Source organism: Lepidochelys olivacea (assembly GCF_965140295.1).
Source record: "Lepidochelys olivacea isolate rLepOli2 genome assembly, chromosome: 9".
NCBI lineage: Eukaryota > Metazoa > Chordata > Testudines > Cheloniidae > Lepidochelys > Lepidochelys olivacea.
The window spans coordinates 58,197,023-58,257,970 of record NC_140419.1 but is presented as its reverse complement, the minus strand read 5'-3'; the positions used below and the strand labels follow the sequence as shown (position 1 = coordinate 58,257,970).

The following is a 60,948-nucleotide window of genomic DNA, read 5'->3' as shown; positions in this document are numbered from 1 at the left end:
CACCCTATTTCAACCAGGTGCCATGAATGATATCACTCTCCTGAGGATAACACAGAGAGATAAAGAACAGATGTTGTTTGAATGTCAGCAAACATACACTGCAATCCTTTGTTCTACAATGATTCCCGAGTACGTGCTACTGGCCTGAAGTGGTAAAGTGTCCTGGCCAGTGCATCTGAATTGAGAGTCCTGTCCAGAGCGGTCACAATGGAGCACTGTGGGATAGCTCCCGGAGGCCAGTAACATCTAATTGCATCCACAGTACCCCAAATTCGACCCAACAAGGCTGATTTCAGTGCTAATCCCCTTGTTGGGGGTGGAGTAAGGAAATCGATTTTAAGAGCCCTTTAAGTCGAAAAAAGGGCTTCGTCGTGTGGACGGGTGCAGGGTTAAATTGATTTAACGCTGCTAAATTCGACCTCATCTCCTAGTGTAGACCAGAGTTGTGTCAGCAGCTGGTGAGCCAGCATGCCCTAGGATTCATCACTCTGTCCAGCAGCCACAGATAAGCACATTCCAGGAAAGTTTCTGCTAAAACACTCAGCAGTGAAATAGCAAACACTGGCAAGGCTGTTGTCGTCCAGATTCTGTGTCAACACCCCACTGGGATGAATGCGGCACTCCGTACACTGCAGAGCTAGTGGGGCAGCTGTCTGGCTGCAGGCTCAGGGAGATGTCACACACTGGTTCACAGCTAGCTCCTGTTTTGAAGATTTTCCTCATAACCCTAAGGGTCAGAAATTTACTTTTAAATTAAAGCTCAGACTCCACTGAGTACAATTCATGGGCAGTGGAATTTCACAGCCATGGAATCTCAGAATATATAGACCCTCCCCATACACATGCATACAGGCAGGCTCACAGGTTTATAAGCATGTTTACATCTGCAATGCATGTACATTTACACACATCTGAACTGAAATGCATGAACATTTACACACCAACTCTATCAGAGCATGTGCAGATACACACCAACCTGTACACTCTCCTGTATGCATTCCTTTGCACATGCTCCCTTTCAGAGGATGGGTGATCCTCTGTGCATTGCATCCCTTAGCAAGTGAGCTCAGTTTTATTTTCCCACCCCAGGGTTCGCATGTCCAGGTCTGAACAGTATCTGAGAGCAGAGACCCTCTGAAAAATTCTCTGGTGTACTGCAGCTGTCAGCCCTGAGGACCCGTCACACAGCATGAGCCCAACCAGCACTGCCAACCTTGGTGATCTGAGAAAGAGAGACAGACAGATTGATGCATGAAGAGCAAACAGTAAACTCAGTGCTATACATTGTCCTTTCGTGTAGGTTCCTTTGTGCTGTTCATTCCCTCTGGGGCACCTGGCATTGGCCATTGTCAGAGAGTTTTATAATGAAAAGGTTTGATGTTCAGGGTGCTGCACAAAGGTGCTGCTGGGTGCTGATGTTTAGGGTGCTGCTGGGCTTTAGATTCCCCCTTGATAAAACAGGAATAACAACCCTTCCATTCTCTCACCCTTTGTCTGTCTGATCTAGGTAGACTGCAGACGCTCTGGGGCAGAGATTCTCTCACCATGTGTTTGCACAGTGCTTAGTGCAGTGAGTCCCATGGTAGCTGGGACTTCTAGCCATTACTAGCATGCAAATTATAAATGCTGTCTTGCACTCAGAATCACCAGCTGAGTAATGCAAGTTGAGCGGTGGGAGGGATAACAATGCTCACAGCTAACCAATCTGTGCAATCTGAATGCAAACACTGTGATACCTGCATGATCTGCTGCTCTCCTTGCAAGTGCCTCTTAGTCCCAGTGATGTGCTCCTTTATCTTCATCCTCACCAGGAGCATCACTGGGCATTCGGAGAGGAGTGGGCCTACAGAAATTAAATGAGAGATGCTGCAGAGAGGAGAATAGAGAATAACGATACGGAGTTGTGGTTTCCAAGGTGAGGGGAGGAGAATGGTACTGGAGTTTAGCAGCTCTGTGATTGTGGCCCTGTTAAACTCTAGAGGTCTTGACCCAGCCTCCCGCAGCAAGGCGGTCTCACATCTATTAATAAGGTCTTAGTCTGCATCATGAATTCATAGGCACTGAACTGATGGGGCTCTATGTAGGACCATCATGTAAGCTGTCCCCAATTTATGAGCCTCAAAAAGATGCTGCTCTCTCACTGGTTGCTTCTGCCTGAGATCCATGGGATACGCATCGTCTCTGCTGAGTAAATCTCACCTCCAAAATAAGAACAAAGGACTTGCTAGAGTGGATTGGACCTCGAGCCCAGCATCCCATCTGGGACAGGAGCCTGCACTACAGAGCAAGAGCAAAAGGGGTCAAAAGGCCCCCTTTGTCGCCCAGAGGCAGGACTCAGAATACCCAGAAGGGGCCACTCTGCTGAGGAGGACAGGGCCTTCCCCACAGGCACTTCATTGTAACCATAATCCAATGAGCAGTGCGGTGTGTGGCTTGCTCTGGGAGAGACGGTGTGGATGTGTCACAGAAGCTGCATGCAGGGGCTGGCTCTTTAGCTCAAGCTGTATGGACTTGTGCTTCTGGCCCTACAGGTCCTTGGCCCAGTGCCTAGTGTGCTGGCTTTGCCAATGACGTTCGGTTTTTAACGCCACAGTGCATCCAGATGCCACAGTGCACCCAGACACCACAGTGATGGACACTTAAATATGAGGAATGAATAACTATACACCCCTCACCCGGTAAGTGAATGAACGAATAAGTATGTGGATTCAAACAACCAAACTTTCCCTTGTCTTTCCAGACACCTGGAGTGCAGATGATGGGCTCCTGGAGCACTCCTTTTCCTGCCACTGAGTTCACACAGCCTCAGACAAATAGCTTCATTTGTGAGATCCAAGATGGCTTCCTTGCAGTGACACTCCCTGTGATGTACTCCCTCATCTTCATCATCAGCCTGCTCAGCAACATGCTGGCCCTCTGGGTGTTCTGGCGCCACATGCAGAGGAAGACCTCCATCACAGTGTACATGAGGAACCTAGCTTTGTCAGACCTCCTGCTCTCCCTCTGCCTACCCTTCCGGGTGGCCTATCAAAACCAGAGCAGCCCTTTGATCCTCTGCACGGTAGTTGGTGCTTTCTTCTACCTCAACATGTATGTCAGCATCATGTTCCTCAGCCTGATCAGTCTGGACCGCTACCTGAAGATCATTTGACCTCTCCAGCAGCCTAAAATCCACACCCTGCCTTGCACCACAGTAGCTGCGAGGGTGGTTTGGCTGGCCTATGCCATTTTCACGCTGCCTTTCTTTTTCAAGACTAGAGAAAAGGGGCCTTATGCCGACAACTGCTTCCACTGCAGGAGCAAACGCCCACTGGGGGCAGCCCTCAACATGGTCTCTGTGGCCACCTTCTTCATTCACCTGCCTCTCTTCCTCTATTTTTATGGCAAGATATCTGCCAAGCTCCACAATGTCTCCTCAGGGAAAGCTCAGCAGCAGAGCAGAAGGACAAGCAGCAGGTCCATCACAAAGACCTTTGTGGTCCTGGTCATCTTCACTGTGTGCTTTGCCCCCTATCACTTTGTCCGCATGCCATATGTAAGGGGACTGTTGCCCCCTTACTAACATTCAGTGGGGGTGTTTTAGTTGCTAGCTCCCAGTACTAAAAAGGGGGAAGTGTCGATGGGGAATCAGAACCCTGAGACTGACAGCCCCCAGGAACAATGGGGAGAGGCCAATGCTCCACATCAGCCTGAATGACAGGGCGGGCAGGCTAATCAGAGTCAGGAGGCCAGGGAGGTCCCGTCCTGCATGTGAGCTGGAATTGCCTGGGTCAGACAGAGTGGGGCCGAGCTAAGGAGAAAGCAGGGGCCCAAGCTGAGCTGGGGAGCAGAGCTGTGCCAGACCCAGAGAGAGCAGACCCTGTCCTGGGAGCAGAGCTGCAGCCCCAAAGCCAGAGGCACAGCCCAGAGAGAGCGGACTTGCCCTGGGAGCAGAGCTGCAGCAACCAGAGCCAGAGGGGCCAGAAAAGCAGCCCACGAAGCCGGTCAGTGCTGGGAGCAGAGTGACAGAAGCAGCCTGCAGAGCAGACCTGTCCTGGGAGCAGAGCTGCAGCAACCAGAGCCAGGGGGCCAGAGAAGCAGCTCAGGGAGCTGGAGGCAGAGCAGCAGCAGCAGTGCTGAGACAGAGTGGTGGAGCTGGGGCTGGAGCAGTCTGTAGCTGGGTGCGGTGAGCAGCTGGGAGAGAGCGAGGGGGACCCTGGGCAGCAGGCCCAGCACAGGGAGACGCCTCAGCCAAGAGGCTCTGCAGGCCAGGCTTGGATCGTAACCCCGACAGGGCGGGGTGACACTGGGAAGAAGGGTCCTACCACTTAGAGCCTGAGAGCGTGTGGCCACCACCAGAGCAAGTGTCCAACCCACAGCGTCCCTACAGCACAGCCAGGGCCTGAGAAGGCAGCCTGGGACTTACAAGGAACAGACTGTGAAGTGCCCTGACATTCCAGAGACACTGTTTGTGATGTTCCCTGCCACAGAGCTGGTTGATGTGTTTCCTTTAGCCTTTCCCATTTTTCCGTATTAAAATTTATCGTTGATTAAATAACTTGCTTTTGCTTTAACTTGTATGTAATGGTCAGTGGGTCGGAGAAGTGCCCAGTGCAGAGAGAGCACCCCGGAGTGGGGACACCCTAGCCCCTGTCCTAGGTGACCACAGCATGGTTGGGGGTCGAGCCCCCACGGAATCCTGGGCCTAGCCTTGTTGGGGTTACGAGGACTCTGCCAGACAGAGAGTGGAAGGGGAGTCCTCAAGGGCAGGGAGGCCACTGGGTAAAGGAAGTGGGAGCGAGGACTCAGATCCTTTCTCTAGCCCATTTCACCAGGGTAGTGCAGAAGCCAGGAAAGTTCCCCACAATAGCGGGACTATTCCCCCACTTACACATACATCCTGGCTCAGCTGGATGTCATCTCCAGCACACAGTGGAAGCAGGCTCTCCACCTCACCAGCAAGCTTGTTCTCTGCATCTCGGCCCCCAACAGCTGCCTGGACCCCGTGATTTTCTTCTTGTCCAGCAGCTTCAGGAAAGCAGTGCTATGCACCATCCAAGGCAAGCTGAAGAGAGCTCTTCTGAGGAACCAGGGGGCTCTAAACCACAGTAAATCCATCACAGAACCAGGGCAGGATTAAAGAATTTTAATTTTTAATTTAATCAGACTCCCCAATATTTCCATTGTGGGGGTTCGAGTGCCCCACCCAGCTCCCATTCTGCCACCCTGTATTGGGCTGTGTGTATACAGAGGTTTGTAGGAAACTTGTCACACCAGGGATAGCGACACTGTGGGCTCCAGGGTAGACCAGCTGCTGGCCTTTTTACCAACTTGCATCCAATCCTGTTCTGAGCGTGGCTGTAGGTGACTGTGGTGGTGACAGCTGGGCCCAATCTACACTAGCACCAGCAAAGCATTTGTGATGCTCACAAGTCTGGGGAAGTCCTGACTGGACCTGGGGGAAGGAAGCTGCCCCAGCTGCTACAGAGCCCTCTCTGGATACAAGGTGAAAGCACCAACACAGAGAAGGTAGCGCCCAAGGGCTGAGCTGCAGGCAAGCTGCAGTCCTACCTCCGTCAGCACGTTGCACCACAGCTGTGTGTGTTTATAGTAAAGGAAACAGGATATGGTGTGGGGCAGCTACTTCTTTGAAGTGAGCATCCTCCCCTCTAGTCCTTGGGGGTTTGCAGGCAGTACATGCAGAATTCAACCAGTTCAATGCCTCTTTGCCTTTGTTTCCATTATGTCCTGGGTCTGGCATGGAGCCTGCAGGCACACACCTTCCTCCACCACCTCCAAGGGCTATGATGTGACTGGCAGCTCCTTTATCTCCACCTGAAAGGTCTCTTCCTGTCTTTTTATCAGGACCTCCTCAGGACCTGGAAGCTATGCTTGGTAATTAGGTCCCTAGTGGGTGCCGAGGGGAGGAGTGCTGCACAGAACCCTGCTACATGCCTCACACCTTTGTGTGCAGGTGGTGGCGCCTCCTTGGGCCACTGGAGGATGGCCCTGGCACGTCACCAGACTTGGAGACCTCCTGGACTACAGTTGGAGGGCCTGGGTGGACCCCATGGCATTCAGCCAGGGCATGGGGTTGCCCATTCTGCTTTTCCCCAGTTGTGTGCTCCTAGAGGTGAGGGCAGCCTTAACCCACACTGCTCTTGCTTATCCCAAATGGGTCCTGAGAGAGGGCGCTCCCCACCCACTCCTCACCCCAGGCCACTTAGAGCTTGTCACCAGGCCCCCTGCTAGGAAAGCTCTCCCAGCTACCCCCGACACAATACCAGCTAGGCCACCTCTGAACCATGCCCTGAGAACATCTGCACATGCTTGAGCTTCATGCCATCCACTTCCTTGCCCTCGTCTCCTGCCCCGACCCCCAATTGCAGGCTATGCTGCCACCTGCCCAGGGCCAGGAACTCCAGTGTTCTGGTTCCACAGACTGCCGTGGATATTGGTTGGTGAGCACGGATCCATACTTCACATGGTCCATGGACTCTCCTGACACCCATCCCTTCTGCGCCAAGGGGGAGACCCTGGCACACATCTCCCAAGGGTGTGTCAGGCTGCAACCCCTCTTCCAGCGCTTTCCCCCTCCCCTGTTGATCCTGGCACGCCCTACATGTGGCCCCACAAAGTATTAAGACCTCCTCATTGACCTCCTCCTGGCACCAACCATCGCTCCAGCAGGAGGATGGGGCGGGGGTTCTATTTCTGGTCCCTCATCAAATCACACCTGTGAGCAGAGTTCCAATGACTCCTTAGCCACCTGGGAGGAGCGTTGGGCACTGTCAGGGGTTCTCTGCTCAGTGTCCCTGGCTGGAGCCCTGATTTTTTGGCCTCTGATCCTGGTTTTCCCTTGGTTGTCCCCAGAATTCATTGGTGGCCTAGGTTCAATGGTTTCTCCCCTTGGTTGAGGGAGCAGATCTTCAGTTGTAGGCCCACCCATCCCAACACCCGCAATAGGTACACCCCGGCCCTTCCACCCCTGTGTTCACAAGGATTTTCAAGCAACTACTGTTAATCAAGGCAGAAGTCCATTCCACAGCAACACAAAAATCCAGGCGAGGTGCTGCATTTCTTCCATGTCCCTGTGAACTTGGTCCTGGACTCAGTATCCTGGGCTGTTGGTATAACCCAGTGTGGCAATTCTTACCTTGTTGTGCTACATTAATATGCTAAGCTCCACCCACCCCTCTACTGTAGGTAACTACTATCTGTGGGAAACTAACACAGAGGCCAAGGGACATGCTTGAGGTCATGTAGCATGTCTGTGGCAGAGCCAGAAATACAATCCAGAACTCCTAGTCCCCTGCTTTCACTGCTAGACCACGCTCCCTCTTGTGACTTGAAGAGGAGAAGTGGGGCAGCATGGGCCTAGGCAGTGTGGTATAGGCTTTTAGGAAAAACAGGCCAGACCAGACTTGAATTTCTAACATAGTTTAAAAAAAAAAAAAAAAAGTAGAACAATGTCCTCTTCTTTTGCAGGGTGAGGGAAACGTGAGCCTTTCTTACTTCTCATAAAAAAGCCAACAATTTTGCTGATTTTGCTTTTCCTTTGCAGGTCACCTTTAAAGGTCAATATTGTAAAAGGTGCATGGGACATTAGAGTCTGTGATTGTCTTGGTTTTGAGAACTTAAACCAAAGCTCTTCCCTGTTGCAACATATTACAGGATCAGAAGTCCATGCTCTTGTCATAGCCTGAACACTTCCACTAGTACCCTGTCGGCTGTGAGCTTCCTATTCAATTGGCCAAATGCTAACCCTGGGACTATGTTGGCTGGGAATGGAATCGGTGCATGCAACTGACAATAGAAAATGTGACAAGTTTGATCAACTAATTGCAGGCGCTAGCATAGTTTAAAGTGGTTTGGTGAATGAAAAAAGCTACACTGGCAAAAGCACTTTTATGCTGTACAACTGGGTCTACACTAGGACTTCCATCAGCACAGAAATGTTGCCAAAAAACAAGATCACACCCTTTACTGACACTGCTATACTGGAAAGGTTCTAGTGTACACCTGATATTGCACAATGAAGTGTCTGCTGCTTCATTTAATAGAGAAGGGAGAAGTATTACATGAATTCTCTATAGTTAAATTCTTTCAGCCAAATTCAGCTTTGGGGTAAATGGGCCCATTTCTACCAACTGCAGCGTAGTTGTGCTAGTTTCTAACCTGCTTAAATTTAGTCCTTTAGAATTTAAGGCTTACCCCCAAATTCTGCCTCCAATGTGCAGGGTGTAACCCCACTGCTAATGGAGGAGACACAGTGTGGACCAACCCAGAATTGGGGTGTTAGTCACTTTCTGGAACAGTTCTAGCGATGGAGGATGCACAGGTGCAGTGATGGCCGCAATAGGAATTTCTAACTGAAGAGATGACTACATTTTCTCTTGTGAGATCATTTGGGACAGGTGAGAGTCAGGTCACCTTAAGTCTGGTACTGGGGAATGCTGCAGGTCAAGAGGAGACCTTGACTTGTGGCCTCTCATGCCCATCTCCAGCCTTCTGACCTGACAGAAGTTAAAGATCCCCTAGTATTAGGGGAGAACAGAGAGCCAAAACTCCAGGGATAATAAAACAGGCTCTCCCTTTATAGGTTAGCACTAGGCACACTCCAAACCCCAAGTCCTCCAAGCATCCCTGCTCCTGTGGACACTCTCACAATTAGCAGACCCGCTGTTCCCCAAAGAACCGTACACCACAGCTTACTAACTACACCCTGCAGCACAGCTTCGGCTTAACACACAGCACTTACATATATTTATGTTAGGATATAGATATTCAGGCCTGTCTGCAAAGCCTATACTAAGAATTTAGGTGTATTCTTATCACTTAGCTAGTTATAGAGGTATAAAAGAATCAAGAATCAAAACCACTGACTGCCTGTCTGAGGCCCTGTTCTTAGGCTAAGGCCTTTGGCTAAGCAGCAGAGACAGCCATAAGCTGGGAAGCGAACGGTCACATCCTCACATTCCAAACTAGTCACATTGAAAGAAGGTGCTATTGGGCTGTTAGGAATACAATCCTGTCCTGATAATGCCTATCGCCTCCAGAGAAAGGGAAGTGCCTAGAAGATGTAAAAGGAAATTTAGTTTGATAGCATCCTGTCTGGCAAGAACTCACTTATCAATAGCTAGAATGTGAAATCCTCATTTCTGTGTTGTTCTATCTCTGTAGTCCCCATTTCCCTATTGTTTGTCTGTATAATCTCCATCTGGTTCTGTGATTGTTTCCGTCTGCTGTATAATTAAGTTTGCTGGGTGTAAACTAATTAAGGTGGTGGGATATAATTGGTTAAATAAACATGTTACAATATGTTAGGATTGGTTAGTTAAGTTTCAGTAAAATGATTGGTTAAGGTATAGCTAGCAGAACTCAAGTTCTCCTATATATGCTGCAGTCAATCAGGAAGTAAAGGTGGGGAAATTGGAATCATGTTTTGCTAAGGGGGAACATGGGAACAGAGACACAGATAATGCTCTGTGGTGTCAGAGCTGGGAAGGGGGATACTAAGGAAGGAAACTGGAATCATGCTTGCTGGAAGTTCACCCCAATAAACATCAAATTGTTCGCACCTTTGGACTTCGGGTAGTGTTGCTCTCTGTTCATGTGAGAAGGACCAGGGAAGTAAGCGGGTGAAGGAATAAGCCCCTAACAGTTTACAGCAAACCTAAGTTTATTTAACAAAGGAGAGAGGTTGGAGAAGCAGTAAGCACCTTCCATCCTGATTTTGCAGGTGTGATTTAGTAGAGACAAATGGTCACATATAAAATAAAATCATGACATGCTTTCTAGGGCCTAAACGTAACTAGTCTAAAGAAGCCCATCTCACCCAAAGTTCTTCCCAGTGGTTTCAGCCAAGCCTGGCTGAGATTTCTTTTCTTGAAGCAAATCCACTGGCAGTTTCCCTTCTCCCCTTGGCATCCATCTGCTGTACCCAGAGAGTTCCGAAAGGTCTTTGTCTTTACTTGCAAATAGGATGCCTCTGCTGGTTTTGTTTCTTTCTGACCCCTCCCCCACCAATCCACTGATTAGCATTTTGTTCAGACTACAAGTGAGCATCCATTATGAACCATCCAATACTCATGCAGGTAACCAGCCCAAGTGAGAAGCATCTTTTGCCCCCTGCTGGGTAGGAATATGTGGGTCATCTTTTGGTAACCTGCCTTAGCTGCCAAACCTAGGGACCATCGTCAGCATATATATGCAATTCCTCACAGATTTCCCATACATCCATCTTGCAGTACTTACAATGGCCAGTGTGACACAGGCACTCAGAGACCTCGCACAGCATTCTGTGGCAGACTAGTATGTAGGTAATAAACCCCACGGATCCCTATCACCTTTATGTCCTCCTGTGCCACCAGGCCAGCCAGCTGGCACAAAAGTCCCTGGATCACAAGCTCCTCGGCAGACCAGGTCCGGTTATTGCCAGAATCTGAAGCCAGAGACACGTAGGCCTTTGGCCAGCTCCACATCTAATCCTCTTGCAGGAGCAGAGTGTAATACCCAATAGCTTCTGTGTAGGACTAACTTACCAGGTAGTCACCCATCCTCCAAATAGAGACACTGAAAGGACTAAAGTACTTCAGGCCCCCTCTCTCTTGGTCAGTCTCATGTCAGGTCTTGGACTGAAGTGTGAGTGACTCTCCTCAGGGCTGATATTGTTGAACCATTTCAAGTCCTTTGTCTGGAACCAAATTGCATCAATCTGGGTGCTGTTTCCCCTGGGTGTGCATTTAAAAAGATGTATCTGCATTGTTTCAGTACTGGGATTTGCATTATAACCCACCAGCAACTTCAGTTCCTGCAGGGAGCATCCCCCATTGAGCCAGGAATACAATCCCTAGCCAGCCCATAACCATACCTAATAACCTTTATGAATTTGATACAACAATCGGAATATTCCAGGCATCCATAGTACATCACATCTCAAGGAATAATCAAAGACTATTATATTTTTTCCAAAGCTTTGCATGTGTCACACCTTACACTCGCTTCAATGGGACTACTTATTGTCATACTGATAAGGGTAGCATAAAATCCCTCCTGGGTAGCTGTACTGAATCTTTACCTATAATGGGTTAAGAAGCTCAAATAACCTGGTTGGTACTTGACCAAAAGGACCAGTGAGGAAGGAAGATACTTTCAAATCTTGGAGGGGGAGGATTTGTTTGTGGCTCTCTTTGTTTGATCCCTCTCCACACGGAGAGAGAGGCCAGGCAGGTACAACATCTCCTGAAAACCTACCTGAAATGACCCATCTAAGTTACAAAAATTGTAAGTAAGGCAAAGAAATGCATTAGGTTATTTTTTGTTTTAGCTTGTGAATTTTCCCTATGCTAAGAGGTAGTTTTATTCTTGTTTTTGTAACTGTGAAGCTGAGAAAGAGGGGAATTCTCTGTGTTTTAAATCTTTTTGTTACCCTGTAAAGTTACCTTCCATCCTGATTTTGCAGGTGTGATTTTTTTTTTACTTTTTCTTTATAAATAAAATTCTTCTTTTAAGAACCTGATTGATTTTCAGTGTCCTATAAACAAAAGGTTTGGTCTGTGCTCACATTGTTAACCAGATTGGTTGGTATATTATTCTTAAGCCTCCCCAGGAAAGGGGGTGAATGGGTTTGGGGAAATAGGGACTCCAAGTGACCCTTTCCTGAATTTTTGTGTAAATCACTTGGTGGTGGCAGCAATACCGTCCAAGGACAAGGAAAGGAATTTGTGCCTTGGGGAAGTTTTAACCTAAGCTGGTAAAATATAAGCTTAGGAGATCTTTCATGCAGGTCCCCACATCTGTACCCAGAGTTCACAGTGTGTGGGGGGAACCCTGACACTTGTAGAGTAGGTACTACTTCATGAAAAGATATCACAACTTGGCATCTTTACTGTGTGTCTCAGGCAGAGAGGAAAATTACCCTCTCAAAAAAACTTTTCCAAGATCCAAGTCACTCTTGGAGATTTAACAACCTTGGGAGGAGAAAAACCCTGAAGAAGATTGGACTGAGGACTGGCTAGATGTAACGAAGCACATGTAATGGCAGGATCAATGTAACACAGGTGAGAGATAAGTCCCATACTCACAGACCTGAGCCTCCAACTCACTGTGGTGAAAAAAAGAAGCAACTCCTATTTTATTAGCAAAAATTAGTCTGAAAAGCTTGAGTACATCGAAGAGCATCATTGTGAACAGACTGTTCCAGACATGATGTTAAGACAAATGCATAGATTTGACAGAGCACTAGTGTGTGACTAAATACACTAGTACTAAGTAAGTGACAGAGCACTAGTGTGTGACCCCAAATACTTGACTCCAGCAAGTTGCTCAGAAGAAATTCCAAATCCCTAAGATCTGGGGAAGGGTGGTGAGGAAGGTTAAGCCAAGGTTCTCGCCCCTCCACCTTTGTTGCTGGGGAGGGAGGTTAAGAGAAGCTGAAAAGGACATGCAGGGAAAATATGTTTCAGAAGCTTACAAATTCCTGGTAGCTTTCCCCACCATGTGCTTCAAGGGGAAAACAAACCAGCACCACGTCATTATAATGGGGATCGTATAGTCACTTCTGGCGAGTTAGGGAGCAGGGTTCAGTTTCCACCAGAGTCGCTTCTAGGTAGACTGGTATCCCCCATCTATTCAGTCTGCTGGGTCCAGAGGAGCACCTACCATACCCCGGTTCCCCATCAGAAAGGCACAGGTTTCACTCCAGTCTCTTGTCAATAACCTTGAGGCAATTTTTCCCTTGCTTTAGTCTGAGCCCTGGGTGTTTGAGCTTCCGGAGGTAGCAGAGCCTTACCTAGTAACAAGTGCTGCTTGGAGCAGCTGGCCCCACTGGAGAGAAGATAGAGTGTTACTGGTTGTGTTACCCACAGTGCTGCTCTTTGAAATACAGAGATTTGGACTCAGGAAATCTGGTAGCACTTTGCTATGTGCAAACATCACTGCCATTCCAACAAAATCCTGACAGAACATCCCCCAGGCTGTGAAGGAATTCGTGAATTCCACTCCCTCTCAAATGCAAAGCTCTCAGCTGCGCTTCAGGCCCAACATTTTGATGGCAAACTCCCTCCCCACTCCCTACAGTTTTAAAACACCCAATACAAACAGGTTTTTCCACCTGTTTCTATATCTAGGCTGTTCTTGAAATCACCCGCCGCCCCAGTGCAGTGTTTGGAACCCAAGACGACATTATAGTAAAAGCACCAAAGGCCAGAAAGTGGTACTGCCCAGGTGGTATCACTCATTGAGTGAGTGAAGTACCCAAGACCCTGATTTTTAACGTTTTTGCTTTTATCCATTTTTTATGTGTAAAAGGCTTTCAAAATGTATGCTTTGCAGTAGTCCCCGTGTGTACCAAGTACCAGAGTTCTTGTTAATTCATAGAATATCAGGGTTGGAAGGGACCTCAGGAGGTCATCTAGTCCAACCCCCTGCTCAAAGCAGGACCAATCCCCAATTTTGCCCCAGATCCCTAAATAGCCCCCTCAAGGACTGAACTCACAACCCTGGGTTTAGCAGGCCAATGCTCAAACCACTGAGCTATCCCTCCCACCAATTTACAAGAGAAGAATTCTGTGCAGAGGGCTTGATGAGGCTTTTTTCCTTCCTTCTGTGACAAAAATTGAGAGCTGCCTCCTATAGCAGAAACGATCAGCACCAGAGCAGCCTCCAGTCCATGGGTCTTGGAAAACACACAACTGGAAAAAAGACCCTCTCCACCCAAAACTTGCAGACATGAATTCACAGCTAATGGATCACTTTTGCACATATCCCCAGTTGGTGGATTACACTGGGTGCTGCAGTTACTCCCTGACAAACCCCAGTGACTGAAGCAAAGCCTTGCTGTCTAGCGGAGCGAGTCCCTTAAACGGACATTGTCTAATCGTTTCACCCAGGTAGGTTTCAGAGAAATTTTATGAACCCTAGTACTAGGAGACATTAATCTGTATAAAGAAAAGGAGTACTTGTGGCACCTTAGAGACTAACCAATTTATTTGAGCATCCAATGAAGTGAGCTGTAGCTCACAAAAGTTTATGCTCAAATAAATTGGTTAGTCTCTAAGGTGCCACAAGTACTCCTTTTCTTTTTGCGAATACAGACTAACAAGGCTGTTACTCTGAAACCTGTCATTAATCTGTATGTGAACTAAATGAAGACCATTGGCTTTATAGGTAAACATCCCCATGCTCTGTTTGCAGCAGAACAGCAGCTGGCTAGTTCAGGAGAATCAGAGGCGAGACTGACCAGCCTCGTTTCATTTTCCAGGCTTAGTGAGGTGAAAAAAGCAAACAGCCTGAAGAGTGAAAAAATAAATGAGATTGGTCATGGTCAGCTGTCATTGGTAACAGGAAAGGGTCTGCTTTTAAAGAGGATTTCTATCTTGACAGTGTCCCTTAAAATGCCAGACACTCCTATGCAATCCATGTCTTTAGGGGTCTGGAACACATGAGTTATGAGGAGAGGCTGAGGGAGCTGGGATTGTTTAGCCTGCAGAAGAGAAGAATGAGGGGGGATTTGATAGCTGCTTTCAACTACCTGAAAGGGGGTTCCAAAGAGGATGGCTCTAGACTGTTCTCAATGGTAGCAGATGACAGAACGAGGAGTAATGGTCTCAAGTTGCAGTGGGGGAGGTTTAGATTGGATATTAGGAAAAACTTTTTCACTAAGAGGGTGGTGAAACACTGGAATGCGTTACCTAGGGAGGTGGTAGAATCTCCTTCCTTAGAGGTTTTTAAGGTCAGGCTTGACAAAGCCCTGGCTGGGATGATTTAACTGGGAATTGGTCCTGCTTCGAGCAGGGGGTTGGACTAGATGACCTTCTGGGGTCCCTTCCAACTCTGATATTCTATGATTCTATGATTCTTTCTGGGCCTGAAAGGCATCTCGTTAGCGACCTTTGGAGGAAAATATGTTGCAAGACCCTAAGCCTCTCTTAGCAGCAGGTTGCCAGCTTCCCTGCACTAAGCCTGTAGCCCTTAGGCAGAGAGAACAGAAAGGCCTAAGCAGCAAGTCTGCAAGAAACACTGCAGCAGCTGTGCCTTCACCCTATGTGCAGGGAAGCTCTGACCAGATAAGGCTGTGGGAACAGTGGAGACAAGCCTGCTGCTGCTCAAACCGAGGGGTGTCGGAAATAGTGTCCTTGCCTTGCACTGCTGCCTGATGAACTGCACCTTGCTCCCTCCCAGATCCTTCTCACTTTTCCTCCTTCCCCACAGATCTCCCTGGAGAGGTTCAATACTACACCGGCTGATGCGTTTGGGCCATCAGTCAGCACAGTTTGCCTTCAATTACTGGAGAAAAATGACATTGTATCTGCCCCGAAATGCATGCACATGGGTGTGGCCAGGGGAGGTGTTTAAGGAGCAGGAAAGAGAAAAGAAACTTGTCACCACCCTCAAGCTGGAGTAATTTGGTGTTTGCATTGCTTCAAGCAGGACCAAAGAAACCCTCTTGTTCTCTCTCGAGCTGGAATCAGGTCTAGCTCAGGGTCAAAACAAAGCAAATAGCTACTCTGGCCTACCACATGCAATGAATCCTGGAAGGTTGCTGACAAAACACCTAGGGGAATGTGAGGGCTTTACCACCTCATTTAAAATCCAGAAGGCACTTGATTGGAATTTTGCATCAGCTGGTGTTTGTGAGCATTTTCAGCAGCAACTCAGATTCTTGGCTTCTTCCTTCTCAAGCGGAGTCAGACTGTGCTGAAAGGCCATGGGGGTGAGGAGCAAGAGAGGTCTCCCCCTCTGCCCAATAGCTGACAATCAGGTAAAGCTCTGGTGACCCTTAACTCCTGCCCATTCCCCCAGGCACCGAGAACTTTTTGGCAGGGATAGGGTGTATGAGGTATTTAAAACGTGCTCGTTCTGGTGACGCACAGTTTTGGGAGCACTGTGGTTGACAGGTTTTGCTGCCTCTCTGCTGCTGACAGTCTATGTTAAGCTTGCAGCCCCAGGAAACGTGCAGTATTTAGCATGTCATCTCTTGTCAGGTAGCACCCGCACAGCTGGCGGTATCCTGTGAATGATTCCCGCCCATGCAGGATGCGCCAGTTATCCACAAACAGCGCCTACATAAGAGGAGAAAAGCACTGAGAATACAGAGTGAAGAAGTGTCCACATGAACAGAGGTCATACTAGAGCAGATTATCACCTAAATGACACACTGAAACATTAAGTGTGGCCCTTGGGCTGCTCCTGGCAGGCTGCTCAATATATAGGCATTGAAATGAACAATGAATTACTATTTACAGTGCAGTAACTCCTAGCCCCAGTCATGGATCAAGGCACCACTGCGCTAGGTGCTGTACAACTGCAGAACAAAAAGGCACACCCTGCCCCAAAGAGCTTCCAATCGAAGATGAGAGACGACAGATAACACAGACACACAGTGGAGTACAAAGAAACAATGAGACAGTACTGGCACAGTCTATACCATTTGCTTGGTGCTTCTATGGTAGTGGCCTGTTGGCAGAGTTCACCAGCAATATAAACCTCGCATCCTTTGCCCTTCTCCTGCAGTAACAGGGAGAGGGTGGAAGGGGCACAAACTCTAACCTCAGGGGTTGCCATACTCCACTTTTCGAGCTGCATATCCTCCCCTCTGTCATGCAGGAGCAGAGGGAGGTTGTAGCAGCTTTCTGACACTAATCTCCACTGGCTGAATCTATCTTGTGTATACGTAAACCTTTTCGGTAGGCTTGGACGGATGTGTCGCTAGGCCAAAACATGCCTAGGATCTGCACACTTGTAATATAGTCTGGTTCTGTGCATTGTAATTGTAATGCTAGACAAGGGGTTAAAGCACAGCACATCCTGGGCATTGTAAACCCTGGGGTGGACCCTTCTTTTTTCTGCTTCCATGGTTTGTGCACCACACACTTCAGTCATGTCTGGGGTTGGAGAATATTGATTTTATAGACTGTTTTGCAGTGCAAGACTCTGAAAGTAGCCTGAGGACAGAGCTTGATAGGAATGCTGGTCTCATCCGTTTCCTCAGATGCCCTCTACATGTTTCATATATTTCCATTAATAAGATCTCCCACTTCTACAAGACCTCAAAGCACTTCACACATTAACCTTCACAACCTACCTCACACTGGTATTTTTATTGGCCCTACTTCACAGATCAGGAGATCTATTTCCCCATCTGTGGCAGCCCTCCTCCCACACTGTTTTTGGGTGAATTCCCACTATTTTTGCTTTGACTTGTGGCCATATCCTCCCTCTGCCCCACTTTTCTGGTGGTAAGAATGTATGCAATGGAGACTTGGGTGCTGCCGATACAATTCATCCTGCCACAGGGTTGTGAGAGGGAAACAGGCACATGGAACTTATCCAAAGTATTACACCAAGTTGGGGGAAAGATCAGCTGTCTTAATTGCCAGGTCCCTATTATATCTAAATATGTGCTGCCACCCTCAGTGAAGTGAGTTCACATGCTCCCACATCCTGTGACTACCTTGCCTGGCTTCAGTTTGACCCAGAGTTCGTTTTCTGGTCTCCGTAGCTCTGTGGTGAGTGTGCGATGCGCGGCGTACCAGCGATGCACAACATCATAAGGCACCGTGTTGATGACAGCTCGGTCGTAGTTATTGTACCTGGGTCAGAACAAAACAGAAGAGACGGTCACCATGGATCTATGAGCAGAGCAGAGCCAGATATTCCACAGGAAACCTCTATAGTCTAATGCACAAAGGACGTCTTTAGGAAGGCCACAAAAACGCATTGGGGTTACTCTGTATTTATGTAGTAAATGTGTCAGGGGTGGGGTGGGCGAAGAGGGGGGATTTAAGAAGGAACAATTAAATCCAAACAAAATTATCCTCACTGAATTATTTTCCAAAAACAAAACAAAAAACACAACACACCACATTTCTGTTAATATTTTGTTTTGGATTTTTTTTAAACCTGCTGGCCTCAAATGACCTGATTGTGTCCCTTTCTTATAAAAACTCTTTTTAACTACAATTGACAATTTACACTGGGCAGGGTGAAGTCAGAGCATCGCAGTGCTTCAAGACAGAGGCAGCATCATTTAAGTGACTCTGAATCACTCATTTGCCAGCTTGGAATGCTGAGAGGGTGAAATTCATGCAATGCAGAGAGCAGGCAAAAGGCCCGCACACCAGAGTGATTATTTCTTTATGGCTGGCAAGTAGGAACAAAATCAAAAATGATGCATGGTTAGTGACCTGTATGTCAAGGGATAGATGGGTATAAACTCTAAGCGGAAGATCAACCCCGATGTATCATGGAGAACCTTAAACTCCTCCTGTCATAATAAAAGGAGATAGTAGATTGCACAATCTTACTCTCCAATCAGTGACTAGTTCAGGGGTGGGCAAACTACGGCCCGCGGGGTGGAGCCAATCCCTCAGGGCTTTGGATCTGGCCCACGGGATTGCTATGCCCATGGCGCTGCGGGCCCCGTACCACTCCCGGAAGCGGCCGGCACCACATCCATGCGGACCCTGGCGGGGGTGGGGTGGGGGCGGAGAGGGGGCAGAGGGTTCCGTGCGCTGCCCTCGTTTGTGGATTCCACACTTGAAGCTCCTATTGGCTGTGGTTCCCCGTTCCTGGCCAATAGGAGCTCAGGGGGAGGTACCTGCAGGCAAGGGTAGCACACAGAATCCTCTGCCCCCCACTTCCCAAGGGGCCACAGGGACGTAGTGATGTCCGCTTCCGGGAATGGTGTGGGGCTAGGGCAGGCAGGGAGCCTGCCTTAGCGGCGCTCTGCCACCCCAGAGCCGCTCCAGGTAAGTGGCGCCAGGCTGGAGCCCACCCCCCACCCTGAGTCCCGTGCCGCACCACACATCCCTCCTGCACCCCAGCCCCCTGCCTTGATCCCCCTCCTGCACCCCGAACCCCTGTCCTGAGCACCCTGATGCACCCTGCCTGCACCCCAACCCCGTCCTGATCCCTCTCCTGCACCCCAAACCCCTGCCAAGCCCCCTCCTGCACCCCAACCCCCTGTCCTGAGCCCCGTCCTGCACACCGCGCCCCCTCCCATACCCCGCACTCCCTTACGCACCCCAACCCCCTGCCCCAGCCCTACATTCATGGCCCTGCATGCAATTTCCCCACCCAAATGTGGCCCTCAGGCCAAAAAGTTTGCCCACCCCTGGACTAGCTCAACACTGTTTTGGGAATACCAGTGCTTGAACAAACTGACCAATCAGCATCCTCAATAGGAAAATCAGTGGAAGCCTGCTTCAATACTATGTACGTTTAATGAAACAAAGGTACAGGGCTGAATGTTTATAGTTCATCTTAGGTGCTGTTATGAGGTACAGAGATGGCAAACACAACTGATCATCATCCAAAATAAAGAGCACAAGCTGGACAGCTTGCATTCTAACCAGAATCAAAGATTCAATAAAACTTGGGCTAAGTTTTACCCCCACATCCCTGTAGACTAGGTGGACATACAGAAAGACCTACGTATAAGGGGCCTGATCCTGCTGGCATTGAAGTCAATGGCATGACTCTCATTGACCTAAATAGTGCAAGATCCAGCTGAAGAGGAAGACCTGTGCCACCTGCAGCCCCCCTGCAGAAAGGTGACTGGGCAGGGCAGTGAGTGAGTGCATTGGGGTTGGCAGCGACTCGCAGTATGAGATTTAAGAGCCGGAGTTCTCTGTTGAAACGTATAGAGTGTTTGGGCTTCTGGCTGCTTGTCCAGGAGATGATGCCCTGAAAATTCCCTGGACACCTCCCCATTGTCAGTCTGGGAATTTGGCAGGCATGGAATTGCCACGGGTTTAGACTTTATAATGAATGGCATGGGTAATGACTGAAAAATAAGTGCGTGGAAGTTGGTGAGAATTACATCAAATAAATATTCAGATTAGAATAGTGGCTCCCACCCTTTCTGGGCAACTGTCCTCATTTTTCAGACGAAAACCTTGCCTGTAGACAGGGCCCGTCCCCTCCCTTTCAGCCAAGTGTGCTGTAACCCATATTAGAGCGGAGGCTGTTTCAAACCCAGTCCTGCAACTGTTCCGTTGCAGGGCAGACAACTCGCAGCTGAATGGGAGATGGTCAAGAAGTGGCATTGCCAGAGCTCAGAACAGAGGCTTATCTTTAAAAGATAGGGTAGAGAGCCTAAAGTACCAGTTAGAAGAGCCAGCAGCCCCAGCACTGGTACATGGTTCAGCACTGGTACTGGCTGGGAGAGCAGGAGAAAATGCAGGATGTAAAAGGAGAGTGGTTCTATCAGTCTACACTGTGCAAAAGGACCAGCATGCTGGAAAAGCCACATATGTCTTTAATGGCTACTCCCCCCTCTCCACCCCCCAAACAATGGTGTGATCCATTACTTCTCACCTGATCAAATAGAGCTCATTGTTCCAGGGGTAGATATTCAAAACCGGCCCAATCCCAATCATGTGGTTGTGAGAGCCCACAACATTCTCAATGTACTCATGTTTCAGCGGCACCGTGGTGAGGAGCTCAAATTCTTCAGGAGCTCGCCGGAGAACCTGCTCTGCTGCGTAAAAGCCATCCACCAGCAGCGTCCTGCCACCTGTCCCTTCGTGTTTGAGGCAGTGGAACACCTGGATACTGCAAGGGGGGAGAGAACACACATCACAAACGAAAATCCAGTCAGTCTGTCACTTGGTAGAGAGTGAAGTCATGTGAGTAGTTATAGGAAGATAACTACCAAGAAAGAGGAATGAACCTGGAAAAGAAGCAGCTCATGACCGCTTCAGAGTCTCTTTTATAGTATACTTCATTTAATTGGGACACCTGACATGGCTCAATAGCAAGTGGCAGATGCTGCTGTTTTACGTCGTCAGCTATCATGCACTTCACTGAATGAGGACAAAGCCGGCCAGTGCAAAAAGCTAAGAAGTGTTTAACCCTAAAATATAAGTAGTTGTGAAATTCTAAAGCCCAGTCTTATAACTGAAGTTATTAATTAAAGACTGCAGGTTTATTTAGTAAAGTGTTCCCCTACCCCCCGCCATCCCAACTGAAGTCTGAAATGGCTCCTTCTCTTACTAGGGATTGGAAGACATGCTAGGACAGGGGTGGGCAAACTTTTTGGCCTGAGGGCCACATTGGGTAATAGAAATTGTATGGCGGGCCATGAATGCTCACAAAATTGGGGTTAGGGTGCGGAAGGGGCTGCGGGCTCTGGGGTGGGGCTGGGGATGAGGAGTTTGTGGTATAGGAGGGTGCTCTGGGTTGGGATCGAGGGGTTCAGAGGGCGGGAGGGGATCAGGGCTGGGGCAGGGGGTTGGGGCATGCGGAGAGGCTCAGGGGGTGCAGGCACAGAGCAGCGCTTACCTCAAGCGGCTCCCGGAAGCAGTGACATGTCCCTTCTCCGGCTCCTATGCGGAGACACGGCCAGGCAGCTCTGAGCTCTGCCCAATCCGCAGGCTCCACCCCTGCGGCTCCCATTGGAGTGCGTAGGAGCTGGAGCAGGGCCATACTGCGGCTTCCAGGAGCCGCGTGGTGTGACCCCGACCCAGGGCCCTGGCCGGAGCGCTGCCGAGCCGCTGTCCCCGACCCAGGGCCCTGGCCGGAGCGCCAGAGAGGAGCCAGGTCATAGTTTGCCCACCCCTGCACTAGGACATGGCTTAATTAAAATACTGTGTTACAGTTTCTACAGCAGTTTTTACAATGATCAAATTGCATTGAAGTACTATAAACTATTCCCAACCCAAAAGAAGATTCACCCTGGATTTTAAAAGTTGAACAGGCATAAAACTAATTCCTCTAAAATGCCTTACAATAAAGTGAGTTAAAACAAGGCAAGCTTTGGAAAAATAGGGAAACCAAAGTTAAAGTTCTACTTAAAACATGAACCTCTCTCTCTTAGATGCTCATCATTGTAGCATCTGAGCACCTCACAATCTAACATATTTATCCTCAACACCCTGTGAGGTAGGGAAGTGCTACTGTCCACATTGTACAGATGGGAAACTGAGGCACAGAGCTTGAGTGACTTGCCCAAATCACATAAGAAGTCTATGGCAGAAGGGAATTCAATTCATAACTTGAGTCACAAGCTATTTCCTAGCCATTGGGCCAGCCCTCCACAAAATATTGTAAGGTGTGGAATTGCTCAGACAAGGGAAACCGAACAATCCAAACTTTACCCCTCTACCACCTCCAACATATCTTTCTCATTTATTTCTCTTCATACCTACTTGGTAAGGTGTAGTCTGTCAGATGGCACCCTCCAGCCAAACAGAACTCCCCAGCACCAGTTTTATGAGTTGACAGTTTCACCCATTAAATTACCACCACCACTTTCTGCAGCATTCTGTGCTTTCTCTGGAAGTCTCCGGTCCAATTCTAACTGACTGGTCCTAAGTTTTAGGAGGCCCCATGAGAAAGGTGTATAGTGATCCATCCAGCTCATTCATCCAGCACCTGCAGCTTCTCTCTGTTGGGCTCTAACTATCTCCTTACACCTACAAGCTGCAAGAGACTTCAAAACTCGCACTACAGATTCAAAGGCAGATCTCCTTACAATGGGGAGAGCTGCTGACAGACCAATATGGCTGCAGAAAGGTTGCTTGAAGACTCTGTGGCTTTCAAAAGGTCAGCATCCTGTAACACCTAGAGGTAATCCTACCTGTTCATTTTAGGATATCAAAACCAGAGATAATGCTGCAGGCCACTGCAGACAGTGACACACTAGGGAGACAGGTTTTTTTCAAAGCAGAAAGGAACAACAATAGCTAAAGATTAGCAGTTTCTCCAGCTACTGGTTTAATCAGAAACCTTTACTACTCTGCAAGAAATAAAGGCATTCACTCTTGAGGACTTTTTTCTATTTGTTTCAGTGGAGTTTTCATCAGATAGTTCCTTAATAAAATCAGCTCTGAAGAGCATACTTCGCAAAAAAGGGCTCAGAATAATGCCTGGCTGTTCATAGAACATACTAGAGCAGCCTAGCTCCTGGATGATGGTGTGCCAGCAGGACCTATGCCTTGTGCAAGTACTCCTCTCCCACATACAGGGCATACTAATAAATCATTCATTTAACATCCCTCGCTGCTATGCAAGTTACTCCCTGCCACCTACGTTTCGTGCTAGTTTCATTGCCATGACAGTACATGGGATATGAACTGGGCAGCTGGAGCTTAACTCCGGCAGGCAATTTTGTAAGTTCCCTCTACCCTTCCTGAGGGCTGCTCTGCAGTTTATATGCAGCCAGAGGATCTCTCACCATTATTCCTTCCTCTGCTTTAAAAGCTCCATACTGCAGTTGCCACCTTTCAGATGATTAGAAATAGGGATGTAAATATCCATTTAAAAAGTTAACAGTTTAAATTATTAAAATTATGTTGTTTAATCGATTAACCAATTAAAGGGAGAGGGGCTGTGGCCACTTGCTCTGGCCGGCCCGCGCAGCTGGGGTTACAACAATTAGGGTCGGTTAATCAGTAAGACTAAGGCTTACCGTTTAATCATTTTAGTATTTTACATCCGTATTTAGAAAGTGCTAAGTAACACTGGTCCCTAATTGGACCTTTGCCTGGTGACTGAGGGAGCTGTCTCCGCAGCATTCCCAACCTCCCGCTATGAAAAGACAGACTGAAAATGAGGCCTTGAGTCTCCTGCGCAACAGTGTGATCCACATTAGGCCAGCTGCCTTCTTCTCTCAGGGCATCAAAACCTGCATCACAAACAGGGTATAAAGTCTACATCACAAGGGCCAGACGGGACTAAAACTACTTGTGAACACAGAGTCTGGGAATGAGCACTTAATGAGCATGTTGCAGTTCTGAACATATTGAAAATGGAGACAGGCATGAACTTTGGAATTGAGGAGTCTGAGCAGCAGGCTGTTTAACTGATGATAGTAATACACCACTGGAAGAAAGTAAATCCAAACTTATTTGAAGTTCTTGCTCAGATCATGTGTAATGATGGTAAATAAGTCAGCACAACCCACACATCACAGCCTACAAATAATCAGTCATTAATATGCAACTTGTGAATTTTGGGATTCTGGAATCTATACATAGATTTTCATAGTAATTTTACTAACGCTGTAAAGCACATAAACTGCTAAGTAGCTGGGTGGCTGGGCCTACTGTGTATATGGTCGTAAGGCCAACGTCATCCCAAAAGAGCACCAAAGAAGAACCTGAGTCATTTTGACAGCAAGATGTAGTCACCCAAGAGCCAACCCCTAATAAGAATGTGTGCCTGAAGGACCAGGAATTTTTAGGTGGGGAAAAAATGGGATTTAAAAACTAAAGCATGCTGACAGATTCCTGGTGCAGCAGTACCGTACTGTTGGAATGGGTGAGTCTGTTTAGTGCCTGGCTAAGGTCTAGAACCAGCCAACCCACTTATCAAAAATTCTGCCATTAGAAACTTCAGTCTTGTAAATTACTCTTGCCCTTTGAGCTGCATCTTTGGGAACCAGCACAAGCACCTACCCACAGGGCTCCTGGAAGTAGGTGGTGTCAGTGTGACGATCCAGAGCCAGTTTTGTGTATGCTGTGTCTCCCCGGGAGAAGTCAGAGGTGAAATACCACATTCTACCATAGATGGTCTCCCTGGAAGAGAAAAGACAGGATCTGATCAGGTGTACATGACAGAGGGGCTAGTAAACACAACTGGTGAGGCACAGATTGCTTTAGGGAACATCCTAGCTGTTTTTATAAGTGTATCTGCCACCATCCCCCAAAGTGTACAAGTTAGAAAGTCAGAATATCGTGTGCTGCATATTTTCTAATATAAATTAAGTGACTCATTACTAATGTCTCAAGTGAAGGGGTTTCTACTACTTTAAGTGTTTGTTTCCTCTCCCTCATAACAGAGCTCCAACCTCTCCTGTGTAACCCCCATAGCCTTTGAAGTCTCGTGACCAATATCCTCCAAGCAGATGAATGGATCGCCTCTTACAGCTGAACACTATTCCTATAAAATCAACAAAAGCCTCACTCTTGAGTCATGTGAGGCATTCCCACAGTCTGAAGATGCTGACCCTCACACAGCACATTCCCCCTTCCACCCACCTCCTCTGGGATTGCACAGAAACCTTGCTTGAGTTCCAAGGCCCCCCGAGTTTCCGGTCCAACACCCACTCTCCAAGCCTTGAACCATGGGGAAGGAAGATGACCAGCAGAGGAGGAAACAGGCTGATGACAAGCAAATTGTAGAAAGCTGAAAAACACTCCGCCCTAGATTCTCAAAGGTATTTAAGTACCTAGCTCCCAGTGAAATCAAAGGGAGTTAGGCACCTACATACCTTTGAGGATCTGAGTCTCAGTAATGAGGCCTATAAGTACCTAGATAGATAAGACAGATAGGACTCCCTTGGGAACCCATCAATGCCACTCCTTAACCAGCATGAAAAGAGTGGAAATTCCATGATGTAAATCTCTGTATTGCTAATGGCCTGGGGCATGTAAGCTGTTTCTACAGCACTCAGTTTGGAGACAGCCTGAAATTCAAACCCAGGCTAGACCAGTGGAGTTTTTGTTTTGTTGTACACTTGAAATATCTTTCCCACACTTCTCCTTTCGAGCCAACTACAGATTTTTTTTTTTAATCTTTCCAGCTCCCAGGCCCAGGGCTGCCCTCCCAACCCTTCGTATTAAAACAGGAAATCTCTCTCCTAGTGAAGCTCAAATCTTCCCAGTCCAACACTTACTCATTGATCTTCGCATTATTCATTAGCACAACAGTAGCCAGATGCTGCCTATGCAGCTCCACAATGCCATAATCCTAACTTTAATAAGGAGGTGGGGCCCGTGGACATGGCAGGTTCTACAATGCAACATTCCATCTTGAATCAAATGGCCTGGCCACAGAGACTGCAGGTCCCAGTATGTAATACTTCACCTTGACTGGAGTTATATTCTGGGATCGAGGGTAAGTGAAGGCTGCACCTTCATACTAAAGAGGGAGACTACAATCTGCTCCTTGTTATGTGTGTGGCCCTTGGAGCTCCTAGTAAGTTGCATGTGGCCTTCCTTGGGGCACCTCTAGTTACCTGATCAAGCTGATTCTCTCTGCTAAGATTTCCGTGTCCTCTTTGGTCGGGGGGACGTTTTCTACAAAAGCAATGCCATACAGCAGGAAGTTTTGCAGGAATTCTTTCAGCCCCTCGTTTGTCTCCAGGAAGCTCTGGCAGTCCACGGAGGGCACTTGGGCTTGCTGATAGATCTCAGCATTCCAGAGAATTCGAGGATGCATGACCTGCCGCTTCTGACCCTCATAGCTGTTCTTCACCAGCCACTCTAACCCATACCTGGTCACATGACCATCTGGCCCTGTGATAAAATAGAAAGCATTGTTGCCACTGGAGCTTTGGGGTGATCAGTCAGTTAAAACATGGGACTGGGATGTAGTCATCAGTCTACAATTTTGTCTAGCAACAGCTTCTTACTGCGGAATTAGATTTTTCTTGGACAAGTTACATGAAGAAGTTATCTTTGAGGTTACAGTGAGAAAGTGAGCATTTGATACACCACATTGTTATTTCATATTTCAGTGCACCTGGTGACTCCTTTATTTGCATTACAAGTTCTAGTTCCCAGCTAAATTACTTTTACTTTAGTCTTAGGGCTCCATATTCTCCCTAGGTCTGACATCGTGCCTTAGTCAAAGTTCAGAACAGAATGCATTAGATTTGCAGTCCTATAACCTGAAATCAGATCCATTAAAACCCCCTAGACAGTACAGAGTGGTAATGCATGGGGAATCAGGCACTGATAAGACAGGAATGGTCTGAATAAACTGCTGAGCTCTAATGGGACAAATCTACAATCACTCCTCAGAGCTGGAGAAAAAGTGACGAGCTGTGGAGCAGAGAACAATGGGTAGAGGATAAAGTAGAAGACAGGAGTTCTGATCAGACCTTCACATTACGAGGGAAAATGTAAAAGAAAGGAAGTCATTCATCTTCTAATGTAGTCTTTGAGTGTCTGCATTTTCTCTAGTTCAAACAAAAACATATTTGGCGAAAAAAGGGAACAGAGCTTTAGACTCTGAGGGAATGTTTATAACTGTAGCACAGGCCAGAACCACTCTCTGTTCTCAAGTTATCTGTTCACAGCTAGGTCTCTTCCCAAAACAGCACTTGATCCAGAGATAAGCCTTATCATCAGCCCAAGAATATAAGCTAAAGGGCACCCATGGGGCACTGGGAAATCTTTACCATATGCCTATATTCAGTTCTTACATTCGTTTAGAATTTTTTTTTGGTGGGGGAAAAAAGGGCACCACTTGTTTTGTGACTACGATGGTTTGACCCTATTTAAAAAGATATGCTTTAAAAAGTCACCTCTCTGAATTATATATTTTACTTGTTAAAAAACACCCAAGAGAAGAGAAAAAAAAATATCTTGAACTTTGTTTATTTTGTGCAATGACTACACACAAAGTGCTGTCAAGCTGAAATGTTTCCGCATTTGTGTGGGTCTTTTAACACAACCAACAGGGGAAAGCAACAGTATATAGTGGAAAAAACATGCCTCTCAATCACGGGAATAGGCAGGGAACTGAGGTAATGTGTGGGACCTGAAGCTATTTTGAAACGTTTCTGAAATACACTAGGTTTCTAATTGATATTGTTTCTTAAAGACTAAATCAGCAGTTCTCACAAACCACTGTATAACAAACTGTCAGCATGCATGCAAAAAGATGCAAAATAATGAGCCTGTGTCTAAACAGAGAAGCTTACCACTAGAGTTATAGTGCTAAAATCCCTGTGTGGACACACTATGGCTAGGTCTACACTGCACTTTTGTCGGTAAAACTTCTGTCAGTCAGGGGTGTGGGAAAAAAAAAAGAAAAGCCATCCAACTGACTGACAAAAGTTTTACCGATGAAAAGCATTGGTGTGGACAGCACTTTGTCAATGGGAGATGTTCTCCTGCCGACAAAGCTACAGCTGCTCGTTGGGGGTGGTTGTGTTTTTCTGCGAGTACAGCTCTCTCCTGCCGGCAAAGAGCGGTTACACGGAAGACCTTACAGCAGCACAGCTCTGCTGCTACCCACAGTGCAACACTCCGGAAGTCGACGCTAGCCTCGGTACTGTGGAAGCACTCCGCTGAGTTAATGTACTTAGGGGATTTTGTGTGGGGACACACACAATCGACTATATAAAAATGATTTCTAAAAAACCGACTTCTATAAATTCGACCTAATTTCGTAGTGTAGACATAGCTATATACTGCAGTAGTCATAGGGTATGCCAGTAAATTTCCCCATGCAGACAAGCCCCAAGTTTCAGATCTCCAGTGAGAAACAGCTTTTTAGACACACTGACAGTTTTCTTTTCAGTTAAAAGCAACACAACCCTGGAAATGATTTAAGGCATGTGTGGATTGTAGAAAGCACCTAGGGACATCTCGCAGAATGACACTCTTCAATGTTTACCTCGGCTGCAGCTAGGCCCCTTCATAACATTTAGTGCAGACTCTCTTGACTTACATGTTAGAAAGAGCGTGGTCTCATCCACTCGGACAGTCTTTGGTTTGATGCATAGATCCACGCTAGCTGTGTCTAGGCTGCGCTGGTTAGTCTTGGTGTTGTAGCAGGATGCGGAACGGCAGTGATCACGTAGCCACACATAATCAAAGCGCATCAGGGTCTCTGCATACCTGAGCTCTGGGGAAATAGATAGTTAAAAGAGTCCTTGGTCAAATAAGTTAAAACCAAGGGTTGTCTACACTGCAGCTGGGAGGTGTAATCCCCACTTAGCTAGACATACACGTAAGCGCTGTGCGAGCTAGCACACCAAAAATAGCAGTGTGGCTGCAGCGGCCCAAGTACATATCAAGGATTTCAGACTTGGGCGGCTAGCCTGAGCTGTTGTGGCCACACTGCTATTTTTAGTATGCTAGCTTGATCAGAGCTAGCATATTTATGTCCACCTAAACTGGGAATTACACCTCCCAGCTGCCGTAGAGATGTACCCCAAAAGGCTAAGAACCCCACCAGTATAAGCCCACTTGCAGCAACTATGAAGTCTATTAGTATTTACCCTCAAACCACTGCACACACACACACTATCTACCTCCAAGGAGTGTTGTGAATATTAGGCAAGTGTTGTTTTAACCAGGGCCTAGTATTCTATAGATTGTTCGATTCTCACGGAGACCACAAAAGTCCCCTCCTGTGACACTGTTGGGAAGGAAGACTGCAGCCTTAGCCATGCACCTAGGCAGTTACTTATTCCTTTCTTCCCTATTCCTTGACAGACCAGACCATTCCCTTTGCAGGCAACTGTCCGAGATCAGGTGCTTCCTTCAGTATGGCTGAAACCATATTGCTAATGGGCAACTGTATAGAAACACAGAAAGAGGAAAAAGTCCAGCCAAATAGGATAGGTATAAATCAACAGGCCAATCTGAATACAATGGAAACCACCACTGCACTGGCACTAAGCTTGACACTGAAATATCCCTTGACCTACAGCATGGCAGGGCGCTTTTGCCTTTCTCCCATCCCCAAACAGCTTAAAACTGTCTTATCCAGCTTTGATATCTCTAAGAATGTCTTTGTGTAAGAGGAGAGTCCCTCCCCCTCTAGTCCAGCTTGGCTTTTGAAATCCAAGTATCCAGATCCATATGCAATTCGGCATTGCATCATCCTTTGGACCAAAGTATCTTAAATACTGGGCAATTTCCTTTAATTACATACTTAAAAGAGATGCTTTCAAATACAAAGGTCCCCTAAACTAGCCTCATTTGTAGTGCCCTACCAAATTCACGGCCATGAAAAACGCTTCATGGACCCTGAAATCCGGTCTCCCCCAACTTGAAGTCTGGTCTTGTGTTTGCTTTTACCCTGTACTATACAGATTTCATGGGGGAGACCAACATTTCTCAAATTAGGAGTCCTGACCCAAAAGGGACTTGCCAAGGGGGTTGCCAGGTTATTTTGGGAGGTTGGTATTGCCATTCTCACTTCTGTACTGCCTTCAGAGCTGGGCGGCTGGAGAGCGGCAGCTGTTGGCAAGTGCCCAGCTCTGAAGATAGCACCCCGCCAGCAGCAGTATAGCAGTAAGTGTAGCAATACCATACCACGCCACCCTTACTTCTGAGTGGCTGCCTTCAGAGGTGGGTGGCCAGAGAGTGGCGGCTGCTGACTGAAGGCCCAGCACTGCAGAAGTAAGGATGGCAATGCCATAGTATGCCACCAAACTAGTCACATTGAAAGAAGGTGCTACTGGGCTGTTAGGAATACAATCCTGTCCTGATAGTGCCTATCACCTCCAGAGAAAGGGAAGTGCCTAGAAAATGTAAAAGGAAACTTCGTTTGATAGCATTCTGTCTGGCAAGAACTCACTTATCAACAGCTGGGATGTGAAATCCTCACTTCTGTATTGTTTTGTCATTATAGTTCCCACTTTGCTATTGTTTGTCTGTATAATCTCTGTCTGGTTCTGTGATTGTTCCTGTTTGCTGTATAATTAATTTTGCTGGGTGTAAACTAATTAAGGTGGTGGGATATAATTGGTTACATAATCATGTTACAATATGTTAGGATTGGTTAGTTAAATTTCAGGAAAATGATTGGTTAAGGTATAGCAAAGCAGAACTCAAGTTTTACTATATAGCCTGCAATCAATCAGGAAGTGAGTGGGTGGGTGTGGGGAGGGGAAATGGGAACAGGGAATGGGGCTGGGGAAATTGGAATCATGTTTGGTTAAGGGCAGGAATGGGAACAAGGACACAGGTGTAAGGCTCTGTGGTGTCAGAGCTGGGAAGAGGGACGCTAAGGAAGGAAACTGGAATCATGCTTGCTGGAAGTTCACCCCAATAAACATCGAATTGTTTGCACCTTTGGACTTTGGGTATTGTTGCTCTCTGTTCATGCAAGAAGGACCAGGGAAGTAAGTGGGTGAAGGAATAAGCCTCCTAACAATCCTTACTTCTGCGCTGCTGCTGACGGCGGTTCTGCCTTCAGAACTGAACTCCTGGCCAGAAACCACCACTCTCCGGCTGCCCCGCTCTGAAGGCAGCGCTGCTGCCTGCAGCAGCGCAGAAGTAAGGTTAGGAGTACCGCAACCTCCCCTACAAAACCCCTTGCAACCACCCCACAACTCCTTTTTGGGTCAGGATCCCTACAGCTACAACACATTTAAATCTGAAATTTCATAAGCTGAAATAATGAAATTTACTATTTTTAAAACCCTATGACTGTAAAATTGACCAAAATGGACCATGAATTTGGTAGGGCCCTACTCATTTGATATGTCCAAGGTATATCTTGACATGGTGACTGTATGTGTCCACATGAGCTGCGCTGAAAGGCTACACATCAATAGTGAATTGCCTTCAGGTAACATATAGAGCAGAAATTAGCTAAGAAGTATCAGGTATCATTTAAACACTGGAGCTATTAGGGGGTCATTAACTGGTCTGTCAGCTGCCTTACCAGTCTGTTTCTCTGTCTGACAAGGGGGTGAAGTGGATTCATAGAATCATAGAATATCAGGGTTAGAAAGGACCTCAGGAGGTCATCTAGTCCAACCCCCTGCTCAAAGCAGGACCAATCCCCAACTAAATCATCCCAGCCAGGGCTTTGTCAAGCCTGACCTTAAAAACTTCTAGGGAAGGAGATTCCACCACCTCCCTAGGTAACACATTCCAGTGTTTCACCATCCCTCCTAGTGAAAAAGTTTTTCCTAATATCCAACCTAAACCTCCCCCATTGCAACCTGAGACCATTACTCCTTGTTCTGTCATCTGCTACTACTGAGAACAGTCTAGAGCCATCCTCTTTAGAATCCCCTTTCAGGTAGCTGAAAGCAGCTATCAAATCCCCCCTCATTCTTCTCTTCTGCAGACTAAACAATCCCAGTTCCCTCAGCCTCTCCTCATAACTCATGTGCTCCAGTCCCCTCATCATTTTTGTTGCCCTCCGCTGGACGCTTTCCAATTTTTCCACATCCTTCTTGTGGTGTGGTGCCCAAAATTGGACACAGTACTCCAGATGAGACCTCATCAATGTCGAATAGAGGGGAACAATCACGTCCCTCGATCTGCTGGCAATGCCCCTACCTATACATCCCAAAATGCCATTGGCCTTCTTGGCAACAAGGGCACACTGCTGGCTCATATCCAGCTTCTCGTCCACTGTCACCCCTAGGTCCTTTTCCGCAGAACTGCTGCCTAGCCATTCTGTCCCTAGTCTGTAGCTGTGCATTGGGTTCTTCCGTCCTAAGTGCAGGACCCTGCACTTATCCTTATTGAACCTCATCAGATTTCTTTTGGCCCAATCCTCCAATTTGTCTAGGTCTCTCTGTATCCTATCCCTGCCCTCCAGTGTGTCTACCACTGTAACCCCTAGGTCCTTTTCTGCAGAACTGCTGCCTATCCATTCGGTCCCTAGTCTGTAGCGGTGCATCGGATTCTTCCGTCCTAAGTGCACTTGTCCTTGTTGAACCTCATCAGATTTCTTTTGGCCCAATGCTCTAATTTGTCTAGGGCCCTCTGTATCCTATCCCTACCACCCTCCAGCGTATCTACCTCTCCTCCCAGTTTCAAAGCCATGCAGCAAGTCAAGGCTGAGATGGGATTAGAACTCTGCTTTAGCCTGCTAGATTGGGCTGCCGCAAAACCGTTAGGGCATGGAGATGACCTGGTCCCCTACGTACCTGAAAATACCAAACCAAACCTCTAAACCATATAGTAAGAGGGCTGGGGTCTGACTCTAGTGGAAATCAAGAGTGACTTGACTGAAAGAGCACCACCACTGTAAAGCACAATCAGAAAAGGCTGCCTCCCACCCCACCCAAGCTAGAGAGGTGGACACACACCAACACACATGCACGCATACACACTCTCTCCCCTTACCTAAATGATCACCATGTAATTGCCAGGCACAGTTCAGAGATGCAGGGGCCATATGGTGCCAACGGGATACAGCAGGGAGGCTCTTTCTGTAACGGGGCTGCCATGATATTTGGTGTCCACTGCCTCTATTCAGCAGGCACTGGGTGCTGGAGAATAGATGTGTCAATCTATGGCACCACATACTGGGGAAATTCAAGAGGAAGGAGAGAGACCAGTGTTACTGTGGCTGGTTCTATGTTACTATTTATCATAGAATCGTAGAATATCAGGGTTGGAAGGGACCTCAGGAGGTCATCTAGTCCAACCCCCTGCTCAAAGCAGGACCAATCCCCAATTAAATCATCCCAGCCAGGGCTTTGTCAAGCCTGACCTTAAAAACTTCTAAGGAAGAAGATTCTACCACCTCCCTAGGTAACGCATTCCAGTGTTTCACCACCCTCCTAGTGAAAAAGTTTTTCCTAATATCCAACCTAAACCTCCCCCACTGCAACTTGAGACCATTACTCCTTGTCCTGTCCTCTTCTACCACTGAGAATAGTCTAATAATATCTTTATTACAGAGGTGGCAATCAGGTCAAAGATAGGGCCAACCCAAAATAGTTTAGTTTACAGTCTATGTTACTGACAAGACACAACAGCTAGATGAAAGACAAGTGTGGGTGAAAGTAACAGTATTAGGAGCAAGTTTAGGTGAAGCCTGGCAGTGTGCCCAAAGTAAAACCGAGTTGTTTCATGTTACATAGAATCCATCATGTTCTCTAGTTCAAATCAACAAGTGACCCGTGCTCCACACCATCTACCTAGCCATCATCAGTTGTACAATAAAAATAATTTAATATGCTTCAGGTTTTTAATTAATAAGTTTTTATAATAGGGAGCTTTATTGCTGAACTTTGAATACTACTACTACTATATTCTCTCAATTACTGCACAGCCACGCAGGTTTCTAAGCTTCAATCGGAACCCACCCAGCTGTCTTGGTGGCAGCAGGAATCCGCATCTGTTATAACAACACTGACAGGGCACCCATCACAATGATATCTGGGAGCCCTTTACTCTGCTTTTAATCAACAGCTTTAGATCAATAACATTAAATATAGGAATGTTTGGAAATTATAACTGCATCAAGCAGGAGATGGAGAATATAGACAGTGATTTTTATCTATTTCATTTTTGTCGTCATTTTGGGTGTTTCCTTCATCATTTTATCAATCACAAAAGAAGGTTTTCCCTAACTCTGCTTTGATTCGCCATACCTTTCTATTCTTCTGAACACCAAGCCTGATCTCTTTTCCAGCATCTCCACTTAAGGCTTTACTTGTTCATGGATATCCAGGTGCTGGTAAGAACAGCAGCAATAGAGCGGCTGCAAGTTTCCAAAGCCCAGATCCTCAAAGGTATGTAGGTACCTAACTCTTACTGGAGTTAGGCACCTAAGTATCTTTGAGGATCTGGGTCCAAGACCCTATCTGCTAAGCAGAGGAAGTAACTAGGTTACTCTCTCTGAATAATAGAAAACAGAATGACCTTTATAAAATGGAAGTTGTTTGAGATTAGACATAACAGAATTCTAAGGTTAGAATATCAGTAAAATGATTAATTGAACTCAGTACATAAATTATTCATAGACAATAGGAAACAACAATCAGGAAGTTGCTAATTCTGGTGGTTACTAAAACCTAATAATCCCTCTTAAACAGGCTGCAAGCAAGCAGACTGTTTTGCTAATCATCTGCTTTCAGCTTAGAATCAAAGTGTTTTGGCTCAACGTATTGGAGAGGGTGGGGCAGAAGGAAGGCAGGAAAAAGAGAAAAGTATGCTGCTGCCTCACAGGCCTGTGGCTTGGGACAAGCCCTTTTGAAGCGCTGAATTATCACCGTAAGTGCCTAAGCATGAAAGACACTGAAAACTTACATGCACCACCACTCCTAGCACCAAAGTCACCACCTACATCATTCCTGTATTAGGTGATACCATGGTTCGGAAATCACAACAGACTGGCCAGTGTTAAGTTTTTAAATGATGTCCAACGTACAGCAGTTTTTAAAAAAAAGGGGGAGAGGGTCAGATAATTTGCACTTGGGATACTTTTCATCCAAGGATCATGTCAAGGTTCCTCCCCCACTCTGAACTCTAGGGTACAGATGTGGGGACCTGCATGAAAAACCTCCTAAGCTTATCTTTACCAGCTTAGGTCAAAACTTCCCCAAGGTACAAAATATTCCACCCTTTGTCCTTGGACTGGCCGCTACCACCACCAAACTAATACTGGTTACTGGGGAAGAGCTGTTTGGACGCGTCCTTCCCCCCAAAATACTTCCCAAAACCTTGCACCCCACTTCCTGGACAAGGTTTGGTAAAAAGCCTCACCAATTTGCCTAGGTGACTACAGACCCAGACCCTTGGATCTTAAGAACAATGAACAATCCTCCCAACACCTGCACCCCCCCTTTCCTGGGAAATGTTGGATAAAAAGCCTCACCAATTTGCATAGGTGACCACTGACCCAAATCTTTGGATCTGAGAACAATGAAAAAGCATTCAGTTTTCTTACAAGAAGACTTTTAATACAAATAGAAGTAAATAGAAATAAAGAAATCCCCCCTGTAAAATCAGGATGGTAGATATCTTGCAAGGTAATTAGAGTCAAAAACATAGAGAACCCCTCTAGGCAAAACCTTAAGTTACAAAAAAGATACACAGACAGAAATAGTTATTCTATTCAGCACAATTCTTTTCTCAGCCATTTAAAGAAATCATAATCTAACACATACCTAGCTAGATTACTTACTAAAAGTTCTAAGACTCCATTCCTGGTCTATCCCCGGTAAAGACCAGCATACAGACAGACACACAGACCCTTTGTTTCTCTCCCTCCTCCCAGCTTTTGAAAGTATCTTGTCTCCTCATTGGTCATTTTGGTCAGGTGCCAGCGAGGTTACCTTTAGCTTCTTAACACTTTACAGGTGAGAGGAGCTTTCCCCTGGCCAGGAGGGATTTCAAAGGGGTTTACCCTTCCCTTTATATTTATGACAGATCACAAAGTACTTTATAAAAAATGACTAACTACGCTTCCCCTGCCTCTAGGAAGTTGGTAAGTATTCCCATTTTACAGTTGGGGAAACTGAGGCACAAACAGGTCACTGTGAAGCAGAGACTACAACCCAGGAGCCCTTTGAATCCAACTCCCTTGCTCTGACCATCTGACACTGCTCCCTCCTACACAAAATTAATTAGTGAATCAGATAGGATTGAAACAAATAAGTACCCAACATTCCTAAGAGCCAGATGCCACAAGAAGGCCTTGTCTAAATGAACATTAGTATGTGGCAAGGAGTGTAAATCTAGCCTGAAGTAGGCTGTCTGCTGTCATGCACTAGGCGTCCACGCGGACCCTGCTGCCATGCACTAACAGTTTCATAGTGCGCTTTAATTTATGCTGCTTTGATATGGGAGAAGATCAGTATGCACTAGGGGACTTATAGAGAGTGGCAGCAGGGTTCACATGGACAGTTTGGCCTGGTCTACACTGGGGGGGAAGGAGGGGAGGGCAAGCGATCTAAGTTATGTAACTTCAGCTACGTGAATAATGTAGCTGAAGTCGACATATTTAGGTGTCTGAGGTGTCTTCACTGCGGTAAATCAATGGCTGACGCTCACCTGTCGACTCCGCCTGCGCCGCTCGCCCTGGTGGAGTACCGGAGTCGACGGAGAGCACTCGTCGGTTAATTTATCGCGTCTAGACTAGATACGATAAATCGATCCCAGTTGGATCAATCGCTGCCCATCGATCCAGCGGGTAATGTAGACAAGCCCTTAGTGCGCAGCAGGCTAGTGCAAGGTAGACCAACACCCCAGCTTGCTGAAAACTAAGCATTTGTTTAAACAAGATCTGAAATAGTGCAATGGCTACACATGGAAGTGAGTTAGCCAGGTCTCATTTTAGTCCCTAATTATTCACTTCACAGAGTCACACAATGTCCAGTAGGTGCTCAAGAGAAATTGGGGCCAGAATGGCAAGCCATAGTGCTGCAGCTCAGGAATAAGGTGCCCTGGCAGAGCTGGCTGAGGAAAGGGGACAGTGCCTGCTTTTCCACTATGTCTGGCTCTAGCCAGCAACAGTCACTCATTTTTGTGGACAAACTTCATACTTCTATCATCAGCAACCCTAAAAAGAGAATAAGCCAAAACTGGTGAAAAACCTTTACAATAATGAAACGGCAAACAAGTCTTCAAAAGATGCTATCTTGAGCTCAGCCGTTAACTATGACATTTATACAATTTACAAATCCAAACTGTATTACATACTATGTACACACTGAACCCGAGACAATATCCCTGAGACTCTCATATTGGCTTTAAAAAAAAAATCTACAGTTTTTTTGCTCCTTAGATCTGTTTTGGATGAAACAGGGTTAACAGAAGCAGCTTAACCAAGAATTTGATTGCTTCAGATTACAAATGGGTGGTTCTTTAGATGAGAGACACACTTCTGTATTAATTGTCAGTTATAAACTAGTACAGAAGAGGGACAAAAACTACCTAGCCAATGTAAGGATAAACTATCTCCTGCTTTGATATCTAAGTGTCAAGTAAATAAGACCAAATGCATTCAGTTCTGAAACACCCTGCAAAGACGACACGAACTTTCATTTTGGTGAGCTGTAAACTACAGACTGCCAGTCAAAAGGTTAATTTTAGCTAATGACTTCGATGAAGTTCAACTAGCAGGTTAAGAAAAAGCCTGGTCTAGCCCAACACCATACCATGCATTTGGTATTTCATGACAATCTCTCCTTTCATACTATATATTGAAGAGCACAGTGGTTCATTTCAGCTTTTGGAGCATCCACAAGTTTAGCTGAAAGAAAACTACAGGGTCTATATACATTTCTACATACAGAACACAGAATAGAAAGATTGCTGCTACAAACCTCTTAAGAAAACAGCCTCTGCCTTTGGGAGCTTGAACTGTAGTTATCTCCTTCCACACACACACTCCTTTTATTTCCTTCCTCTTTCAACATCAAAGGTTGCCAGAGAATAAAAACATTTAGTGGGTAAATGATCTGCTTATAGAAAAGGAGTACTTGTGGCACCTTAGAGACTAACCAATTTATTTGAGCATAAGCTTTCGTGAGCTACCGCTCACTTCATCGGATGCATACTGTGGAAACTGCAGAAGACATTATATACACAGAGACCATGAAACAATACCTCCTCCCACCCCACGAATCTTATGTAGCTCACGAAAGCTTATGCTCAAATAAATTGGTTAGTCTCTAAATTGCCACAAGTACTCCTTTTCTTTTTGCGAATACAGACTAACACGGCTGTTACTCTGATCTGCTTATCTAATCCAATCAGAATCATACTGTGTTTCTGCTCTGTTGGCAGGAGTCAGTCACTGCAATAAGTGCATTCAGTGTATTTCATTCAAGTCTTAGTTATGGATATTAAAACTAAAAGGAGAATTTGAGAAGCTGAAACCAAAAATCCATATACTGGAGAGCATTTACATTGGGTGCCAGTTTAATGAATCCTGACTGAGAGCAGCAAGTTAGACCTGTCCTCATTAAAATTAGCCATTTAGACAGCTACATATTCTTGTATTCATCTTACCTTTATACTGTTGACCTTTAAGTTGTCCACATTACAGACAGATCTAGTTATCAATGCAGAGAAGTGCAATGGCTTGAGGTACCAAGACGAAGTCCCTTAAGATTCAACAACAAGTGGGCACGTGGAAGAAGCAGCTAAACCATCTCAGTCTGAATCCAAATGATCAGAGGACTTTGAGACAGGAAAGATGTATTGGATCATCAAGCCCATCCCTCTATCAGGGCAGGATAGAGTTGTACACAGAGAACTTAAGACACTGTTTTACGCTATTTATGCAAAAGGCCAAGAACAACAGGAGTGAGAAAGATATAAACATGTCAATAGAATCTTAACTCAAGACAAAGAGTATAGGGGTGGGAGGGAGAGAGACTACTAGGGAAGGGAATGCAAAAGGGTGGAAAATTTAAGCAGTGGTGCCGGTATGGTTATTTAAGAAAAAACACCATAGCACAGCCTTCTGGAGAAAGAGTAAAAAAACCCATTTGTTGCTATAGGAGGCATAGGGACTAGAGCTGCAAGTAACAAAATAGTATCTCTGCAGAGGATACAAGAGGAACTTACAGTGAATGAAATCAGATGGCCTTTCAGTTCATTTATTAAAGTCCTTTCAGTTCCCATTTTAAGGAAAGAAAAATATTGAGCAAAGGAAGTTAGTTAGGATCCAAAAGTATTAAAAAAAAAATCCTTGTATTGATTTAATTTTTTTTTTTTGGTAGAGCATTAAATGAATCTATGGTCTCCATCTAGATTTTAGCGAGCAGATCATTATCATCCCACAAAACCCCACATTATGCCTTCCACTACCTGGGAAAGAGTATGTCATAGTCCAGTGCTGGATTAACAGCACTGTTTAACAACAACAACATTTACTTGTAATCAATGAGGCTGCAAACTCTTGTTCTAATTTGGCTTTTTAAAAAAAGTTTTTCATCAAATGCTGAATGGCTCATATTTACTCTTCCTTTGATTAATCCTTTATTTTCTTACAAGCTTTGAACTAAAACCAAATGTTTCCAATTAATGACTTGGTAATGTAGGAAATAGGGCAGAATTTCAGTATTGCAACCAACCCTCAAAAACCATTTAAAAAAAAAAATTGCACACTGTTCCCCCTAAGCAGCCTGAGAAAAATGTATATTGTCTGCAAGTCTCAGCCAGGATAAATATTTGCTGCTGGTTGCCTGAAGAGACAGTTGCATCTTTAATCTAGAATTTCTATGCTGCTTTAGAAAATGCAACCAACCATCATGAGGCCGCACTGCTAGAGTTAATATAACCTTTGTGAAGAGAATACTGATTAAACAGGGACAATGCCGAAGGCTGATAAGGAGATGCCTCCCTTGGGAAGGTTACCATTCAGTGCCAGGGGTGAATGAGAGAGTTATTAAAACTATATCAAGCACTGAAAGTCCAATCATAAACCAAGTGAAATAATCAATAGGTACATAAAACCCAGTGATAATGGGTGTCTAAAATTACATGCATGCTCATAATGCATTTCCTATAGTAACATAGCAGCAGTTTTAACTATTTATGGAGCACATGTTACACAGCACAAGTACCACTTATAAAAAAAAAAACCAACACAAGTAGTGGATTACACTCTTGTATCAACCTGAATTATTTTCTCTGCCAAGTAAACAATCTTCCGGATTTACTGCACTACACTGCAGCAACAGGCAGTTTTCCCACACTGGATCTCTGCTATGACAAATCCCCACTCCCCTTTCCTCCACAATTAAGGTTATGTCAACAGTTAAGTAGTTAATAAAGACATCAGGAGACAATGTCGGCTCTGCAATTAATTTTGCTTGAAATGAAAGCCATAAGACAAATACCTGGTGTTTAACGCTGACTGCTTGAGACAAGACCCTCCTTGCAGTAATTGTATTGAAATCTGCCAACTCTTAACTCATTTGCATCAAGACTTTCATCTGCTTCTTTTTAAAGACCATAGCACATTATTCTTTCTGTAATTCTCTTTTCCAGCAGACTAACCAACCTTCTTTTTTATCTCCCCCACACATGATCACATTTACGATAGTACTTACTTCATTCAAATGGTCCAATTTAACATGGTTCTATTTTTGCTGGGTCTGTACTCTGACACTAATTAATCTTGGGCTAAATGCAGGAAAGCTAGCTCTCAACATGTCAGAGGTGTACTGCCACCTGCTAGAGAAGAGGTAAAAACAGTGCCCTCCCGCTTAATGAATGACCATTGACAGAAGCATAGAGAAACCTATTATAATTCACAGATTAATAAAATTTGAAGTAATAATCCCGCTGTGAACTTTGGGTCAAACCATATTAGACAAAATTACACTAACATGGGTTTGAACTGTAGTGAAGACAGGGCCAAAATTTATCTGGGTCCAGGGCATTTTGACAAATGCAAATCAGAGCAGACCCAAACAAGCTGAAAATTCTTGCCTAGTTTATATGTGTGGTTTTTTCCATTATTTCTTCTACAAAGGAAAATATTTAACTTTCTTATAAAGCTAAAGTGTCTTCAGCACTGAAGTTTTATAGCACACATCAACATATACTCAGGGTTTGGTTAAAAGAAGCAAGTAAAATACCCCAAATATTTTAAAACTCTGCATGCTGTCATAGAAGTTATTTTGTTGTAGCCAGAAGAGTTAATAATTAGACACCCTACTGGACTAGAATCAATGTATAACTGAGTAGAGAGCTCATATGTAATCTAGTGGCAGCATATTCTAGCGAACTAAGTTTGAGGCCGGAACTGTGGACACAACACTTGACATCTCTGTTTCAGCTTTCCCTTCTGTAAACAGGGACAATAATATTTACCTAATTTTTAAAGGTGCTGGCAGGATTAAAGTTTGTACAACATGTTGAAGATGTTAAATGCTATGTAAGTGCTAAGTATTAGATTACATTGTCCCCAGTGGGTGAAGAGATGATAGCATTGAGTGGGAAAAGGCCTCTCCACTCCACTGAACCCATGTAGACCGCCGGCCTCTCCGTAGATCTGACTGACAGTAGGGCAATACACATGCATCCTGTGCAAATAGGTTGTTTAGATAAAACAGATTTTATCAGGCAGCTGCCAAAAGTCTTTTGAGAGTTCAGCTCCCTCCCTAACTGCTGGCACTCCTGTCCAAATAGCCTGTTATGGCTAACTAACCAAACAGCATCATCTAAGCAATTGTTGCCAAAAAGTCATGGCTTTCACTGGAAAAAAAGGTCAAGCCATCCTTTTCCCACACATCTCTCCACCACAGTCTATCACCCAGAGAACAGGCTGAGCCTCCCTTTCACGTCCACTGAATGTCATTCTTTCATTTTAAGGAATCTTTTAAACAGATATTAAGAACAGAAGACCAGGATAATGTACTTTTGATCTAAGCAACATGGGATGATGCTGGAGTAAGCCGTAGTCTATAGAGACAACATCACATACTTTTCCACATCCCCTAAGCAATCATTTGCCTGATAGTCTGGAAATTACTCGTGTTCTAAGGATTAAAAATCCTCCAGTGAATCAATCCCAATTTAAACCAGAAGCAGATTGTTTCAGCAACCTCTTTCTACACCTAAACCAAATTTGTGTACCAAGTATGCTATCATTCAAACTTGGAAAGTAGCCTTGTCTGGATTCAGGTGGTCTATCAATCAGATAGTTCAAAGGTCAGCTCCCTCTCCCACCCTAAAGTTTAGTAAAGTAAATGGGGTACAGGACATCAGGGCAAAACATATAAATCTAGTTTTGACAGTTTAGTCCATCTAAAGCAGCAACACTGTGTAAAAGCACCTGGAAGGGCAGGAGATAGAAAGAGGTCAACCATTCTCTCTCATCCCTCCAACCTTTTCACGAGTTCACAGAACCAGTTATACAAAAATTACAACACACCACACTAGTCTCTAAGCAAGACAGTACTTGGAATGTTTCTCCAATAACTTTAGAGCAGTAATAAAGCACTAAGATAGCTGCTCTTACACTTTAGGAAAGCAGTTTTACTACAGAAATTGAAGTCTACACACAAGACGACTGGAGCTGGACAGGGGGAAAAAACAGTTACTAACCTTTCCGTAACTGTTGTTCTTCGAGATGTGTTGCACATGTCCATTCCAATTTAGGTATGTGCACGCCCCGAGCACAGCTGTTGGAAATTTTTCCCCTAGTGGTATCCGTTGGCTTGGCTCCAGAGCCCCCTGGTGCTGCGCACTCATAGCGCTGGTATAAGGGGGCCCCGCCGAGCCTTCACTCCTCAGTTTCTTCTTACCAACGACTCCGAGAGTGGGGCCAGTGGATGGGTCTTGGAATGGACATGTGCAACACATCTCGAAGAAAAACAGTTACAGAAAAGTTAGTAAGAATTTTTTCTTCTTTGAGTGTTTGCACATGTCTACTCTGATTTAGGTGACTCACAAGCTGTAGCACAGGAGGCGGGCTCGGAGTTCAGGGGCAAGCCGACTGTAGTACTATTCTGGTACACAATTTGGTACACAAATTTGGTTTAGGTGTGGAAAGAGGTTGCTGAAACAAAGAATCTGCTTCTGGTTTAAATTGGGATTGATTCACTGGAGGATTTTTAATCCTTAGAACACTAGCAATTTCCAGACTATCAGGCAAATGATTGCTTAGGGGATGTGGAAAAGTATGTGATGTTGTCTCTGTAGACTACGGCTTACTCCAGCATCATCCCATGAGTAATGGCATAATGAGCTGAAAACGTATGTACTGAGGACCAGGTTACTGCTCTGCAGATATCCTGAATGGGGACCTGAGTCAGAAAGGCTGCTGATGAGGCCTGACACCTTGCTGAATGAGCCGTGAAGTTTGGCGGAGGGGGAAGGACTGTGTGGTCAAAGCAAGTTTTGATACAAGATGTTACCCATGACGAGATCCTCTGACGGAAATGGGAAGACCTTTTAGCTATCACTATGAAGAACTGTAGGGTTTTGGTGGAATGGCTTGGTCCTTTCAATATAGAACGCCAAAGCCCGCCTAACATCCAGAGAGTGCAAGCATTGTTCCTCCCCATTAACATGAGGTTTAGGCTTTAAAAAAGGCAAAAATATGGGTTGGTTGCAGTGAAACTGGGACACCACCTTAGGAAGGAAGCTCAGTTGTGCACGTAACTGCACCTTGTCCATAAAGAAGATTGTATAAGGAGGTTCTGCAGTGAGGGCTCGGTTCTCTGACCCCCTCCTGGCCAATATGATTGCCTCTAGAAAGACTACTTTCCATGAAAGGTGAAGTAGTGAACATGTTGCTAGTGGCTCGAAGGGTGATCCCATCAATTTTGAAAGGACAAGATTCAAATCCCATGGAGGGACTGGCTTCCTCATTTGAGGGAATATCCTCTCCAGGCCTTTAAGGAAGCAGATTACCATTTTATGAGAAAAGATCCATCTATTGCCTATCTTCAGATGGAATGTGGAGATGGCTGCCAGGTGGAACTTGATCAAGGAAAGAGCCAAGCCCTGCTCCTTCAGGGATAGAAGATAGTCTAAGATGAGTTGTAAGCGGGTTTCCAGAAGTGACATTCCATGTTGTGAAAACCAAAAGGAGAAACGCTTCCACTTGGTGCAATAAGCTTCCCTCGTAGAGGGTTTCCTGCTGCCTAGGAGGATTTTATAGACCTGCTCCGAAAAGGCTTGCTCATCAGGATTTTTCCATGAAGACTCCATGGTTTCAGATGCAAGGAGCCAAGGTTCGGGTGGAGCAGACAGACACCTGTGGTCCTGAGAAGTCAGGTCTGGGTGGAGCAGAAGTGTGACCGATGTCTCCATGGACAGTTGAACTAGCATTGTGTACCAATGCTGCCTGGGCCAAGCTGGAGCTATTAGGAAGTCTTGGGCCTGCTCCTCTCTGATCTTTATCAGCATCTTGTGAATCAGTGAAATGGGCAGAAAGGCATAACACAGAACATGTCAGCAGGAAGGCATCTGTGATGGATTCTGGGCTGTGACCCCTCACGGAGCAGAACTGTTGACACTTCCTGTGGGCATGTTTAGCAAACGGATCTATCTGGAAATAACCCAACCTGTGGAAGATGTCCCATGCGACATTCAGGTGAAGGGACCACTCATGGTGAGAGGAAAAGAACCTGCTGAGGTGATCTGCGAGGTGATTCTGTACCCCTGGCAGATAAGAAGCCTACAACTCGATTGCATGAATGCTGCAGAAATCCCATAGACTGATTGCCTCCCGACTCAGAGGGGATTAACAGGCCCCATCTTGCCTGTTGATGTAATACATGGCTGACATATTGTCCGTGAGAACCGAAACGGTCTTGTTTGTAATATGGGGCAGGAATGCCTGGCAAGCTAGACAGACCGCCCTGAGTTCCCTGATATTGATATGGAGCAATAGCTCCTCCTGTGACCATAGACCTTGTGTTCTGAGATGAAGTAGATGGGCTCCCCAACCTAGCGCTGAGGTGTCAGAGACTGGATGTGCAGATGGTTGGGGCCTTGTGAAGGGTACTCCCTTGCATAATACTCTGGGGTCCAGCCACCACTTCAGGGAGTCAAGGACTGAGGTGGCACAGTGAGGATCCTGTCCAGATGGTGCCTGGACAGGGAGTACACCGAGCTCAGCCAAGCCTGGAGAGGTCCGAGTCTCAGCCTTGTGTGCTGCATTACATATGTGCAGGAAGCCATGTGACCGAGAAGGCTTAAGCACAGTCTGACTATTGTGATGGGGTGGGACTGAAGGGAGCATATTAACGACTGAATTGACTGGAAACGTTCATCTGGGAGACAGGCCTTTGTCAACGTCCAGTCGAGAAGAGCCCCGATGAACTCTATTCTTTGAACAGGTGTTAGAGTTGACTTCTGTATGTTTATCACAAGGCCCAGGTCCCAGAAGGTTGACTGTATAAGGGCAATGTCGGACTGTACTTGTGCTGGGGCCAGCCAGTTGTCCAGGTACGAGAAGACATGCAATCCTCTTTTCCTTAGGAATGCTGCTACCACTGCCATACATTTGGTGAAGACCTGCCAGGCAGTTGAAAGGCCAAACGGGAGGCCAGTGAAGTGATAATGCCCCTGATTCACCACAAACCTCAGGAATCATCTGTGACCTTGGAATATTGAAATATGAAAATATTAGTCTTTCAAATCGAGGGCAGCATACCAGTCCCCTGGATCCAGCAACAGAATGATGGATGCCAAAGAGACCATCCAGAATGTTAGCTTTTTGAGGTAACGATTGAGTTTGTGCAGGTCTAGGCTCGGCCTCAGGCCTCCCTTGGCTTTGGGAATCAGGAAGTAACTGGAATAGAACCTCTTTCCTCTTAGCTGATGTGGAACCTCTTCCATAGCTCCATTCAAAGGAGGGACTGCACCTTCTGCTCTAGCAGAGGCTCATGAGAAGGGTCCCTGAAGAGGGACTGGGAAGGGGTGGGGGAGAACGTAGAAAGAAACTGGAGGGTATACCCTGTGTAGCAAGAAGAGGACCTGAAACATAAGGTCTTGTATCAGAGGCCTGAACTAAAGTAACGGTCAAACTTTGCTGAAGCATAGTCAGGTTGTGAGCAAGAGCCAGATCCTGGTCACAGAATTTAGCAAGCACAGGGCTAATATTGCAAAACGCATATTCCTAAGAAGCACTGGGCACAGAGTACTCACACAAGCACATTCCAGAAGGGTGGTACCAGAACACCTTGATACCAGCACATTCCCCAAAGATAACAGGAACACACTGACCCATCCTAAAGAAAAGGTCAGGATGACAGCATGATGGATAGAGATGTTTTGATCAAACCAACATGTACAAGGCAACGGGTGGCACCCTGGTATATCAGGGGTACTATGTAACTTGTTTGAATTGGTGTATAAAGATGTATCTCAGAGGGAGTGTCTTTGGCCAGCTTACGGGGCAGTGGAAAGTCCCATCACTGACTGAGCTGTGTCCATTGTCACGGGCATACATGTATTAGTGGTCCGGTAGAGTCTGCGTGATACTAGCACCGTGCTTCATCAACAATAAACCTGGCCGGGTGCCTTCGTACCTTAACAGATTTTGTGGTCTTTGGGCAGTTCGCTCGAGATCTGCTGTGTCAACTATCTGCACAGAGCTGGGACAGCACACAGGGAGAACAAACGCAGACAAACATCTAACCACATCCCAATTCTACTGTGTTTAAAACCCAGCAGTCAGAAGTAACCCATTTCCAGGCCTTGAGGAAGTGGGTAAGGCAGTCAGAAAAGATAGGGAATGGATCCTGAGATTGGGGGGGTTGGATGTCATCCTCAAGAATCTTATCAAAATGAGTGTCTCGAGTTGTGTGAGCAGTGTGGGCCCAATTAAGAAGGTCCTGTGATGGAGGAGGGTGGAGGTGGTCTTCTACTGAATCCCCTACTCCTTCTTCTCTGGTCATGGCTAGGCTCCTGGGTGTAATAGCGCTTAACTGCTGGGGTCTGTATTGCCTTCTAGGCTGAGACAGGTTATGTAGCCCTAGAGATTTTAATGTGGACTTAGAATCTTTAAGGCCATGAAGCCTAGCATCTGAAAAGAGCAAAGAGCCTTCAAAGGGCAATTCCTGCATGCAGTGTCTTCTGGACCTCCTGAGGAAAGCCAGCTTCTCACAAACAAGAGCTCCTTCTCATGGTAACCACCATGGCCATGGATCTAGCTGCAGAATCAGCAGCATCCAAGACCACTTGCAGGGAAGCCCTGGCAATTGTCTTGCCCTTGTCCACCATTGCTGAAAACTCCTGCTGGTTGTCTTGAGGGAGTTTCACTTTAAATCTGCCCATTGACTCCCACATGTTAAAGTCATAGCGATCCAGCAATGCTTGCTGGGTTGCTATGTAAAATTGGAGCCCTCCCCACCCCCATCGAGTATGCTTTTCTGCCATGTAAGTCTAACTTCTTTGGTTCCTTTGATCTCTGCACATGATCCATCTGTCCTTGCTGGTCCCTCTCGTTGGCCACCACCACCATGAGAAATCCCGGCGAGGGATGAGAAAGTAATAATTCACAGCCCTGAGCTGGAATGAAATATTTGTGCTCCATTCTCTTGGCTGTGGGTGGGAGGGAGGCAGGCGTCTGACACAGGACTTCAATCGGCTTCATTATTGCCTCATCGCAGTGGCAGCACAACTTTTGCAGGCCCTGATGCTGATAAAATAGCCACCTGCTTTAGCAAGTCCTGGGGGTTCTTAAATCATTGGGGGCGGGAAGGGGAAGCCCTCTTTGCTATAAGATCGTCATCCAGTGAAGAGTAGGATGTGACATTCTATATGTTCGGGGAGCGGGCTGTAACCCCCATATTCCTAATTTTCATATAATTGTAATTTTACATATAAAGCATGCCTTGTAAGGTATCGGGGAAAGGTTATGATCTCCTGAAAGTCATTTCTCTATCCATATATGTATATCATTAATGTGTATGAAGTTATGAGAATTGTGTAGTATGGTTGTCACTAAAACATGCTGTAAGTTGAGGGAAACAGCAGGATATTTGCTCCCCAGAGGCAACAGCAAGGAAAGTAACCAATGCCCAGGCAAGGCATCAAACAACCCATCAACAGCCATTGTCCAGCAAGGGAGCTACAATGCAATGACTCACCTGCATGAGGCCACACCACGGGAATTGCTCAACCTTGCTTAGCTTAGAGAGACTCAGTAATGCTCACCTGACTCTGAAGGGGGGGAGACACAAAACCAAGGGGGAGGAAAGGACATGATAAAAGGAAGAGATGTTTGCCCTGCTCTTCCTCTCTCTTCCACCTACATCTACAGACACCACACCAAGCGACTGAAGCACTGATCAAAGGGGAGAGCCTGGCTGAAGAGCAACCAGCCAGCCTGTGGTGAGAAGCATCTAAGTTTGTAAGGACAATGAAATAAAAGCAAAATGCAATCAAAGCTGATCTTAACACTTTCAATTGACCAAATCATAGAATCATAGAATATCAGGGTTGGAAGGGACCTCACAAGGTCATCTAGTCCAACCCCCTGTTCAAAGCAGGACCAATCCCCAACTAAATCATCCCAGCCAGGGCTTTGTCAAGCCTGACCTTAAAAAATTCCAACGAAGGAGATTCCACTACCTCCCTAGGTAACACATTCCAGTGTTTCACCACCCTCCTAGTGAAAAAGTTTTTCCTAATATCCAACCTAAACCTCCCCCACTGCAACTTGAGACCATTACTCCTTGTTCTGTCATCCACTACCACTGAGAACAGTCTAGAGCCATCCTCTTTGGAACCCCCTTTCAGGTAGTTGAAAGCAGCTATCAAATCCCCCCTCATTCTTCTCTTCCGCAGACTAAACAATCCCAGTTCCCTCAGTCTCTCCTCATAAGTCATGTGTTCCAGTCCCCTAATCATTTTTGTTGCCCTCCGCTGGACGTTTTCCAATTTTTCCACATCCTTCTTGTAGTGTGGGGCCCAAAACTGGACACAGTACTCCAGATGAGACCTCACCAATGTCGAATAGAGTGGAACCTTCAGCTCTCCAGTTTCCAGGCTGTGGAGTTTTGCAGTGACATCTGTGTGTTGTTATAAATGCATGTATGTGACAGGTCTGTCTTAGAAACTTGAGCTATATCGTAGAATCATGGGACTGGAAGAGACCTGGAGAAGTTTGATAATTGGGTCCTATATTGAGCAAAGCAGAGTGCATTGGACTGTCAAAACAGATATTTGGAGAGAGAGTTTCATAGAATCATAGGACTGGAAGGGACCTCGAGAGGTCGTCTAGTCCAGTCCCCTGCACTCATGGCAGGACTAGGTATTATCTAGACCATTCCTGACAGGTGTTTGTCTAACCTGCTCTTAAAAATCTTCAATGATGGATCAATCAATTCAATCAATTCTTGACTTCTTGTGCTTTGACTTATAATCACTTAAAATCTGTTTGTTTATTCTACCTGAAGCAATGCGTTTGCTTTGAAGCATGTCAGAGGCTCCCCTTGGGAGAACAAGCCTGGTACATATCAATTTCTTTGTGAAATTGATAAACTCATATAAGCTTGCAGCATCCAGCAGGCATAACTGGACACTGCAAGACGGAGGTTCCTAGGGTTGTCTCTGGGACTGGAGGTATTGGCTAGTGTCATTCAGTTACAAGTAGCTGGGAGCAGCTTATATCCCAGAGGCTGTGCGTGAACAGCCCAGGAGTGGGGGTTCTCACAGCAGAGCAGGGTAAGGCTGGCTCCCAGAGAACAAGGACTGGAGTGACCTAGCAGATCACCAGTCCAGATAACACCAGAGGGGAACATCACAGAGGAAGGGGCATGAAAAGCTGTCCTTTCTTCCATTGTCTCCTCTACTTGGGATGCCTGAGCCGGCTGTTCGGTACCAGTTACCAAACACGCCAGGGTATGTACCAGGTTGCAAGCCCAGGCCCATGCCGTGTTTGGTACTGTGTGCAGCTCCTGCCTTGGTACTGGTCGGTTCCAGCGTCTCTCATCACGGTGGTGCCACAGTCTCCAACCGGACCAAGAAAGAGCACCGCAAACTGGTGCCCTGGCCCAGGGGAAACCCATGCATTCTAGAATGGCCATTGCATGGGTTTCATCCCCCATAGGTCTATAGGCCAGGCATTCATCGCCGCTGTAGCTCCGGAACTCACCAATAGTCATGAGGAGTGGTGGCTGTAGCGCCGACGGTTCTGTTGGTACTCGGAATAGGTGCCTGAATCTGACCCCAGGGAGGAAGAGGCATACGAAGTGTGGTCCCCACAGCATTGCCGACCCTCCCGGTGCTGGTGAACAGTGCCGCAGTGAAGCTGGAGGGGAGGCAATCAGAGGTGGTTTCCTTCTAGAGAAGGGTCTCTCAATGGTGGAAACCTCAATGTTTCCTGGTGCCGCCAGGGGATCCCAGTACCGGCAGAGTCAAAAGGTCCCTGGCTGCCGCATACACCTCTATCATTAAAGGGACCGCAAATTGGTCGGCACAGTGCTGACTGGAGTGCAGCTCCTTTTGTAGAGTCTGTGGCACCGGCATGTTTGTTGGGGCTGGTTGCCGTTGCGGGAAAGTGGACCATCCTGGGTCTCATCGCATCCCTATCTCCCTTGCTGTTGCTCTCTGGTGCCAGTGGACAGCTCTTGTTGTGATGCCTGAAGTGCCTCTTCTTTGGGGAGTGGCGCCATGGGCCTCTAGCAGTTGGCAGTGCACTCTGCACAGATGCTGATGTGCTCAGCGCTGAGTCCAATCTCGGTTCCGAGACAGGTCTCAGAGTGGCCTCCATAGGGAGAACTTTAAGTCTCGTTGCCCGGTCCTTCTATGTTTGGGGTTTGAACTCCTGACAAATCTGGCAGAGGTCTTTTCTATGGCCTTTTCCCAAGCACTTTAGTTGTCTCAAGTGTGGGTCACTGTTGGGCATAGGCTTCGAGCGGTGGCGAACCAGCTGAGCAGCGGGGGACAGCAGAGCAGCACACAGCAGGAGTTTGCCTGGGAGTTCGCCTGGAGTGAGCCCAGTGAGGCTTACATCTTGCCAACTTCTCTGAGGAAGCTCATAGTAAGAAGGTGGTATGGAAGGGAGGGGTTCAGCTATTGTGACCTGCACTGGATGTGCCATGTTTGTCTTTCTTCCACAGGACAGAAGTGACTGTGTGTACAAAGTGCAAGCTGGTCTCCATACTGGAAGAGAAGATTGAAGGTCTGAAGCAACAGATAACGACCCTGCGTTGCATACGAGAAACGGAGAATTTTCTGGACAAAAGTCAGGATATGCTTCTACGGGCACAAAGCTCTAAAGATTTAGAGCAGGTTGCACAGCAGAGCCAAGAGGCCAGTGAAGAAGCTTGGCAACATGTGACCTCCAGAAGAAGAAGGGGGAATGTCCGAGTTCCAGCAACGCGGACACAGGTAACTAACCGCTTTCATGTTCTCTCCACAGGTACCGTTGCGGAGAGTGGACCAGATGATACGTCTGGGGGGAGAAAGCAGAAGGAGACTCCGCTGGTTGGAAGGCATGAGATGCGCTGTCCTGAAATGGGGGGTTCCACGACACCACTCCCAAGAGAAGGAGGCGGGTGGTGGTGGTCGGGGACTCTCTCCTCCGGGAGACTGAGTCATCTATGTGCCGCCCTGACCAGGAAAACCGAGAAGTCTGCTGCTTGCCGGGGGCTAAGATTCGCGATGTGATGGAGAGACTGCCGAGACTCATCAAGCCCTCTGATTGCTACCCCTTCCTGCTTCTCCACGTGGGCACCAATGATACTGCCAAGAATGACCTTGAGCGGATCACTGCGGACTACGTGGCTCTGGGAAGAAGGATAAAGGAGTTTGAGGCGCAGGTGGTGTTCTTGTCCATCCTCCCCGTGGAAGGAAAAGGCCTGGGTAGGGACCGCCAAATAGTGGAAGTCAACGAATGGCTACGCAGGTGGTGTTGGAGAGAAGGCTTTGGATTCTTTGACCATGGGATGGTGTTCCATGAAGGAGGAGTGCTGGGCAGAGACGGGCTCCACCTTACGAAGAGAGGGAAGAGCATCTTTGCGAGCAGGCTAGCTAACCTAGTGAGGAGGGCTTTAAACTAGGTTCACCGGCTGAAGGAGACCAAAGCCCTGAGGTAAGTGGGAAAGCGGGATACCGGGAGGAAGCACAGGCAGGAATGTCTGTGAGGGGAGGGCTCCTGCCTCATACTGAGAATGAGGGGCGATCAGCAGATTATCTCAAGTGCTTATATACGAATGCACAAAGCCTTGGAAACAAGCAGGGAGAACTGGAGGTCCTGGTGATGTCAAGGAATTATGACGTGATTGGAATAACAGAGACTTGGTGGGATAACTCACATGACTGGAGTACTGTCATGGATGGTTATAAACTGTTCAGGAAGGACAGGCAGGGCAGAAAAGGTGGGGGAGTAGCACTGTATGTAAGGGAGCAGTATGAATGCTCAGAGCTCCAGTACGATACTGCAGAAAAACCTGAGTGTCTCTGGATTAAGTTTAGAAGTGTGAGCAACAGGAGTGATGTAGTGGTGGGAGTCTGCTATAGACCACCGGACCAGGGGGATGAGGTGGATGAGGCTTTCTTCTGGCAGCTCGCAGAAGCTACTAGATCGCATGCCCTGGTTCTCATGGGCGACTTTAATTTTCCTGATATCTGCTGGGAGAGCAGTACAGCAGTGCATAGACAATCCAGCAAGTTTTTGGAAAGCGTAGGGGACAATTTCCTGGTGCAAGTGCTAGAGGAGCCAACTAGGGGGGGAGCTTTTCTTGACCTGCTGCTCACAAACCGGGAAGAATTAGTAGGGGAAGCAAAAGTGGATGGGAATCTGGGAGGCAGTGACCATGAGTTGGTTGAGTTCAGGATCCTGACACAGGGAAGAAAGGTAAGCAGCAGGATACGGACCCTGGACTTCAGGAAAGCAGACTTCGACTCCCTCAGGGAACGGATGGGTAGGATCACCTGGGCGACTAACATGAAGGGGAAAGGAGTCCAGGAGAGCTGGCTGTATTTCAAGGAATTCCTGTTGAGGTTACAGGGACAAACTATCCCGATGTGTCGAAAAAATAGTAAATATGGCAGGCGACCAGCTTGGCTTAACGGTGAAATCCTAGCAGATCTTAAGCATAAAAAAGAAGCTTACAAGAAGTGGAAGGTTGGACATATGACCAGGGAAGAGTATAAAAATATTGCTCGGGCATGTAGGAATGAAATTAGGAGGGCCAAATCGCACCTGGAGCTGCAGCTAGCAAGAGATGTCAAGAGTAACAAGAAGGGTTTCTTCAGGTATGTTGGCAACAAGAAGAAAGCCAAGGAAAGTGTGCGCCCCTTAATGAATGAGGGAGGCAACCTAGTGACGGAGGATGTGGAAAAAACTAATGTACTCAATGATTTTTTTGCCTCTGTCTTCACGAACAAGGTCAGCTCCCAGACTGCTGTGCTGGGCATCACAACATGGGGAATAGATGGCCAGCCCTCTGTGGAGAAAGAGGTGGTTAGGGACTATTTAGAAAAACTGGACGTGCACAAGTCCATGGGGCCAGATGAGTTGCATCCGAGAGTGCTAAAGGAACTGGCGGCTGTGATTGCAGAGCCATTGGCCATTATCTTTGAAAACTCGTGGCGAACGGGGGAAGTCCCGGATGACTGGAAAAAGGCTAATGTAGTGCCAATCTTTAAAAAAGGGAAGAAGGAGGATCCTGGGAACTACAGCCTCACTTCAGTCCCCGGAAAAATCATGGAGCAGGTCCTCAAAGAATCAATCCTGAAGCACTTACATGAGAGGAAAGTGATCAGGAACAGTCAGCATGGATTCACCAAGGGAAGGTCATGCCTGACTAATCTAATCGCCTTCTATGATGAGATTACTGGTTCTGTGGATGAAGGGAAAGCAGTGGATGTATTGTATTTTGACTTCAGCAAAGCTTTTGACACGGTCTCCCACAGTATTCTTGTCAGCAAGTTAAGGAAGTATGGGCTGGATGAATGCACCATAAGGTGGGTAGAAAGTTGGCTAATTGTCGGGCTCAACGGGTAGTGATCAATGGCTCCATGTCTAGTTGGCAGCCGGTGTCAAGTGGAGTGCCCCAGGGGTCGGTCCTGGGGCCGGTTTTGTTCAATATCTTCATAAATGATCTAGAGGATGGTGTGGATTGCACTCTCAGCAAATTTGCGGATGATACTAAACTGGGAGGAGTGGTAGACACACTGGAGGGCAGGGATAGGATACAGAGAGACCTAGACAAATTGGAGGATTGGGCCAAAAGAAATCTGATGAGGTTCAATAAGGATAAGTGCAGGGTCCTGCACTTAGGACGGAAGAACCCAATGCACTGCTACAGACTAGGGACCGAATGGCTAGGTAGCAGTTCTGCGGAAAAGGACCTAGGGGTGACAGTGGACGAGAAGCTGGATATGAGCCAGCAGTGTGCCCTTGTTGCCAAGAAGGCCAATGGCATTTTGGGATGTATAAGTAGGGGCATAGCGAGCAGATCGAGGGACGTGATCGTCCCCCTGTATTCGACATTGGTGAGGCCTCATCTGGAGTACTGTGTCCAGTTTTGGGCCCCACACTACAAGAAGGATGTGGATAAATTGGAGAGAGTCCAGCGAAGGGCAACAAAAATGATTAGGGGTCTGGAACACATGAGTTATGAGGAGAGGCTGAGGGAACTGGGATTGTTTAGTCTGCAGAAGAGAAGAATGAGGGGGGATTTGATAGCTGCTTTCAACTACCTGAGAGGTAGTTCCAGGGAGGATGGTTCTAGACTATTCTCAGTGGTGGAAGAGGACAGGACAAGGAGTAATGGTCTCAAGTTGCAGGGGGGGAGGTTCAGGTTGGATATTAGGAAAAACTTTTTCACTAGGAGGGTGGTGAAACACTGGAATGCGTTGCCTAGGGAGGTGGTGGAATCTCCTTCCTTAGACGTTTTTAAGGTCAGGCTTGACAAAGCCCTGGCTGGGATGATTTAATTGGGCATGGGTCCTGCTTTTGAGCAGGGGGTTGGACTAGATGACCTCCTGAGGTCCCTTCCAACCCTGATATTTTATGATTCCCACAGGAGGAGCATGCCTTGAACCCCATGAAATGAGGCAGGCACTGGTGCCGGGACCTCCTTTCCAGACACGGAGAGGTGCCCTGCTAACCTTAACTTACTAAGAATCTACTAAAACTACCTATTTAAAAAACACTACAACTAACTATAGATAACTATATACAAATAGCCAATTAAGGACAACCGCCAAAAACTCTTTGCCAAGGCAAAGAAAGGGATGTTCTGAACAGTCGTCACGGGTGGTAAGAAGGAACTGAGGAGTGATGAATCGGCGGGGCCCCCTTATACCGGCGCTATGAGTGTGCGGCACCAGGGGGGCACTAAAGCTGAGCTGACAGATATCACTAGGGGAAAAATTTCTGACAGCTGTGCTTGGGACATGCACACACCTAAATAGGAATGGACATGTGCAAGCACTAAAATAAGAAGAGGAATTAAGGTGTGTAATTTTTCTGAGAGAGAGGGCTATATAAAATATGGGAATACACTGAAAATGAGAATGAGAGCAAATATAATGAGCAAATATCTATACCCTTGTGAGGGAAAATTCACAGGACATAAAACTCAGGTTAAGGCCCTGACTTTGGTCAAGCTTGCCTGCAGGCCGTAAACTGAGATCCTGCTTGCTTATGTTTGTCAAGGGGTAGGAGAAGGCACAGTGGAAAGTCCCCAAAACAGAACAATGGTTTTCTGTGCATAAGGGGCATGAAGGGGCAGGATGGAAAAGTCCCAGACAGAACAAATTTGCAATAGACAAGCTTATGAAATATATAACCACAACAGTTGTGTTAGAAAGGTCACTGACTGCAAAAGAACAGACAGTGAACAACAGGAAGGGCCTAGTGGGGGAAACGCTTGTTTTTGCTTTTGACCAGTGATAATTTTGCAATGTATTCCAAATAAGGTAATTAATATGGAAGTATGTGTAATTTGCTTGTGGTTTTAAGCTTTAAAAAGCTGTGTGCGCTTTGCTTCGGGGGGCAGCTACTTAGAGCTGTTACCCCCCCTGCGCTTGTAATCAATAAAGGAGCTTCAGGCTTGTTCTGATCCAAATACAATGAGTGGTTAATTTTTCCACGACACCCTGAAGGGGGTTTTGTATTATGCCATGGACTAGGGAATGTTGAAAAAAAAAGCTAACCCCTACTATTCCATCTCTTGCTCATTAATGAAGAGGTGATGGTTCATTTGGATTCTGAACAAATTTGGTTTACTGTAAATATTTTCTCCCTCCCAACTATATAGAATGAAATCTTTCAAGGGGAATTTTTTTTCCCTGCCACAATTGTCACTATCTGAAATCAGATGTGTAAGTGACATGATCTCATTCGTTGACTCAACTAAAAGCTGTTGGTCTGCAATAATTCTGAAATCAGACGCCTTTCTGGTCCATATTAGCAATATGCACTTTTGCCTAGAAACTCAGAAGTTACTTTTCACATCCAAAACATCTTCAATATCTCCTCTTGTTTGTGCAGGTACATGTGTTAATCCATCCTTCAACATTTCCCTCTCCCCCCCTCCCACCCCAAACTAAACCCTTCCAATATCTGAGAAAGAATGCTGCCAGCTAATAAGACAGATTTTTCACACCCACATTTTCTGTATCTCTTAACTCCCTTCATCCCTTATAAGAGAGGGACATACAAGGAGTATTTACAGAAGCCTCAGAACACTGGTGCTTGTCCATTACTTAAAAGCGTATTGATGCCATGTGTGGTATATCAGGATATCTAATATAATTCATCCAGCACTGCTCTATGAAGTTACATAGAGGTATTTACAGACACTAGAATGAAACCAAGCTAACTTCCAATTCATTTATCAAGTTCCCTGTAGCGGGGTGGTGACCCCGCTCCAGCCCTGGAAGGGTTAAAAGCAGCCCTAGAGAGGGCTGTAGCTGCGTAAAAGGGATTAAGAACAGCTGGGGAAGCTGACTGAGTAGCTGACCATAGGTGTGGCCAGCTTAATTAGGGCCCAGCTGCCCTGATAAGAGGGCTGTGGGCCAGAAGCTTAGGAGTCTATCTCTAGCTGTGGAAATAGAAGGACCTGGCTACCTAGGAGCTGAAGGTGCCTGAGTGAAAAAGGGCAAGGGCAGCTCCCACCTGGTAAACCCCCAGGCTGCAGACCTTGGTAAAGGCCCAGAAAGGTACTGGGGCTGCAGAGGGGCAGCCTGGGAACAGGTGGAGGCAGCTGGTCCTAACCCCTTGCCAATGATGAGTGGCCATTACACTGAAGTCTTCCCCAGTGAGTGGGGGTTAGATGACGACTGGCAGTAGCCACTGAGGCAAGGTGGGTTTAGAGGGTTGGGGGTTCCCCTGGGAGGAGATACCCAGAGAGTGTGGGGGCACTGCTGGGGCAGAACCCTGAGATAAAGAGGCTCTGGAGTCTGGAAGGGACATGGGACCAGCGGCAGGCAAGACACCGGCCTGCAGAGGGCACTCTGGGCCAGAAAGAGCTAATTCTGGAGATGACCAGCAGGAGGTGCCACACTCGTGAGTCATCGCCTCACTACATTCCCATATAGACGAGGTGAATGAAATTTAGAGCAAAGAAATGTAGGCCTAGTCTACACTAAAAAACATTTGCCAGGATAGTTATACTGGCAAATTCTCTTAGCGTAGTTGCAGTTTTTGCTGGTATAGATTACATTGGTTCATCCAATTAATTATGCTATACCAGCAAGAGCAGCTTTTTGCCAGCACAACTGCATCTACACTAGGGCTTTTGTTGGTATAGAATTGTTGTAAAATAACCCACCCCATACTTATGTTACTATACTGGCAAAAGTTTCTAGTGTAGACCTGGCCTGTATGCCAAGTAGTTCAAGAGTAAATCAAGTATAAATGGGATGGGTCTTGCTGCCTCTGGTTCCTTCCTTAAAGATACAGTTGCCCTTAGAGAAAACTCGATTACTGTGAAGTATGCTTATGTCACCAACAAACAAAGTGGGAGAAGATATGATTTCAAAGAGAAAAGTAGTAGAGATTTTGTTTTCAGCTGAAGCCCAGGTACAGAGAGCTGGGCCTCAGAATCATAGAAGCTGAAAAAGAGTAAAGCACAAACGAGATTTATGGTTAAGATATACTATACAATAGCTGGAAGAATTGATAACAAAACCAAACAGGATTTAAAAAAGAGCATTGTTATCTGACATCAGCTTTTAAATTAGCAAACACCACACTTTGTTAAATTGCTTCCCAACTCTTATGAACACAATGGGCTTCATTTCAAAGACTTATACCCATATATCTGAAGTGGAACAGGTTTCAGTTGCACCAAAACCTGCTAGACTTCTAGACCCACTTTCCAATGGGGGCTGCTTAACAGCAAGATTTGTAGAGGATATCTAAAACTTGAGACAACTCAAAGGTAAGACAGGACTAGTACAATTCAATGTCCAAAAGGTAGCTGAGTTTGAGAGATTTGCACATGAATCTTATCATGAATGCTATTAAAATAACCCCTTCGAATCATATGCTTCCCCACTGCTCAGAAGCCTACTGAGGTTTGTGCATCAACTTTTAAAAAACAAAAAAACAAAAAACAAATCTGTTTGTTTATGAGGGAGAAAATATTGTCAAGATGCAAGAGAAGCAGGAGGGACTTTGACTGCCACATCCAGAGCTCGCAGACCCGGTTTTATGCACTTAGCAGGGAAAAGTGGCCTGGATTCAATCATGGCTATGCAGTTGGACATTTAACATCTGAAAACAGCTTAGACAGACAGATTAATTGCATTTAACTGCTCAGAAGCTGAACAGCTCAAATTGTTATCTGAAAGTATATTACTCACATTTTTAATACATTTATGTGGCTCTTGCTAGACAGCGAAAACTCCAGATGTGTCTTTGGAGATGCCTGGAACTGCTCCTATGATTGTCCCAAGATATCCAAATTGGAACTTTAAAAAAAAAAAAAAAAGAAGGAAGGGTACTGAGTTTAGGTAGGCAGCTCAGTTAACACATGCAAAAGATTTGAGAGTTCTCAAACACAAAAGATACAGTTGCCCTTATATTTGAAACCACCCTACTTGTAACAGTGAAGCAGGAAGAACAGAAAATGAGATTCACCAGCAACTGAATTTTCAGATGAAGAAGCCTACCTGGTCCTAGATTACTGTTAAGGTGGTAAGCAGGGAGTAATGAAATTGACACTTGGGAGGAGCTATTCTCATCTCCAAGAATGCTCAACTACTGTTATATACTAGGAAGTTAAGCCTATTCATAGGAGAAGAATAGAGTTGTAACACGAATGAGGCAGCAGAAGCAACTTATACATCCTTGATGAGCCAGTAGTCAGGTAATTGTGCAACTAAACAGGCCTTTATTAGCAAGGGGAACGAAACCAACTAATAAGAAAAGAACCCAAAAGAGGCATTAGCAAGTTCTGGATAAACTTAAAGGAAATCTCCCTACTAATAAAAGATAAAAACAAGAATAAGATATTTACAAATTCTGATCACCTTAGATTTTTGTAGGCCCATTTACACAATTTATTTTAACGTTCACTAAGGATTTGTCTACACAGGAAAATTGACCAGCAGAGCTATTATGGAGTAATTATCTCACTATAGCAGGGGAGGGCAAACTACAGCCCACAGACCGGATCAGGCTCATCAGGGCTTTCAATCCTGCCCGCAGGATTGCTGGGTCCAGAGGCCACGCCGCCAAACACAGCGCCCCCCCCTCCGGCCGCCCCCCAAACCACAGCCCCCCCTCCGGCCATCCCCAGCTTCCCTCAAACACAGCCCCCCTCCAGCCGCCCTGCACTCAAGTCACCTGCCAGGCAGTCCGAAGCACAGATGGGTCCCCCCTGACAACAGCTCCGCTCCGCCCCGCCTCCCGCGGGGTCCCGCCCAAGAGTGAGGCCTGCGAACCATCGAGAGCAGCTGCCAGAGCGGTGCTGGAGGGTGAAAGAAGGCCTCCTAACCATAGAACATGCGGGTTCTGGACAGAGCGGCGTGGCACCTTCCTAACCATAGAGAGCGCGGGCTCCGGACAGAGCGGCTGTGAGACGGCGGGGGAGGTCTCCTGGCTACAGAAGCGGACCCCGCGGGAGGCGGGGCGGAGCTCCTCTCCGCCCAGGGCGGGTTACATATGGGCTCCGTGGAGTCGGCCTTGTGTGGCAGGGCCACATTCCAACGTTGTGGTTCCTGTGTCGTGGCATTTGTGTTACATGTGAAGTTGGCATGCAGGGTTGCCAGGTGTCCGGTTTTCTACCAGAATGCCTGGTCAAAAAGGGACCCTGGCGGCTCAGGTCAGCATCACTGACCGTGCTGTTTAAAGTCCGATCAACCGTGCAGAGGGACTAAGGCAGGCTCCCTGCCTGCTGTGGCTCTGCACGGCTCCCGGAATCAGTGGCATGGCCCTCCTCTAACTCCTACGTGTAAGGGCAGCCAGGTGGCTCTGTGTGGTACCCTCATCTTAAACGCCAGCTCCGCAGCTTGCATTGGCCAGGAACTGTGGCCAGTGGGAGCTGTGGGGGCAATGTATGCAGACGGGGCAGCATGCAGAGGTGCCTGGCTGCACCTTCATGGAGGAGCTGGAGGGAGGACATGCCACTGCTTCCAAGAGCCACCTGAGGTAAGCACCAGTTGGAGCCTCCACCCTGACCCCCTCCTGTGCCCCAACCCCCTGCCCCAGCCCTGATCCCCCTTCCACCCTCTGAACCCCTTGGTCCCAGCCCAGAGCACCCTCCTATACCCCAAATCCATCATCCCCAGCCCCACGCCAGAGCCTGCACCCCCAGCTGGAGCTCTCACACCACCCATACCCTAACCCCCTGCACCAGCCTGGAGCCCCCTCCTGTACTCTTAATGCCCCAGCCCGAAGCCACCGCCTACACCCCAATGCCCTCATCCCCAGCTGGAACCCTCACCCCCTCCCAGATCCCAAGCCACTGCATCAGCCCAGAGCCTCCTTCTACACCCTGAACTCCTCCTTTCTGGCCCCACCCTGGAGCTTGCACCCCCAGCCAGAGCTCTCACCCCCTCCTTGTACCCCTGAGCCAGCCCAGTGAAAATGAGCGAGTGGGGGGTAGGGAGACCGAGCGACAGAGCAATTCATCCCTCCTCCCTCTTGCCCCACCCCTGCCCTGCCCTCACTCCACCCTCCAGGGTGAGG

General features: G+C 46.7%; 1 protein-coding gene and 1 pseudogene across 5 annotated transcripts; one reads left to right on the top strand and one right to left on the bottom strand.

Moving 5' to 3' along the window:
- The first annotated feature begins 707 nt into the window (after positions 1-707).
- Positions 708-5,119, top strand: LOC311526306 (putative G-protein coupled receptor 34; annotated as a pseudogene). Its single transcript has 2 exons — positions 708-3,535; positions 4,877-5,119. The product of its transcript is annotated as a putative G-protein coupled receptor 34 (transcript).
- A 6,969-nt stretch (positions 5,120-12,088) lies between these two features.
- Positions 12,089-59,741, bottom strand: TMLHE (trimethyllysine hydroxylase, epsilon). Of its 4 annotated transcripts, none has more exons than XM_084639498.1 (9): positions 59,605-59,741; positions 58,620-58,727; positions 32,763-32,944; positions 28,390-28,566; positions 25,946-26,225; positions 24,384-24,503; positions 20,302-20,538; positions 17,435-17,573; positions 12,089-16,043 (listed from the first exon to the last, which is right to left on the bottom strand). In XM_084639498.1, exons 3-9 carry the CDS (start codon positions 32,941-32,943, stop codon positions 15,912-15,914), a joined length of 1,266 nt encoding a protein of 421 aa, XP_084495624.1. In that variant the 5' UTR covers position 32,944; positions 58,620-58,727; positions 59,605-59,741; the 3' UTR covers positions 12,089-15,911. The 4 variants fall into 4 exon arrangements, with proteins under 4 accessions (XP_084495624.1, XP_084495625.1, XP_084495626.1 ...); XM_084639499.1 differs by lacking the exon at positions 59,605-59,741 and adding an exon at positions 59,289-59,434; XM_084639500.1 differs by lacking the exon at positions 32,763-32,944.
- Positions 59,742-60,948: the final 1,207 nt, after the last annotated feature.

Bases quoted from the DNA above. Each gene is read 5' to 3' on its own strand.
- TMLHE (XM_084639497.1), bottom strand. The intron at 26,226-28,389 runs GTAAGTCAAGAG...ATTTTATCACAG, and splicing joins GACCACGCTCTTTCTAACAT to GGCCAGATGGTCATGTGACC. The intron at 17,574-20,301 runs GTGAGAAGTAAT...GTTCTGACCCAG, and splicing joins AATGAGCTCTATTTGATCAG to GTACAATAACTACGACCGAG.